We start from the raw sequence: 72089 nt of genomic DNA on the forward strand, positions 1-72089 counted from the left end.
GTTGCGCCCGAGCTTCACGTTTCTCGTCTATCGACAGTTGTATATACATAATGGCCCCAGCTTCACGTTTCTCGTCTATCGACAGTTGTATATACATAATGGCCCCAGCTTCACGTTTCTCGTCTATCGACAGTTGTATATACATAATGGCCCCAGCTTCACGTTTCTCGTCTATCGACAGTTGTATATACATAATGGCCCCAGCTTCACGTTTCTCGTCTATCGACAGTTGCATATACATAATGGCCCCAGCTTCACGTTTCTCGTCTATCGACAGTTGTATATACATAATGGCCCCAGCTTCACGTTTCTCGTCTATCGACAGTTGTATATACATAATGGCCCCAGCTTCACGTTTCCCAGATATCGACAGTTGTGTATACATAATGGCCCCAGCTTCACGTTTCTCGTCTATCGACAGTTATATATACATAATGACCCCAGCTTCACGTTTCACGGCTATCGACAGTTGTATATACATAATGGCCCCAGCTTCACGTTTCCCAGATATCGACAGTTGTGTATACATAATGGCCCCAGCTTCACGTTTCACGGCTATCGACAGTTGTATATACATAATGGCCCCAGCTTCACGTTTCCCAGATATCGACAGTTGTATATACATAAGTGCTTCGCGAGCCTAAGAAGTGTGACAATAATTGAGAGTGGTGACATCCGGTGGTGAGCTATCCCCATGGTACAGCATATGTACGAGAGGCCATACTCCTTTACTATCTACATGAACACCGCCTGATGTTAGTAGGCGTGTTCTTGTGGTAAAGACACATTTTGCATTCATTTGCAATATGATTTCACGATAACATAGTCACAATGTCGCCTTGGTCCAAATTACATATTGCGTTTTTCTTCTCGCTGTCTCTAGCCATTGCAAGAGCTGGTAAGTACAGTCTTTTATACGTCAGTCAATGTTTCAAATGAACAGTTCCTATATATCACCGGAATAGGCGTACTGTGTTGGAATACTAAATTACGGTTGCTTGCCTATCCTATTGTCGAGATGCCACATCTGTAGGCAGGTGTTTGGTCAAGTGAGGGCAGGTTTCTCTGTGACGGGGAACGATGTGCCTTCACTATACTGTAGTGTGTTTACATCTGTAGGCAGGTGTTCGGAGGGCAGGTTTCTCTGTGACGGGGAGCGATGTGAGCCTACACTACTGTAGTGTGTTTACATCTGTAGGCAGGTGTTCGGAGGGCAGGTTTCTCTGTGACGGGGAGCGATGTGAGCCTACACTACTGTAGTGTGTTTACATCTGTAGGCAGGTGTTCGGAGGGCAGGTTTCTCTGTGACGGGGAGCGATGTGAGCCTACACTACTGTAGTGTGTTTACATCTGTAGGCAGGTGCTCGGAGGGCAGGTTTCTCTGTGACGGGGAGCGATGTGAGCCTACACTACTGTAGTGTGTTTACATCTGTAGGCAGGTGTTCGGAGGGCAGGTTTCTCTGTGACGGGGAACGATGTGTGCCAACCAGATGGAAATGTGATAACATCTTTGACTGCCGGGATCACTCAGATGAAGAAAGCTGTGGTACGTGTGATATGTGATAAGGTTTATGAATAAACAAAATTTCCAAGGGCTTACCGTGTACCTGCCTCTTCATTGATATTTTGAAGTTTAATGATTCGCACACAAAATATACATAAACGCTTGTTAGCAAATGATTTATCGAAAGCGGCACATCTTCATAGCCATGTCCCCAGCTGGAGGTGTGTGAATAATACTGACATCGGATACTAAATCTCTAGACATCAACACGTGCGGAACACATTACTTCCGGTGTTGGAATGGTCAGTGTGTGACCAAGACGTGGCGATGTGACGGTCAGTATGACTGTACTGATGGAAGTGACGAGACAGTGTGTAATCCTACTGCGACCGTGACATCTGCCTCTACATCTCTGACCTCTCTGCAGTCAGCCTCAACGACGACAGCGGCGACGTCGACGACAACTGAAAGCCCCACTGGTAATATGCCACTATACTATCTCTTATGATTGTTCTGTAACAACCATTTACAGCCTATCCTGGTAATAACCCCACCATTTGTCCTAGAGGATTTATATCGTTATAACATGGGATGGACGACTGCATATTCAATAATTTCCCACACCTAATGCTACACACTTCCTCTTAATCCTGTAATACTATATCTGTGTCAAAGTGAACATATTGACCAAAGTACTTGTTTGTATGTTGGGGGCAACGAATGAATTGAATACAAGAACGTTTCCCCTAAATAGTGATGAGTGGGACAGTACGTTGCGTTGTCATTGGAAAGAAGCCGGTTTTGTAAGATGAGAGCACGTATTGTGGATGTTGTGATGTTCATGTTTACACCAGGTGTTCCGGGTGAATTCCTAATGACACAAAATGTGTTCTTATGACAGGATGGGAGACGCCGCGTGTTGTCATCGCCACGAACAAGAAGCTGTACAGTGTAACGATCTCGGCGGCCGCGCCTCCTGTTCAGGAGATTGGGGTCTTTCCTAGCCTGATTGGCGAGCTTCAGGGCTTCGACTTGAACGTCAGACAACGTCAGCTATGCTGGACGGATTCGAAGCGCACGGATGTTATTTGGTAGGAACCCAAATGTTTGGTAAAACTTATAACGTTAATGTTGTATCGATTCAGAGGATGCATCAACCGAATATGGTTACCGTGACAAGGCATACGTGTTGCCTTGATGTAGATAACAAGAGAGAGCCTGACATTTAAACATCCATTGTGTGCTCTTCACATTTAAATATCCATTGTGTGCTCTTCACATTTAAACAGCCATTGCACATGTGCGCTCTTCACATTTAAACAGCCATTGTGTGCTCTTCACATTTAAACAGCCATTGTGTGCTCTTCACATTTAAACAGCCATTGTGTGCTCTTCACATTTAAACAGTCATTGTGTGCTCTTCACATTTAAACAGCCATTGTGTGCTCTTTACATTTAAACAGCCATTGTGTGCTCTTCACATTTAAACAACAGTCATTGTGTGCTCTTCACATTTAAACAGCCATTGTGTGCTCTTTACTTTTAAACATCCACTGTGTGCTCTTCACATTTAAACAGCCATTGTGTGCACTTCACATTTAAACAGCCATTGTGTGCTCTTCACATTTAAACATCCACTGTGCGCTCTTCACATTTAAACAGCCATTGTGTGCTCTTCACATTTAAACAGTCATTGTGCGCTCTTCACATTTAAACAGCCATTGTGTGCTCTTCACATTTAAACAGCCATTGCACATGTGCGCTCTTCACATTTAAACAGCCATTGTGTGCTCTTCACATTTAAACAGCCATTGTGTGCTCTTCACATTTAAACAGCCATTGTGTGCTCTTCACATTTAAACAGTCATTGTGTGCTCTTCACATTTAAACAGCCATTGTGTGCTCTTTACATTTAAACAGCCATTGTGTGCTCTTCACATTTAAACAGTCATTGTGTGCTCTTCACATTTAAACAGCCATTGTGTGCTCTTTACTTTTAAACATCCACTGTGTGCTCTTCACATTTAAACAGCCATTGTGTGCACTTCACATTTAAACAGCCATTGTGTGCTCTTTACTTTTAAACATCCACTGTGTGCTCTTCACATTTAAACAGCCATTGTGTGCACTTCACATTTAAACAGCCATTGTGTGCTCTTCACATTTAAACATCCACTGTGCGCTCTTCACATTTAAACAGCCATTGTGTGCTCTTCACATTTAAACAGTCATTGTGCGCTCTTCACATTTAAACAGCCATTGTGTGCTCTTCACATTTAAACAGCCATTGCACATGTGCGCTCTTCACATTTAAACAGCCATTGTGTGCTCTTCACATTTAAACAGCCATTGTGTGCTCTTCACATTTAAACAGCCATTGTGTGCTCTTCACATTTAAACAGTCATTGTGTGCTCTTCACATTTAAACAGCCATTGTGTGCTCTTTACATTTAAACAGCCATTGTGTGCTCTTCACATTTAAACAGTCATTGTGTGCTCTTCACATTTAAACAGCCATTGTGTGCTCTTTACTTTTAAACATCCACTGTGTGCTCTTCACATTTAAACAGCCATTGTGTGCACTTCACATTTAAACAGCCATTGTGTGCTCTTCACATTTAAACATCCACTGTGCGCTCTTCACATTTAAACAGCCATTGTGTGCTCTTCACATTTAAACATCCACTGTGTGCTCTTCACATTTAAACAGTCATTGTGTGCTCTTCACATTTAAACAGCCATTGTGTACATGTGCGCTCTTCGGCATTAACAAGTATCATGTTCTCAACAAATGCCGAAGCATCCAAACTGTGCGCAGTGCATGAACATACACGTGCGAATTGACAACCACGACCTTCAGCGTTGTGTATAAGAAGATACGGGGTTTTTACATTTCAGAATATAAGTATTGTCATTGAAATGTATATGAACCACAGTTGCATGTTACTGTTAGCACATATACTCTGTACGTAATAAAGTGAACGGCTTTCAGGACATTTTGTTGCTATGATACCTGGTATGCAACAGGAATGCATGTATTCCATGCATCTGTAACATAAAGTTTAATTTGACCCGTAACTTAACGTATTACGTTTTGTGCAATAGTACTCGTTGTAACATCTGTAACATAAAATGTTGTATCCTTTGTAACATTACGTGTTGCATTTTTGGCAACAGAACGGTATCAGGATGACATAAAATGTTGTATCTTTTATAACATAGAGTTATATCATATGTAATATTACCTGTGTCGTCTATAACTTAACATGTTATATCATATGTACCACAGCGTGATTTATAAGCTGTAACATGTTGTATCTTCTGTAAAATGTAGTTGTATATTCTGTAACTTAATGTGTTTTATATTCTGTAACATGACGTATTCCCATGCAGTGGGAGACTAGATGGGAACCTAACACTAGCCACCTATAAGATGATCGACTCCACCCCACATGGCGTGAGCCTACCCGCGGGCCTCGCCTATGACTACATCAATGACCACGTGTACTGGACTGAGACCATCAGGGGCATGCTGTGCCTGGGACAACCAGAGGGGTCATTCTTTGGGAAGAAAACTCTCTTCGGGCCTGGCCTAGCGGAGCCCAGCCTCTTGGTGATAGAGCCAAGCAGTGGGTACGACATACTTTATCATAGGGCATCTTAGCACACATTACATGCTTAGTGAAAAACTGTATTGGAGGCAATGCTTTCAGAATATATAATCTACTTGTTATAGACGATATTATAGTGTGAATTGTCACAACACATCTACTTGTTATAGACGATATTATAGTGTGAATTGTCACAACACATCTACTTGTTATAGACGATATTATAGTGTGAATTGTCACAACACATCTACTTGTTATAGACGATATTATAGTGTGAATTGTCACAACACATCTATTTGTTATAGACGATATTATAGTGTGAATTGTCACAACACATCTACTTGTTATAGATGATATTATAGTGTGAATTATCACAACACATCTACTTGTTATAGACGATATCATAGTGTGAATTGTCACAACACATCTACTTGTTATAGACGAAGTAGTATACACAATGGGGCTACGGGACCAGGTCCCTCCCAAGAGCTCAATTTAAATTATTATTATTTTAAATTGAGCCCTTGGGAAGTCCCTAATCCCGTAGCCCCATTTTGTATACTACTACTGAGGTGCATGCAAAATTTGACGAAAATCGGTCTAATAGTTTCTGAAATATTTGACTTTTAAGCGAGCATGGGGTCGGTCGGGAAAAAAGGCTCGGGAAAATTAAGGCCTTTGGAAGTCCCTAATCCCGTTCCGCTATTGTGTATACTACTCCAGCGTTCATACATGAACGCTGGACTGACATAGTTAGCCCCATGTATGTCACACCAGCGTTCATGTATGAGCGTTCATGTATGAACGCTGGACTGACCTCTAAATAGTGAGATTTGTGTGTCATGCTGGCGTTCCCTACATAAGAGCTGGCCTGACATGGTTATGTATGTCACATCAGCGCTCATACATGAACGCTGACTGAATGTGGTTTCTTGAACACTTTGTGTTCTGATGTTAAAAATTAAAAAGGGGGTGTTCTGTTCGGCTATTCACCTACAGCTCGCTGAGCTGGCTGGCTGGTCGGCTGCCTATGTTATACTGATGTCAACGAAACAATTTATTGTGGATCTCCTATGATTTGTTTGGTTTTCGTAAGGAAGGTTTGTCGGGCCTGTTGCTTCCCTTGTTCTATGATTTTGTTTTTCTCGTCTTCGCTGATGACGGCGTTTTTACGAGACTTGGTTCGAATCTCTTGTTTCATTCTGTGATATTTTGCGATTTCTGATAGCACCAAACGAAACTCTTCCTCGGAGATTTTAGAGTTGGTGAGCGCGGTGGAAATATGATCGTCTATCGTGTTTAACTTCGCTTTGGCTCTTAGAATTCTAATTTCGTCGTGTTTCAATGCTTTACGTTGCAGTCTGCGAGATATGAACTTAAGGGTCAATCCCATTAACCCCACCACTCCGGCTGTTATTTCAATGCCCAGCACCACGGGTGCGGCCACGATGGTGGATAATAACCCGATACCTGCTGCGCCTAATCCCATGCTGACTGAAACAAGAACGTGGTCAACACCGTGCACGGAATTGACTGCTCTCGCGTTCACGTTCTAGTTGTTGTTTGATCTCACATATCTTTTGCAAACGAAACCCGTCTATGGTTTCCAGTGTTTTTGCTACTTCATCCACGACTGGGTACAGTCCCATCCTGTGTGTGTATATATATATATTTTTTTTTTCATAAAATAATATTTAATTGGTTTTCCGTTAATGTCCGATCGATGTATTTGAGGCTGATAAGGTTTAGATTATCATACACGTAAATATTCGAGACATGAATCGGATTTTTTTCGATAACACACACTCCATTGAGGCTTATTAAGGGTGTCGATCCTGGCCTTATGACGATACGACACCATTGATGATTGTATCTGTCGAACCAGAGTATTATCAACCCAGTCAAAAGTGTTCGTTCTGACCTCCCACGAGCGTCAGCGAGATATACATCTATTACAAGCGTGGTGTGTGATTTGATAGTCAAATTTGAATAAAAAAAGTCCCGTTGGTAATCAGGTACGTCAAACTGTAAATATGAAGCCACGTCGTTTGAAGCTTACATGTTGCCCGTGTGACCTGGTATTCTTAAAACTTGTACATCAAACTCTGGAGTGAAAGACGTGCGAAGGATCCGTTGTTCGTAATTTTGGAGACGTAACCATTGTTTTTAAAAGATATGTGGGGTGAGGTGAGGGTCATGTCGATCAACCAGTCTGGCTGTTTGCTGTCTGCTAGTGACACCTGCTCGTGTATACGTTGTCTTTTAAGTGCAGGACATACAAGGTGTTTTCCTCGCCGGGCAGATCGAATCCCCACATGTCCCCGAGATCGGCTAGCGTCACGTTAGGATGATGGTTGTTCATTGGTTGTTATATACAAAATTATGAAATGGTTTTCAATTGGTTATCGGATAATTCCTCAGACTTGCACTTTAAACCCATGAGATGTATGTTGTCGAGTAGGAAAATTTTGGTTAGCGATATCGTGTCTTCCACGGTCACGGTGACTCCCTGCAGACTGGTGTAGGCGTTAACGATCACCAGCACGTAAACGGAGCAAACTTGGTATTGTTGTTGTTTGGCCCAGAGTTTGATCCCTTTCACGATTTTGACGACGTTACACGCCGACAGCAGTTCGCCGAGGTAGACTTGGATGTACAGCGTGGATTTCTCTGGCAGATTTTACACGACGTCTACCACGCTGTCGAATTCCGACACCATCTGTAATCCCACGTTTTGCGTTCCGGGTTTGCTCGACAGCATGTGGGCTACTCTTTGCCTCAACGTGCTGACGATCACGCTGCGTCTTTGCGTAGGGACGTAAGCCATGAGAAGCGTTCCGTTGTTCATGACTTTTGTCAGGTAGTGATCTTTGTTGTCCGTGAAAACGTGGGCAGAGTCGATCGTGATGTTGAGATTCCAGTCGATTTGGGATGGCACTAATACCCATTTGTTGTCGTCGTTGAAGATGAGAGTGTACTGCGTGTTTCTGGAGACGGCCGTGGTCTCTATGTCGTCCAGGTGGAACAGCCTGCTGCGGAACGCTGGGGTTATCATCCATTCGTCCTCATCATTGCGTATCAGGTCATACCGAGTGTTGTAGACCGCTCCTTCGGTATCGACCATATTGTTTAGGTCGTTGCCACCACCACCACCAGCGGCAGTAGAGGGCGGCAGTTCGACACGTTTGAAAATGCTGTTTTCCAGTTGCAAGGCGTACAGTTTGCCATCGACTCTGGGTTCGTTGAATCCACGAGTGCCCCTGAGGTCGGATATTGCTATGTGGAACATTTTCTAACGCGTTTTCCTGGACCATGAGACTCCGTCATTGCCGTATGTGCAGCGTCGCGCTGAGATATCCTAAACTTACGGGATGGTGTTTAACGTCTAAAACCGATATTTTCAATTCCGTGATGTTGCCTCGGATTAATTTCTTGCAATGCCGCAACGAAAACGATTCGCTTCTGCCATCGTTGTACTTTTCCGTTTTCACCGGGCACGGCTCTCAGCAGTGTGGAAGGTTGTTCGCCTTGAACGTTGTCGGTTGTGCTCAGCTGATCGAGATGAATGCACAGTTCGCGATATGGAACGAGATCGGGTAATTTCGTGCCTGTCACGGTGGTTTCCGGTGGTATGTCGTTCGACATAAATCCAAGCGTTTTAGCTAACGGCCAACTGAGTCTCAAGTCGTTTTTTCCGTTGTTGGCTATTATGACCGTGCCGTTTGAGTCATGTTGATTTTGGCTCCCACGGGTTTGAAGATTTCTTCGTTGAGTGAGCACATGCTGTAGTAGCCATCCGTTATTTGGTTCCGGGGCGTTCATCGACGTGTTTAAAAATTACGGGTTTCGGTCATGAATGTGAAAACAGTACACACTTCACGATGCAGTTCTGGCAGAATCAATTAAATTTCGCCGTGTGGTGTGCGACCACCGGGTGCGGTGTGAAGTTGAACGACACTCGTCGTGATGAGCTGAGTTGGCCTGTATTCTCGTTTCACGTGTACTACCAGATCAGACGTATCCTGAAAGAAATCAGCGCCCCGATTCCGCAGGACAAGGTGTGGAATGCCATGAACAATCCATACAATCGACGTGCGTATGAACGCGTTTGCAGTGAATTCGAACTATATCTGAAGACAGTCGATTGGCGTTTGCCGGGTCCGAACCACAGTTTGGTCATTCCCATCATTCACAACATTTCTCTCATGGAAGGGGTTACAAGTCGTATCATTATGTCAAGACGAACGAGTGGAGCAACGATTACATGGCTTTCAACGGCAGCAAGGATTACCTGGAGGTTTGAGCAGGGACCCGCGGACGATTGGAAAATGTTCATGCTGGACACTTCGAAAGGGTTTACTCGTGCCCGGTGTCATCAGATTGAACCATTGCGATTCGAACGTACGTGTGGGCCGTGCTGGGCGCTCAGACGCAAACGTGTTCCAGCATCATGGGTCATGAAGGGACGGCTTACAACGCGCAGAAACAGTTCGTGGCTAACGTCGAGGATGCCATTGCTAGACCGGTAGATCTACCGAGTGCCATCGAACGCTATGAAAACACGCTGGAATACACCCGGTCGAAAGTCGACTATGTGTTCAGCGCGAGACTGTACATGGCTCTGAGCTACATGCGACTGAGGGTGAACAGAGTTGTGCGCTACAACAATGAAATCGTCATCGCGACCGCGGATCAAAAGTTGGGCTTGAACCAGGACACGAGTCGAGTCGTGTCGCAGTATGAAAGGGGCATCGTAGAAGTAGCACTGGAAGTAGAAGTAGCACCACCACGCCACGAAAGCGGTTGGACTGTGCCTCATTTGGTTAAAAATTCCTTAGCTGCGACGTACACCAGACCCGCCACGGTGACGACGAAAGCCCACAGGTTTTGACCGAGCCACGTGACGGTTTTTGACAAGAAGCCTAACAACCAGGAAACGATGCTGCCCAAGATGCCAGGCAGCGCTTCTGCAGCTTTGCCGGCCAGTTTAGCCAGGGCTTCGCCGAGAGATTTTAAATGTTTTTTTATCCAGTCTCTGACGTCGTCACCTGATGATGATGGGCTTGGTGGTGGTACACCACCACCACCCGTCTGCGACACGACCAGGGTCGATATGATGAAGCCCAAAGCCGTGAGAACGCTGGCGATGGTGAGTCCTTGTTCCTGGAACAGAATTCGGATCCTGTCGGCCAATGTGTTGTCCTCGTTCAAGACTCGGTCGATGGTTTCGCGCACATGACTGATTTGTGATTGGAGGGCTTCCCAGTTGGAGGAAGCCGCTTCAAATCTGGTCCGTCTCTCGTCTTCCAGGTTGCGCAATCTTTTCTCGATGATGTTTTTCATGGCTTCGTCGTCGTCCACCATCCTGAGTTTTCTTTGCTCGCTAGCGATGTGCTCATCAATTTCGTTCAGTTTACCCATGTTGTTCACGAGTTCTCCGCGCACGTTTTTCAAGGCTTTGTCTAGACCCCAAACTTCCCGAAGAGGAAATTCGAAACCAGGCAAGGGTTCGTTCGAGTACGTGACTAATATTTTTTCGATTTCGTCCGACGCTTCTTTGGCGCGCTGGGACATTTATCTCGGATTGGCAGCATCGGCCACGGCAACTGGCTAGCATTGACAGGGTGAGCGGTTTTCTCGTGTGTTTGTTCATGAAATCGACTTCCGGATAAGCTTTCAATCGGAGTGTCCCTTCGTTGTCGATTTTGAACTTCGGATAGTCACGACCCAATGGTTCGATGTAATTTTTATCGCGCTTCAAAGTATCGTTATACTCGTCCACAGCCTGCTTTAAAAGCTTGTTGCCCATGGTGTCCCACATGAACGAGGTTCGTCCATGGCTGCTGCTGCATCATCGTCGTCGTTCAGCTGGTGTCCGCCATTTTTATATAATACTTACATACATAGTTTCAATATAAACAATGTTGCAATACGGACGAAAGCTAGATACTTTCCGAAGATCCGTTCGCTGTCAAAGCCGTGCGTCAGTCAGTGACCATCCCCAACAATCCGAGCAAGATCGATCAACACCAAACGCTGCTGGTTCGATTCCACAACCTAGGTGTGAACGACGTCATCGTCCCCGGCACGACTCAACTGGCTTTTCACATCACGTTGGATTCTGCGAACGACAAACGCACGATCGTGAACAACCTGGGTCGTGGCATCGTCAAGAAAACCACCATCAAAATCAGTGGGAACGAGGTGCTGAGCATCGACGACAGCGACGTGTTTTACTGTTACATGGACCTCTGGAGAACCTCGGAAGAACGCGATGACATGGCGTATCAAGGACTTAGTCGGGATCACGAAGTATCAAATGAAATCCGTGTGGGGGGCGGTTTCACGCAAGACCAGCTCGGCAATATAACAGCAGCACAAAAAGCCGTCTCCGAGGCGTACGGGAATCGGTTTTGCATACCGCTCGACTTTGAGCTGCTCGAGGACATGAACGTTTTACCAGGCCACGCTGGGCGACAGGCTGGAATATATATATATATATATATTTTATATATACACACATGATGTCATCTGAAGGAAAAACATTCCTCAGCGATGCATATCACGCCGCCGTAGTCGCCGGACTAACCGTAGGTTACGCTCACTTAACGAAAATGGTTCTCAAACAGCCTACGATCAAACTCGATTGCAACGTGCAGGACAGGGCATGCTCGTCATTGACTTAGGGATGGCGATGGCCACCAAGGACATTCTCTTGAAACAAGGAATTATACGGGAAAATATTTTGAAGTAATAATATAATATTTTTGTAAAAATAAATAAAAAGAAATGGCTACTATCGCCATGATGGTCGGTGGTGCATTAGTCAGTGCCCTCGCATTTTCAGGCAGCAATTATCTCTTCTCCAAATTATGAACATCGAACGCTGCCGAAATGGAAGCAGAACGTAAACGTCACGATTTGGCCTTGGAGAAACTGCAAGCCGCTCAACCCGAGTACACCAAAAAAACGCGTGCAGAGAATACAGTTCATCAACGACCAACTCTCGTGCGAAAACCACGCCATTCAAACGTTCAAGAACGTCGACGATGCCATGCGAGAATACTACCTGCTCACCGGCAAACGACTCGAACCTCTCGACAACGAACCCACCCTCTCACAGTTTTACACGCCTTCCACAGAACAGAAGACCGGGAACTGATTTTCGTTGCACTGGGTCTAGCGGCGACAGTGTTCATCGCCAAACAATTAGACTAAAATATATTTATGTGTGTATATATATAAAAATGGGAAGATGCTCACCTCATTACTGCTTGGAAAAAACAAAACCTGCGGCAAGAAATGCACCACCAAATATTGCAGCATACACATGATGTCCATACGAAATGGTTTCGTGAATTACATGTGCGTAGTGTGCGGCGTGGGTGTGAAATGCCATTATCGTCATTGCAAAGCAAATGGAGTGGACGTGGTATGAGGCCATCTCATCTCTCAACGAAAGCCACCGACTGCTCAGAATACAAATGAATAACATGCATCACGAAAATCGCTTCTTTTTTTTTTAAAAAGTCGGTTGAAAGTTTAACTATCAACGTATTGACGGGGTTGCTAACATTTAACAGCGACACATACTTCGCACACCTAAAACTACTAGAGATTTTTACTTCACAGCGATGAAAATCCTACTAGAGATTTGACTTCACACCTGACTATAGCGAACAACCTATTAGAGATTTGATTTCGCATCTGAATATAATTATTTTTTCATTTAGAAAAAGTTTTTCACACATTGATATAGCAACGATGATTACCGTTCGAGAACTGAAAAGGATTGCCAAAAAATGCGGAGTGATCAGTTACTCACGTTTGAGGAAACCTCTGTTGCTGAGATTGCTCTGCATGAAAGACGAACCTCCTCAACCCACGGTGAAACAGCTCAAACTCTGAGCGAAGGAGCGTGGGCTCAGAGGTTATTCGCGCATTGGGAAAGCCGAGGTTCTTGAACTGCTGGAGGAACACAAACCCATCGAAATACGGTTCGTGCGGACGAAGCACTCAGTAGGTAAGTATCTGAAAGGCTGGAGGATGGACGTTGACAAAAACATGGACGTCGCCGACATCAAACTGCTGGTCGTAGACAAAGTCGGCAAGGAACTGAACGATCTGGGAAGTCTCAAATTTCAACTCACGGTGAAAATGTCACTGGACAAACAGCAGACGGACGGCACCACCGAGCACATCCAGCCTTACTTCAGAGGCAAGCAAGAAGTCGCTACTCAACCCGAGTCTGTCAACGCGTCCATAGACACCTCGTTGCAAAAATACAAGAATCCCTGGAACACTACACGCCAATGGTTTCAGGCTGGGTCGTGGACACGATTGACATGGTCTGTCTGGACATAGCGAACTACGTACAATTCAAAGGAGGGTCGTACCTAGACTTGAACAAGTCAAAATACGTTGTTCACTATTGCAATCTGCAGCTGTACTTGTTGCTGGGAATGAAACTCACGAAAATACACAGGCAGCTCCAGTTCGATCAAAGTCCATGGATGGAACCTTACATTCGGTTGAACATGAATCTGTGAAAACAAGCCACGAGAGACTTCTAAAAAAACTTGTACAAACTCATGAACAACTCGGTGTTCGGCAAGACTATAGAGAATTTGAGAAAACGCGTTAACGTGAAAGTAGTCAGAGACAGTGAGGAAGAAAAACTCAGGAAACTCATAGCCAGCTCGGCGTTCAACCGAAGCAAGATATTCTATGACGACTTGGCAGCGCTGCACATGAACAAAAGCCACATCAAATTCAACCGGCCCGTTTACGTGGGGATGAGCATCCTCGACTTATCCAAACACTTGATTTACGATTTCTACTACAACGAGCTGAAAAAGCAGTACGGCGACAGGTGCGAAGTGCTGTACACCGACACAGATTCCCTGCTGATGGAAATTCACACCGAGGACGTGCACGAGAAGATGAAGAAACACATGCACCTGTACGACACCAGCGACTACCCTAAAGATCACCCTATGCACAGCCAAGTCAACAAAAAAGTGCTCGGCAAGATGAAGGACGAATGCGCGGGCACGCCGATCGCCAGCTTGAGACCCAAGATGTATTCCATCAATAAAAGCTGCCGCCGATGAAATCCGAAAGGCGAAAGGCGTGAAAAAACACGTGGTGAAGAAACACATCAAACACGCCAGATTCAAGGAAGCCCTGTTCAAGAATAAAACGTTCAAACACCAAATGAACATGCTGAGAAGCGACGGACACAGGATATACCGACTGAGAATCAACAAGACCTCGCTGTCGTCCATGGACACGAAACGATGGATCACCATCGACGGAGTCACCACTTATGCATACAGGCACAAACGCGTATCGAATAATTGAACGCTTACATCATAGAGAAAATTTATTACAGCCCACGCGGGTACTGGAAAGGCGCGGACGCAATCCCGAAACTCGCCAAAGCCGCTCGAGTCTCGGAAGACGTCGCCGAAGCTTGGCTTAAGAAACATGCCATCTGGCAAGTCTACCTGCCGGCGCCTCGATACATCCCAATAAGAAAATTCGACATTTCAACGACGAATCGCGTCCACCAAACCGACCTCCTGTTTCTCCCTCACGACAAGGTGAGGCGTAAAACTTACAAGTATGCCCTGACAGTCGTCGACGTCGCCAGTCGCTACAAGGAAGCCGAACCGTTGATGACCAAAGATTCGAACGAAGTCGCCAAAGCCTTAGAACGCATATACAAACAGTCGCTTGACATGGCCTGCCATATTGCAAATTGATCCCGGACGCAAGTTCATGGGAGTCGTGTCACAGCTGCTGGCCAAGCACAAATTCCAAGTGAGACGAGGTGTGGCGGGAGCTCACCGTAGCCAAGCCATAGTCGAGAGATTCAATCGCACCTTAGCCGAACGTCTGTTCTCACACCAATACTCGCAGGATTTAATGGATCCCGGAAACAGAAACACGGAATGGGTCGTACGCTTACCGCGAGTGGTGGATGTCATCAACAACGAAGTCACCAGACTCGTGGGCAAGAGACCCGTCGAAGCCATCAAAATGACATCGTCGAATCGTCGTCGGCAGCAGCACGTCGCGATAAAACAGAGAAAACATTACCGGACCGGGTCAGCGTTAGGTACTTGTACCAGCCGGGGGGAATACGAGGGAGACAGCAGAAAACGCAATACAGATCCAATATGGTCCATGAAAACGTACAACGTAGACCTTGTCGACACCAAAGACACCGAAATGAACTTGTACTACTTGAAAGACGGACCGCCATGAGCATTCGTCAGAGAGGAGTTGATGATCGTACCTCACGACACAGTCCCTTACAAATCACCCACCGTGTGATGATAGATTCTCGTCATGATTTTTTTTTATCAATCTTGCATGTCTATTTATCTGCTTAATGTAGCCAGCCAGCCACCCACCCTTACACCGAGCCTTTCTTCCGACCGACCCCATGCTCGCTTAAAAGTCAAATATTTCAGAAACTATAAGACCGATTTTCGTCAAATTTTGCATGCACCTCAGTAGTAGGATACACAATGGGGCTACGGGACTTCCCAAGGGCTCAATTTAAAAACCTGGTCCCGTAGCCCCATTGTGTATACTACTGACGATATTATAGTGTTAATTGTCACAACACATCTACTTGTTATAGACGATATTATAGTGTGAATTGTCACAACACATCTACTTGTTATAGACGATATTATAGTGTGAATTGTCACAACACATCTACTTGTTATAGACGATATTATAGTGTGAATTGTCACAACACATCTACTTGTTATATATCTGATAAAGACAATCACAGTTTGCCCTTATCCGACTCTCCAGCTTCTAAAAAATTACAAATAAGTTGCAGAACATATCTGTTCGTTTTAACTGTACGATAGGGCACGTAAACACAACAGACCTACTTTTTATGGAACATACAATAGGACAAGTTAACACAACATATCTATTTGTTATAGGCTATACGATGGGACAAGTTAACACAACATATCTACTTGTTATAGACTAAACGATGGGACAAGTTAACACAACATATCTATTTGCTTGTGCTGACTTGTTTGTGCTGACTATTTTAAACCCTGCAGGTGGTTGTACGTGACTGAGTTGGGCAGGAGAATACAGCGGTACCGCCGTGACAGGAGTGACAGGCAAATGGTGGTCAATGACAACACTATCAGTATAACTGGTCTGGCAATAGGTAATAGCCGGGAGGGTTCCATTAATATGACAAAACCAATCACTGTTTCGGCGTACTGTTGCAGTTAGTGGTAACATCTGCGGTCTGGTCTTATGTTTGGTATTGAATCGAATGTTATGAAAACGACGTTCACAGTAAAGTAGAATATATTTGATCTGTGTTTCTGTTACCACCAAGTGTTTAATTAGCAGTACTTAATCCCGAACACTTCGTAACATTCCATACACTCTCAGCTTATTGATTGTTATGTGTATAGACCATGTTACAAAACGGCTCTACTGGCTCGACGCTGGCAGGAGAATGATATCTAGCTGTAGTCTTGATGGTGGAGACCGAAGAAAAGAACACAGGCTACAGAAGTGGTATACCACTGCCGGGCTGGCCGTGCACACCCACAACAACAGGGTAATGAACAACAGTTGTTTATGTTGCTGTTTGAGACTCAGCACCGCGATGTTATACCACTCAAGACAGTGACAGTAGAATGTCTTATTTCTCACAGCCCCTATTGGAAATGGGTATACACATGTACTCATTGAAACCCATGTACAATAGTGGCTGTGTGAATATATATAAAATATAGACACCGACCAAGGTGAGATAATGGTGACTAGGAAGACCGCCATGTATAACCACGACAGTTCTCCCCAGTAGATTGTAAAAGTGATGTGTGTTCAAACATTTGTGGTTGCTTCATAACTGTTAGTATTTCTATCGTATAGGAACTGCTGGCAACGGAAGATTGTGTACTTCTTCTATAGACTTCTAAACATGTTAGTTAGTGCCAAACGTCTATACCCTTTTATTAAACGCTAAAAACTTGAAGAAATCCCTTCTTTGAAAATTCCCTACAATAAATTTCATGGAGGAAAATGGTCTTTCCCGTAATTAAACCCACCACATGTTCAACCCCAAACGTGTCCAGATCCTGGTTATATGGCTGAATTGTTGTTTTGTTGACTGATATTACTGTTTCGGTGTTCATCAGACAAGTATATACTGGGGTGAAGTTAAATCAGGAAAAGTGAAGCAAGTTGACCTCCACCTTGAACCCCATCAAGAACAGCTGCTATCTCAGCATGAAGGACCTATCAGAGACATCAAGATCTTTTTACCAGAGTTCACAGCCACCCAGTAGGTTCCAGTACTAGATTGTACAGTCAACACTGCCACTGTCGTTACCACAACAAGTTGGCATAAGTGAAAACATTAACTGAATCTTGTCATTGTCAACTGGGTGTGGAAGAAAAGGTTAACAGGGGCTACTCATGTAAATGCCATTATTTGAGTCGTGAAATCATTATGCGCTTTTATAAATGATATACTATGAATAGTAAGCATGTGAATGACAATCTGCCTCAAGCGTAGATGTCCCTTGAGATGAAAATATTGAAGAAGAAGTCATCAAAAGGGACTTTGTGGCAAGTTACCGCATGTACCCTGAGCACTGTTTCCTTGTAATGACATCTGCTGTCGTGCTATATTTCAGGCACTACTCAGTGTGAAGCAGCCCCCTGTTCCCATTTCTGTCTGCCAGTTGGACAACCCGGGGATGCTGAAGGCTATCGCTGCGAGTGTCCGGATACGACCAGTCTGAATCCTGACGGTCATAGCTGCAGTACAGAAGCCAACGGACAGAAATCAAAAAGTAAAGTGTACATACGTGTACACCAGTCCTAAAATGTTCATGTTTTCCTGCATAGTTTCTGTCAAGTGTCCTGTACAGAAAACGTGCTCAGTGGGGAGATTGCTTGATTATACAGTAAAATGATGAAATTCCTTTGCTTAAACAACTATGAACACACTTCATGGTATTCATTAGCTAAATTAATTTGGTAGTAATCAAGTAGCCATCATGTAGGTATGTACTATGTTTAATAATTCAATGATTAGGCCACTTATATGGCGCTGAACTTCATGCCCCATGGACATGCAACTAAACGATGAATAATTGTCAGTCATTAAGAAACAGATGGGTCTTTGAGTAAGAGTTAAAGGTAGTCAAGGAAGGAACGCATCTGAGGTGAAGGGAAGAGTTCCATAGCACAGCAGCAGAGTGTTTAAAGGAGCTGGCACAAATTGTCTTCATCTCGTAGGCAGGTACAGAAAGGACGAATTTGTCAGTTGAACGAAGGTTGATACACTGTTGTAGGAGTATAAACATATGGGGGAAGGGGAGAGTTCTTGTGGGCTTATTCGTAGGCAAGACATAAGAATTTGAAGTGTATTGTTTCGTTTATTTGTAGGCAGTGAAGTGATCTGAGAGCAGGTTGAGTGTATTCTGTAGGTTTACTCTTAGTACCTAGCCTTGCAGATGTAATCTGCAATCTTTCCAATCAGTGACATGATCCTTAGAAATGCCACATCGGAGGCTGTTTCGGTCATCCAAGCGGTAAAGAAGTGATCCCATGAGTGTTGCCATGGCATTTCTAGAGAACCAATATTCTTGAAGATATCTCTAGATAATCAATGTGGTCTTCCATAGTTAGGGACGACTCAAGGTAGACTCCAAGATCTTTAAAGGACTGTGGGATTGGAATGGATTCGTGACCAATAGTTCGACTGCTGATGCAGCATTTCTGTAGTCTTAGAGAAGTAGCAATTACAGATACCTCGGTTTTGTCTGCATTAATTATACGACCGTCATCCATGACTTGACACAGGCAATACACGATTCCATGCTGAAATATGCCCTTTCTTGACTTACATTCATAGCACCATGAATTCACATATGCTGACTGCCACTGTGCAGTTGACAAAGACAATGCCTGACTGTCATGATACACCATTGTGAGAGACTCTCAAAAGTCTAGTCAGCTGTTCTCCCATATCTATCCAGTGTTGATTCACGCCAATAACTCGATGGGCGTCGATTTGCGACCAATGATATACGAAATGCGCTTTGTTCCCTTCTCCCCTGGGTTTGCGATAGTTTATGTGCGTTGTGAATTCTTCACGCTTGTTTTCTAAAGGCCTATATTCGCGCGTGATCAGTGACTTACTGTCTTGTCTGTCGTTCTCAGGTGTGACAAGAAGGACCTGCGATCCGGCAGGCTTCAGCTGTCTGAAGGGAGCCAGACGCTGCGTTGGTTTCAAGACTGTATGTGACAACCGCAGTAATTGTGACGACAATTCGGACGAACATTTATTGTGCAATGGTTTGAAGCTAATCACACAATACTCTCAGACATGTTCTCTACACTTTCTCATCACAATATTTAATGTGGGTCACTGACAGAATATATTACGGAATGGTACGTAAATACATAGGCTACTGAGATGGGCAGATGTTAACCGTGCGAACACACAAACGCTAGCACATACACAAATGCATGCACACACACACTCACTCACACACTCGCAGACACGACAGGATATGTCCCCTTGCAAAGAGACTCCAACCCGGTTTTGAGAAAATGGCCCCAAATGTGAGTGAAAATGGTCCCAAAATGTTAATTAAAAAATGACCAGAAATATTGGAGGAATAACAATAACCCAAATCCGTAATGATTTAAGATAACCCGTGAGCTTTAATATTTAATCAAGAACCATCCTATTTAAAATACAAAGCCGACAAATTATCACGAACAATGGAATCCTAACTTGTCAGCGTACTGTATAGATATTAACCACCAACAAAAACCAGGCCCCGATTTCTCGAAACAAACTTAAATTTTTACGCAAATTTCAAACTGAGTTTGACAATTTGAAACAGCTGAATTTTTAACTCAACTGCATTTTTTAAATAAAAAAAAAGCACAAACAACTTAAGTAATCTATCCAACAAACTCAAATTTTCTACTAAGTTTGAGTTTAATATTGATATCAGTATATTCTGGGAAATGCATTTTCCTGCGTTTTCTCAAATTTGAGTAAAAACTCTGACTTAAGTCAAAACTCTTATTTAGGTCCACGTTCTCAAAATTTGTGGGCCATTTTCTCCTAATTGGATGACATATACCTATATATATGTGTAATACATACATGTTTGACCCATGAAGATCCAGGTTAGAATTGATCTTCAGCAACCCATTCTTATCGTAAGAACGGGATCGGGTGGCCAGGCTCGCGGACTTGGTTGACTCATCCCCATTGCGTAGAATGATGCTCATGCTGTTGATCACTGAAATGTCTGGCCCAGACTCGATTATTAACATACAGCAGTAATATAGCTGAAATATTGCTGAGCGCGGCGTTAAACAACAAACAAACGCACATACATACATGATACACAAAATGGTAATATATACATATCGCTTGGTTGCAAGAATCAACTATGTCTGTACCAGTTAAATGAAAAATGTTACACTTGTCAGCTACTTACCTGATGTCTGTTGAGAGCGGCCTCATCAAACGTGTCAATGTGATGGACAACTTCAGCACGTTCATCGTGTCCGGGGAAAGTATAGGGAATGCACGCGGGATCGGTGTGGACACACGCAGAAAACAACTTTACTTAACCACAAAGTTTTCCATTGTACGGTATGTACATATGTTACGTTTCTCGTCAGTCGACCAGCCTACCTAGCTTCCCTACACGTGTGTTATAGTCTCCCTCCGTACTGAGAGCTGTTGAATCTATTTATCCTACATTCGTCACAATACAACGCTGTGAACCGTTCACGGACGATGCTACATGTTAGCCTTGCTAGTCTCCCAGAGGCTTATGATTATTACGATTATCTGCTCCCCCAGCGCCGACTTAACAGACTCGCTCGAGATAGAGAGTACTACAGCAGTCCTTGAGGACACGTCTGTACACGTGGGCGACCTGTCCGTCGACTGGCTCCATCAGCTGCTCTTCTGGATTGATACGCTATACAACAAAGTATCTGCAACAACCATGGACGGAAGTGCCTCCAAGGTTGTCTACACTGGAGGAAACCTCAACGCCATTGCAGTAGATCCATTCCAAGGGTAAGTTCCAAGAAATAAAACGGATGATAACGACTCAAGCGTATCTCCCAATACAACCACGGTGTCGCTTTCAAGTAATCCCTTTACAGACACGTGAATGTGCATACCTGATACTTATAAACCTCCAGTGACGTCACTCTATTGTCTCTCCAGGTTCTCCTTTTACCGATCGCGAGTAAACCTCTACAGGCAGTTTCGCGGGCATTCTCCAAGATAGCCCGTGGATTTTCTACAGATTACCCGCATCCCGGGGATTTTCTGAGCAATAGCCCTTGACATGGAACTATTATTTGCTTTTAATATTGATCTAACTTTGTCTAGCTATCACTGAATTCGATCGTAAAATATCAAATTGTTGAAAACTTCCAGTATAAAGTGCCCATGCCTGGTTTCGATCCTGCAACCCTTCGCCTACTTGCTTGGCGGTTTTATCCACTTGGCTACGAAGGATCGCAAGACGGGGAGTTCGGGCAGCGCGTGCAGAGCACGTGCATTGTGCGTGCAAGTCAAGGTGTCGACTGCCAGTCGCATCCCAGTTGATTTCAGCAATAAATACCAAATATCAAACTTTTATCTAAAATATATCTTCGGTCGGTTCATAAGTTGGATCAAAACCTTCGCCTAGGTTTTGTTTGAAAAACAAAGCCCTTGGCCTTGGAAAATCGTGTCGGGCCCTCCGCAATTTCGCTCTGCCGAGGGCTTACTTTTTCAAACAAATCCTCGGAGTCGGTTTGTACTGATGGTGCTGCATGTAGGATCTATCCGTTACTTCCCAACCTTGTGTCCTGATGGTGTTTCATGTAGGATCTATCCGTTACTTCCCAACCTTGTGTCACCTGTGTCCTGATGGTGCTTCATGTAGGATCTATCCGTTACTCCCCAACCTTGTGTCCTGATGGTGCTGCATGCAAGATCTATCCGTAACTCCCCAACCTTGTGTCCTGATAGTGCTGCATGTAGGATCTATCCGTTACTCCCCAACCTTGTGTCCTGATGATGCTGCATGTAGGATGTATCCGTTACACCCCAACCTTGTGTCCTGATGGTGCTTCTTGTAGCATCTACCCGTTAATCCCCAACCCTGTGCCCTGATGGTGCTGCATGTAGGATCTATCCGTTTCTTTCCAAGCTTGTGTCACCTGTGTCCTGATGGTGCTTCATGTAGGATCTATCGGTTACTCCCCGACTTTGTGTCCTGTTTGTGCTTCATGTAGGATCTATCCGTTACTCCCCAAACTTGTGTCCTGATGGTGCTGCATGAAGGATTTATCCCTAACTCCCCGGCCTTGTGTCCTGATTGTGCTGCATACAGGATCTATCCGTTACACCCCAACCTTGTGTCCTGATGGTGCTGCGTGTAGGATCTATCCGTTACACCCCAACCTTCTTTCCTGATGGTGCTGCGTGTAGGATCTATCCGTTACTCCCCAACCTTGTGTCCTGATGGTGCTGCGTGTAGGATCTATCCGTTACACCCCAACCTTGCGTCCTGATGGTGCTGCGTGTAGGATCTATCCGTTACACCCCAACCTTGTATCCTGATGGTGCTGCATGTAGGATCTATCCGTTACTCCCCAACCTTGTGTTCTGATTGTGCTGCATACAGGATCTATCCGTTACACCCCAACCTTGTGTTCTGATGGTGCTGCGTGTAGGATCTATCCGTTACTCCCCAACCTTGTGTCCTGATGGTGCTGCGTGTAGGATCTATCCGTTACTCCCCAACCTTGTATCCTGATGGTGCTGCGTGTAGGATCTATCCGTTACACCACAACCTTGTGTCCTGATGGTGCTGCATGTAGGATCTATCCGTTACACCCCAACCTTGTATCCTGATGGTGTTTCATGTAGGATCTATCCGTTACACCCCAACCTTGTATCCTGATGGTGCTGCATGTAGGATCTATCCGTTACTCCCCAACCTTGTGTCCTGATGGTGCCGCATGTAGAATCTATCCGTTACACCCCAACTTTGCGTCCTGATGGTGCTGCATGTTGGATCTATCCGTTACTCCCCAAACTTGTGTCCTTGTGGTGCTGCATGTAGGATCTATCCGTTACACCCCAACTTTGCGTCCTGATGGTGCTGCATGTTGGATCTATCCGTTACTCCCCAAACTTGTGTCCTTGTGGTGCTGCATGTAGAATCCATCCGTCACTTCCCAAGCTTGTGTCACCTGTGTCCTGATGGTGCTTCATGTAGGATCTATACGTTGCTCACCAACCTTGTGTCCTGATGGTGCTGCATGTAGGATCTATCCGTAACTCCCAAGCCTTGTGTCCTGATAGTGCTGCATGTAGGATCTATCCATTACACCCCAACCTTGTGTCCTGATGGTGCTGCATGTAGGATCTATCCGTAACTCCCCAACCTTGTGTCCTGATGGTGCTGCATGTAGGATCTATCCGTTAATCCCCAACCCTGTGTCCTGATGGTGCTTCATGTAGGATCTATCCGTTACACCCCAAACTTGCATCCTGATGGTGCTGCATGTAGGATCTATCCGTTACTCCCCAAGCTTGTGTCCTGATGGTGCTGCATGTAGGATCTATCCATTTCTCCCCAACCCTGTTTCCTGATGGTGCTGCATGTAGGACCTATCCGTTACTACCCAACCTTGTGTCCTGATGGTGCTGCATGTAGGATCTATCCGTCACTCCCAACCTTGTGTCGTGATAGTGCTGCATGTAGGATCTATCCGTTACTCCCCAAACTTTAGTCCTGATAGTGCTGCATGTAGGATCTATCCGTTACACCCCAACCTTGTGTCCTGATGGTGCTGCATGTAGGATCCATCCGTTACTCCCCAACCTTGTGTCCTGATAGTGTGGCATATAGGATCTATCCGTTACACCCCAACCTTGTGTCCTGATGGTGCTGCATGTAGGATCCATCCGTTATTTCCCAAACTTGTATCACCTGTGTCCTGATGGTGCTTTATGTAGGATCTATCCGTTACTCCCCAAGCTTGTGTCCTGATGGTGCTGCATGTAGGATCTATCGGTCACTCCCCAACCTTGTGTCCTGATGGTGCTTCATGTAGGATCTATCCGTTACTTCCCAACCTTGTATCACCTGTGTCCTGATGGTGCTGCATGTAGGATCTATCCGTTACACCCCAACCTTGTGTCCTGATGGTGCTGCATGTAGGATCTATCCGTTACTCCCCAACCTAGTGTCCTGATGGTCCTTCATGTAGGATCTATCCGTTACTCCCCAAACTTGTGTCCTGATGGTGCTTCGTGTAGGATCTATCCGTTAATCCCCAACCTTGCATCCTGATGGTGCTTCATGTAGGATCTATCCGTTAATCCCCAACCTTGCATCCTGATGGTGCTTCATGTAGGATCTATCCGTTACTCCCCAGCCTTTGTCCTGATTGTGCTGCATATAGGATGTATCCGTTCGTCCCCAACCATGTGTCCTGATGGTGCTTCATGTTGGATCTATCCGTTACACCCCAACCTTGTATCCTGATGGTGCCGCATGAAGGATCTATCCGTTACACCCCAACCTTGTGTCCTGATGGTGCTGCGTGTAGGATCTATCCGTTACACCCCAACCTTCTATCCTGATGGTGTTTCATGTAGGATCTATCCGTTACACCCCAACCTTGCGTCCTGATGGTGCTGCATGTAGGATCTATCCGTTACTCCCCGAACTTGTGTCCTTGTGGTGCTGCATGTAGGCTCTATCCGTTAATCCCCAACCTTGTGTCCTGGTGGTGCTGCATGTAGGATCTATCCGTTGCTTCCCAAGCTTATGTCACCTGTGTCCTGATGGTGCTTCATGTAGGATCTATACGTTGCTCTCCAACCTTGTGTCCTGATGGCGCTTCATGTAGGATCTATCCGTTACTCCCCAACCTTATGTCCTGTTTGTGCTGCATGTAGGATCTATCCGTTACTCTCCAACCTTGTGTCCTGATGGTGCTGCATGTAGGATCTATCCGTTACTTCCTAACCTTGTGTCCTGATGGTGCTGCATGAAGGATCTATCCGTTACTCCGCAACCTTGTGTCCTGATGGTGCTTCATGTAGGATCTATCCGTTACTTCCCAACCTTGTGTCACCTGTGTCCTGATGGTGCTTCATGTAGGATCTATCCGTTACTTCCCAACCTTGTATCACCTGTGTCTTGATGGTGCTTCATGTAGGATCTATCCGTTACTCCGCAACCTTGTGTCCTGATTGTCCCTTATGTAGGATCTATCTTCGTGTTAAGTGTATCCTGGCGGTCATGTATACACGTGTTGCAGTGTTTTCTTTCTGGCTGACAACACATGGAAGTCGAGAATATACAAGTGTGGTATGAATGGAGAAGGCCGGACAGTTTTGGTTGACGACATGGCCAACATCGGCAGTCTAACAATTGGTAACTTACCTTCGTTATACAGTACAACCAGAAATTAGTGAGAATTTAAGATTGTAATTTATTTTTTTCACTCATTACTCACGTATTAAACGTGAATATTAGCAGAACATAACTCCAGATTCAAAGACAGGTGAACAGTTAGTATTTTGTCAAGTCACCATGGGCAGCAATGCGGGCTTCAATGCGGCGGGGCATACTACTGATCAAAGAAAGTAGAAAATCGTGGTCCATGCTGTCCCAATATCGGACCACCTCTTCTTTCATTTCAGCAATATTTGTCAGATGTTTCTTATTGACACTTTCCTTCATAAGTCCCCAAACATTTACTATTGGATTTAGGTCAGGGCTATAGCTTGGACAATCTAATAATGTCATATTTTGGGTCCGAAACCAGGCCTATGGATGCTTTGAACGATGTTTTGGGTCGTTGTCCTGCTGGAAAATCCAAACATTTCCATAGAACACGAGAGCAGATGGAAGTAAATGTCCCTCGAGAATATCTGTGTACCGCTCACTGTTCATATTCCCTTCAAATACACAGAGGGGCGTTGCCCCTAACACAGATATGGCACCCCACACGTTAGATTTCGGACTGTACTTTGGGCGCTGATACAAAGGTTTTTCAGTTTGTTTGGTCCAGAATTTCAGTGTATTAGGAAACAGCCACACACAACTTTCATCTGAGAAAATCACATTGTCCCAGTTAAAATTTCTATGCTGTAAGCACCAGTTCAACCTTCGCTCCTTTTGTTCAGGTTTCCTGAACGGTGATGGAATTCCTCGACTTTTCTGCCAACCCATTGCATGCAGCTGAGTTCTAATTGTCTCCTTACAGACAACCACAGTTCCTCTATCAATCATGTAGGATCTATCCGTTACTCCGCAACCTTGTGTCCTGATTGTCCCTTATGTAGGATCTATCTTCGTGTTAAGTGTATCCTGGCGGTCATGTATACACGTGTTGCAGTGTTTTCTTTCTGGCTGACAACACATGGAAGTCGAGAATATACAAGTGTGGTATGAATGGAGAAGGCCGGACAGTTTTGGTTGACGACATGGCCAACATCGGCAGTCTAACAATTGGTAACTTACCTTCGTTATACACAGAGGGGCGTTGCCCCTAACACAGATATGGCACCCCACACGTTAAATTTCGGACTGTAGTTTGGGCGCTGATACAAAGGTTTTTCAGTTTGTTTGGTCCAGAATTTCAGTGTATTAGGAAACAGCCACACACAACTTTCATCTGAGAAAATCACATTGTCCCAGTTAAAATATCTATGCTGTAAGCACCAGTTCAACTTTCGCTCCTTTTGTTCAGGTTTCCTGATCAGAGATGGAATTCCTCGACTTTTCTGCCAACCCATTGCATGCAGCTGAGTTCTAATTGTCTCCTTACAGACAACCACAGTTCCTCTATCAATCATATCCAGCCTGAAGTTTTCTAAACTCCTTCGTTTGTTTTTAGAAACAAGAATACCAAGCCGCCTCCCGTCACCGACAGTCAGTTTTCTGGGCCTACCTGCGCCTCCCTGGTGCTCAATGCCATATCCATTTCCAATATTTTTCAAAACACGATAAACAGTGGACAAAGGGATGCCTGTTCTACTTGAAATCACTTTAGCTGATCTGATGTTATAATACTCAAAAATCAACTTCCTCTTCTCTAAATCATCCATACTGAGGATCACTGAAAATGTCGTCTGCTAGCAAGTAAACAAAGGGGGATAACTCTTCACAAACTAATGAAAAGGATTAACGGAGTTGTCTGTCTTGAATGAAACCAAGCACTTGATAGCTGGTCAAGGTTGTTTATACTAGGAATCCAATTAAACATATTCCTAAAATTCTCAATAATTTCTGGTCATACTATATCATAATCATAACCATAAAATCATAACTTGTAAATTTAAAAATATATGATTTTAGCTGGATAAACATTAATAAATTTTTCTGCCAACAGATTTCAAAACCAACAAGGTTTACTGGACAGATCTCACCATCAACGCGTTAATGGCAATGCACAGCAGTGGTTTCAGCGGACTGGACGTGTACAGAGACCCACAACAAGGAGACATGACTGGTCTTGCCTGGTCCCAGGTTATGTGAACAGTGTTGTATATTGGCATGTGATATGACTGATGTAGACTGATGTGAAGAGTGTTGTATATTGGCATGTGATAACACTGGTCTTGCCTGGTCCCAGGTGATGTGAAGAGTGTTGTATATTGGCATGTGATATGACTGATGTAGACTGATGTGAAGAGTGTTGTATATTGGCATGTGATATGACTGATGATCCAAGGTGATGTGAAGAGTGTTGTATATTGGCATGTGATATGACTGGTCTTGCCTGGTCCCAGGTGATGTGAACAGTGTTGTATATTGGCATGTGATATGACTGATGTAGACTGATCCAAGGTGATGTGAAGTGGGTTGTATATTGGCATGTGATATCACTGATGTAGACTGATCCAAGGTGATGCGAAGAGTGTTGTATATTGGCATGTGATATGACTGATGTAGACTGATCCAAGGTGATGTGAAGAGTGTTGTATGTTGACATGTGATATGACTGATGTGGACTGATCCAAGGTGATGTGAAGAGTGTTGTATATTGGCATGTGATATCACTGATGTAGACTGATCCAAGGTGATGCGAAGAGTGTTGTATATTGGCATGTGATATCACTGATGTAGACTGATCCAAGGTGATGTGAAGTGGGTTGTATACTGGCATGTGATATGACTGATGTGGACTGATCCAAGGTGATGTGAAGAGTGTTGTATATTGACATGTGATATGACTGATGTAGACTGATCCAAGGTGATGCGAAGAGTGTTGTATATTGGCATGTGATATCACTGATGTAGACTGATCCAAGGTGATGTGAAGTGGGTTGTATACTGGCATGTGATATGACTGATGTAGACTGATCCAAGGTGATGTGAAGAATGTTGTATATTGACATGTGATATGACTGATGTATACTTATCCAAGGTGATGTGAAGTGGGTTGTATACTGGCATGTGATATGACTGATGTGGACTGATCCTAGGTGATGTGAAGAGTGTTGTATATTGGCATGTGATATGACTGATGTAGACTGATCCAAGGTGATGTGAAGAATGTTGTATATTGACATGTGATATGGCTGATGTAGACTGATCCAAGGTGATGTGAAGAGTATTGTATATTGGCATGTGATATGACTGATGTAGACTGATCCAAGGTGATGTGAAGTGGGTTGTATATTAACATGTGATATGACTAATGTAGACTGATCTAAGGTGATGTGAAGAATGTGGTATATTGACATGTGATATGGCTGATGTAGACTGGTCCAAGGTGATGTGAAGAATGTTGTATATTGGCATGTGATATGACTGATGTAGACTGATCCAAGGTGATGTGAAGAGTGTTGTATATTGACATGTGATATGACTGATGTAGACTGATCCAAGGTGATGTGAAGAGTGTTGTATATTGACATGTGATATGACTGATGTAGACTGATCCAAGGTGATGTGAAGAGTGTTGTATATTGGCATGTGATATGACTGATGTGGACTGATCCAAGGTGATGCGAAGAGTGTTGTATATTGGCATGTGATATGACTGATGTAGACTGATCCAAGGTGATGTGAAGAATGTTGTATATTGACATGTGATATGACTGATGTAGACTGATCCAAGGTGATGTGAAGAGTATTGTATATTGGCATGTGATATGACTGATGTGGACTGATCCAAGGTGATGTGAAGTGGGTTGTATATTAACATGTGATATGACTAATGTAGACTGATCTAAGGTGATGTGAAGAATGTTGTATATTGACATGTGATATGGCTGATGTAGACTGATCCAAGGTGATGTGAAGAATGTTGTATATTGGCATGTGATATGACTGATGTAGACTGATCCAAGGTGATGTGAAGAGTGTTGTATATTGACATGTGATATGACTGATGTAGACTGATCCGAGGTGATGTGAAGAGTGTTGTATATTGACATGTGATATGACTGATGTAGACTGATCCAAGGTGATGTGAAGTGGGTTGTATATTGGCATGTGATATGACTGATGTTTACTAATCCAAGGTGATGTGAAGTGGGTTGTATATTGGCATGTGATATGACTGATGATCCAAGGTGATGTGAAGAGTGTTGTATATTGGCATGTGATATGACTGATGTAGACTGATCCAAGGTGATGTGAAGTGGGTTGTATATTGGCATGTGATATGACTGATGTATACTTATCCAAGGTGATGTGAAGAATGTTGTATATTGACATGTGATATGACTGATGTAGACTGATCCAAGGTGATGTGAAGAATGTTGTATATTGGCATGTAATATGACTGATGTAGACTGATCCAAGGTGATGTGAAGAGTGTTGTGTACTGGCATGTGATATGACTGATGTAGACAGATCCAAGGTGATGCGAAGAGTGTTGTATACTGGCATTTGATATGACTGATGTGGACTGATCCAAGGTGATGTGAAGAATGTTGTATATTGACATGTGATATGACTGATGTAGACTGATCCAAGGTGATGTGAAGAATGTTGTATATTGGCATGTGATATGACTGATGTAGACTGATCCAAGGTGATGCGAAAAGTGTTGTGTACTGGCATGTGATATGACTGATGTAGACAGATCCAAGGTGATGCGAAGAGTGTTGTATACTGGCATGTGATATGACTGATGTGGACTGATCCAAGGTGATGTGAAGAATGTTGTATATTGACATGTGATATGACTGATGTAGACTGATCCAAGGTGATGTGAAGAGTGTTGTATATTGGCATGTGATATGACTGATGTGGACTGATCCAAGGTGATGTGAAGTGGGTTGTATATTGGCATGTGATATGACTGATGTAGACTGATCCAAGGTGATGTGAAGAGTATTGTATACTGGCATGTGATATGACTGATGTGGACTGATCCAAGGTGATGTGGTGTATGGTGAGATTATTGCTGATATTGAACTGCATACTTTGTATCTTATTTTCAGAACTGGATATACGTCTCTGACTTTGGAAAGAACACTGTTAGGAGATTCGTACGGAAGAGGTGGGAGGACGTACGCCCGAAGGCTGATGGCCCCACAGACATTGCCGTCCTTGATGTTACTTCGCAGCCACTCGGTATGCACATGGTTGTTTTTAATCATAACATCTATTTGTGTCATTCAGTGTTTGAACTTACTTGCCAAGTTCATTTTCATTAAGTATTACCGTTGCGATAATCATTGTAATTGATTAGGTGGTCCGTGACTTCACTGACTGCATGGGGCGTCGATCATAATATGAACCATTTGTTGTGACGTACGTGTGCTGTGGCTTACAACACCCATTAACTGTCACTTGTATGAGTGTATGTACGTGTGTGTTTGTATGTGTACGTATGTATGCGAGCGTGCGCTGTGCGTGTGCTGTCTGTGCTGTGCTGTGCTCTCTCTCTCTTTGTGTGTGTGTGTGTGTGTGTGTGTGTGTGTGTGTGTTTAGACAGTTTGCATGTAGGGGATAATGAGCAGAACAACTGACAGATATGTCACCTTTCAGTCCAGAATGCTGATAAGAAGATGAAACGGATGCGGTTTCGGAACAGATCGTTTAACATAAACGGAGCAAGACAGTTGGGTGGGTTCAAAACATATATACATACATATATATACCACCAAAGTTTGCTTGCTACCTTCGTCAACGTGGTACATGCATGGATGAATCAATCGTCAAGCTTCTCTTTATTGGTAAATCATAACAGTGTTACATTTTACAGCATCGCCTCACAACTACAGTGTTTGATTATGAAACTAACGTTGATTAATTGACAAAACATTTTAATGGACCTTAAACATAGCTACAATGGCAGCAATATTACGAATTACTAAACTTCTGCGTGTATCGTTTTGAACTTGTAAGATGTACGACAAGACAAGGTCTGAGCAGTTTGTGTAATTGCCCAGAAAATCTAAACTGGAATATTCATCTGTCAGCAACAGGTGTCTAGACTTGATATTCATGGTGGAAATAATGGCCTGACGTCAACAGTTGGTCTTGCTGTAATGTAAAATAATAACGGCAGGTACTTGCCCACTTATGTAGAGTAATGCATTCTAAACAATCCCATTCCATGATGCCTGTGCCAGAAGATTCCAGGTTACACTTGAATCCAAAAACGTTCAAACATAATGTTGTCAACATATACCATAGGCAAGGACTAACACATTGGATATTTAATGGATATGTTAATGATTACTTTATGATTTTCATGATTTCTGGACACTTCTGCAGTAAACAGCCTCACTTACACCTATTCCAAAGGTAAATGCACGGTTATATTTATATCCTAAAGTAGCTAACACCCTTGATTTCAAGTTAAATTGTGGAATGGCAGGTGTTCTCCCATGCAGGGGTCGTTCAACGCCCCCTGCCTTGATTTGATCATCTACATGCCCATATAAAGTTGGGACACCTAATGTACATCTTGGCATGTTTTGTTAAAGCGTGTGATTCCATGTACGGAATTCCAATTGCATGTGGCGATTTTCAGAAATACTGTTGGTTCTGGGTAAGCATTACATAACCAAAGTAGACCTCAACACCCTGGAACACGGAGAGTTTGACAGGGCATCATGCGAAATCACTCCATACGGGTCGCCCTCCACACCGGTTTCCATTGATTTTGACATCCGAAGTAAAGCGCTCTACTGGACGGATCCCGGTTTGAAGGGCATTTACATGTAAGTTGGACGCAAACGACGAATGACTACATGTACGTATGCTACTCATAATCATAGTATACATAGTAAGGACACTGTAAAGGCATGGAATTACAGAAAATATCGTTCAGACTAAACTTACATCAAGACCATGTTTATGACCTGTATAGTCGGACCTTGATCAGACAATCCTGCTTTTGACATCATGAGCATCGACCTGCACAACTGGGTTATTGCGCATTAACCGAACTTGACCACCAGACCCCAATAGCTGCTTCTTAACATAAGTATTGGTTGCCGAAGGATCGTCCCTGGTCGTCACGAGAACAGCAATAACTTGATACTACAATGTGTCTGTGCACTTCCCAGGTCAAGGTTTAAGGATAATATGGATATAGAGCCAGTTGAGGCTTTGTTCCGAACTGACGTGGATAAGCCAGAAGGACTCGCGGTGGACTGGGTTGACCAAAATGTTTACTGGTCAGATACTGGCCACCACGTCATTATAGCTGCCTCACTAAAGACGCGCGCAAAGACCACTCTGCTGGACTCTGGGTTGGGGACTGTCCGAGGAATAGCGGTACATCCACAAGAAGGGTATGACCATTACTGTCGTCAAACATTAAAAAACCCACCCTGTCTCCTAACTTTTAACATCACAACAGAGAAATTGTTAAAGACCAGATTAAAAGCTTTGTTTCAACAGTGATATACACTTAAGGAGCGAACAGACTATTAGTCTACCTTCACACGCGTTATGTCACTGTAGGCTGCTCTACTGGACAAACTGGGGCGAGTACATGGCCTCTAGGGTGGAGAGATGTGATCTGGATGGCTCCCATAGAATTTCAATCATAACATCAGGACTTCAAACGCCCAATGGACTTGCAATAGGTAATTTACTACCATTAAAAACTAGCTTTCGAGATAAAGTATGACACATAGTCATAAACACAATGGTACACTGTACTGAATGTATGATATCGTAACAATCGTTGAATTTCCTTTTATTCTTTCATTTGCTAAGATATCTATTTCGCTTGCTGTGTGGAATTCAGTACATACACTTAAACTGTACCGACATTTGACTTGAGAAATATTTAACAGATTACAAGGAACGCCGGCTGTTTGTTGGAGACGCCAAGAGAAACCTGATCATGAGTTGTAGTATGGTGGGCAGAGACTGCTACACACTACAGACCAGTGCACATCGGGAAGATCTTGTCTCCCTGGCAGTATATCATGTAAGTACCTCCATGTCACCACCGTGTAGGCTTACACACAGTAGTGTGTAAGCCCTCATATTGCTCCTTGTAGCTTCACAGATATCCCCCTGACTGGTCACAGTAGTGTGTAAATCCTCATATTGCTCCTTGTAGCTTCACAGATATCCCCGTGACTGGTCACAGCAGTGTGTAAACCCTCATATTGCTCCTTGTAGCTTCACAGATATCCCCGTGACTGGTCACAGCTGTGTGAGTTCATCTCGCCCTCACAGTACACCTTGTAGCTTCACAGATATCCCCGTGACTGTTCACAGCAGTGTGAGTTCATCTCGCCCTCACAGTACACTTTGTAGCTTCATAGATATCCCCGTGACTGGTCACAGCAGTGTGTAAACCCTCATATTGCTCCTTGTAGCTTCACGGATATCCCCATGACTGGTCACAGTAGTGTGTAAACTCTCATATTGCTCCTTGTAGCTTCACAGATATCCCCGTGACTGGTCACAGCAGTGTGTAAACCCTCATATTGCTCCTTGTAGCTTCACAGATATCCCCGTGACTGGTCACAGCAGTGTGTAAACCCTCATATTGCTCCTTGTAGCTTCACGGATATCCCCATGACTGGTCACAGTAGTGTGTAAACTCTCATATTGCTCCTTGTAGCTTCACAGATATCCCCGTGACTGGTCACAGCTGTGTGTAAACCCTCATATTGCTCCTTGTAGCTTCACATGATATCCCCGTGACTGGTCACAGCAGTGTGAAAACCCTCATATTGCTCCTTGTAGCTTCACAGATATCCCCGTGACTGGTCACAGCAGTGTGTAAACCCTCATATTGCTCCTTGTAGCTTCACATGATATCCCCGTGACTGGTCACAGCAGTGTGTAAACCCTCATATTGCTCCTTGTAGCTCCACAGATATCCCCGTGACTGGTCACAGTAGTGTGTAAACCCTCATATTGCTCCTTGTAGCTTCACAGATATCCCCGTGACTGGTCACAGCAGTGTGTAAACCCTCATATTGCTCCTTGTAGCTTCACATGATATCCCCGTGACTGGTCACAGCTGTGTGAGTTCATCTCGCCCTCACAGTACACTTTGTAGCTTCACAGATATCCCCGTGACTGGTCACAGCTGTGTGAGTTCATCTCGCCCTCACAGTACACCTTGTAGCTTCACAGATATCCCGTGACTGTTCACAGCAGTGTGAGTTCATCTCGCCCTCACAGTACACTTTGTAGCTTCACAGATATCCCCATGACTGGTCACAGTAGTGTGTAAACTCTCATATTGCTCCTTGTAGCTTCACATGATATCCCCGTGACTGGTCACGGTAGTGTGTAAACCCTCATATTGCTCCTTGTAGCTTCACAGATATCCCCGTGACTGGTCACAGCAGTGTGTTAACCCTCATATTGCTCCTTGTAGCTTCACAGATATCCCCGTGACTGGTCACAGCTGTGTGAGTTCATCTCGCCCTCACAGTTCACTTTGTAGCTTCACAGATATCCCCGTGACTGTTCACAGCAGTGTGAAAACCCTCATATTGCTCCTTGTAGCTTCACAGATATCCCCGTGACTGGTCACAGCAGTGTGTAAACCCTCATATTGCTCTTTGTAGCTTCACAGATATCCCCGTGACTGGTCACAGTAGTGTGTAAACCTTCATATTGCTCCTTGTAGCTTCACAGATATCCCCGTGACTGTTCACAGCAGTGTGTAAACCCTCATATTGCTCCTTGTAGCTCCACAGATATCCCCGTGACTGGTCACAGCAGTGTGTAAACCCTCATATTGCTCCTTGTAGCTTCACATGATATCCCGTGACTGGTCACAGCTGTGTGAGTTCATCTCGCCCTCACAGTACACTTTGTAGCTTCACAGATATCCCCGTGACTGGTCACAGCTGTGTGAGTTCATCTCGCCCTCACAGTACACCTTGTAGCTTCACATATATCCCCGTGACTGTTCACAGCAGTGTGAGTTCATCTCGCCCTCACAGTACACTTTGTAGCTTCACAGATATCCCCGTGACTGTTCACAGCAGTGTGAAAACCCTCATATTGCTCCTTGTAGCTTCACAGATATCCCCGTGACTGGTCACAGCAGTGTGTAAACCCTCATATTGCTCCTTGTAGCTCCACAGATATCCCCGTGACTGGTCACAGTAGTGTGTAAACCCTCATATTGCTCCTTGTAGCTTCACAGATATCCCCGTGACTGGTCACAGCAGTGTGTAAACCCTCATATTGCTCCTTGTAGCTTCACATGATATCCCCGTGACTGGTCACAGCTGTGTGAGTTCATCTCGCCCTCACAGTACACTTTGTAGCTTCACAGATATCCCCGTGACTGGTGACAGCTGTGTGAGTTCATCTCGCCCTCACAGTACACCTTGTAGCTTCACAGATATCCCCGTGACTGTTCACAGCAGTGTGAGTTCATCTCGCCCTCACAGTACACTTTGTAGCTTCACAGATATCCCCATGACTGGTCACAGTAGTGTGTAAACTCTCATATTGCTCCTTGTAGCTTCACATGATATCCCCGTGACTGGTCACAGTAGTGTGTAAACCCTCATATTGCTCCTTGTAGCTTCACAGATATCCCCGTGACTGGTCACAGCAGTGTGTTAACCCTCATATTGCTCCTTGTAGCTTCACAGATATCCCCGTGACTGGTCACAGCTGTGTGAGTTCATCTCGCCCTCACAGTTCACTTTGTAGCTTCACAGATATCCCCGTGACTGTTCACAGCAGTGTGAAAACCCTCATATTGCTCCTTGTAGCTTCACAGATATCCCCGTGACTGGTCACAGCAGTGTGTAAACCCTCATATTGCTCTTTGTAGCTTCACAGATATCCCCGTGACTGGTCACAGTAGTGTGTAAACCCTCATATTGCTCCTTGTAGCTTCACAGATATCCCCGTGACTGTTCACAGCAGTGTGTAAACCCTCATATTGCTCCTTGTAGCTCCACAGATATCCCCGTGACTGGTCACAGTGGTGTGTAAACCCTCATATTGCTCCTTGTAGCTTCACAGATATCCCCGTGACTGGTCACAGCAGTGTGTAAACCCTCATATTGCTCCTTGTAGCTTCACATGATATCCCCGTGACTGGTCACAGCTGTGTGAGTTCATCTCGCCCTCACAGTACACTTTGTAGCTTCACAGATATCCCCGTGACTGGTCACAGCTGTGTGAGTTCATCTCGCCCTCACAGTACACCTTGTAGCTTCACATATATCCCCGTGACTGTTCACAGCAGTGTGAGTTCATCTCGCCCTCACAGTACACTTTGTAGCTTCACAGATATCCCCGTGACTGTTCACAGCAGTGTGAAAACCCTCATATTGCTCCTTGTAGCTTCACAGATATCCCCGTGACTGGTCACAGCAGTGTGTAAACCCTCATATTGCTCCTTGTAGCTTCACAGATATCCCCGTGACTGGTCACAGCTGTGTGTAAACCCTCATATTGCTCCTTGTAGCTTCACAGATATCCCCGTGACTGGTCACAGTAGTGTGTAAACCCTCATATTGCTCCTTGTAGCTTCACGGATATCCCCGTGACTGGTCACAGCTGTGTGTAAACCCTCATATTGCTCCTTGTAGCTTCACAGATATCCCCGTGACTGTTCACAGCAGTGTGTAAACCCTCATATTGCTCCTTGTAGCTCCACAGATATCCCCGTGACTGGTCACAGTAGTGTGTAAACCCTCATATTGCTCCTTGTAGCTTCACAGATATCCCCGTGACTGGTCACAGCAGTGTGTAAACCCTCATATTGCTCCTTGTAGCTTCACATGATATCCCCGTGACTGGTCACAGCTGTGTGAGTTCATCTCGCCCTCACAGTACACTTTGTAGCTTCACAGATATCCCCGTGACTGGTCACAGCTGTGTGAGTTCATCTCGCCCTCACAGTACACCTTGTAGCTTCACAGATATCCCCGTGACTGTTCACAGCTGTGTGAGTTCATCTCGCCCTCACAGTACACTTTGTAGCTTCACAGATATCCCCATGACTGGTCACAGTAGTGTGTAAACTCTCATATTGCTCCTTGTAGCTTCACATGATATCCCCGTGACTGGTCACAGTAGTGTGTAAACCCTCATAATGCTCCTTGTAGCTTCACAGATATCCCCGTGACTGGTCACAGCAGTGTGTTAACCCTCATATTGCTCCTTGTAGCTTCACAGATATCCCCGTGACTGGTCACAGCTGTGTGAGTTCATCTCGCCCTCACAGTTCACTTTGTAGCTTCACAGATATCCCCGTGACTGTTCACAGCAGTGTGAAAACCCTCATATTGCTCCTTGTAGCTTCACAGATATCCCCGTGACTGGTCACAGCAGTGTGTAAACCCTCATATTGCTCTTTGTAGCTTCACAGATATCCCCGTGACTGGTCACAGTAGTGTGTAAACCCTCATATTGCTCCTTGTAGCTTCACAGATATCCCGTGACTGTTCACAGCAGTGTGTAAACCCTCATATTGCTCCTTGTAGCTCCACAGATATCCCCGTGACTGGTCACAGTAGTGTGTAAACCCTCATATTGCTCCTTGTGGCTTCACAGATATCACCGTGACTGGTCACAGCAGTGTGTAAACCCTCATATTGCTCCTTGTAGCTTCACATGATATCCCCGTGACTGGTCACAGCTGTGTGAGTTCATCTCGCCCTCACAGTACACTTTGTAGCTTCACAGATATCCCCGTGACTGGTCACAGCTGTGTGAGTTCATCTCGCCCTCACAGTACACCTTGTAGCTTCACATATATCCCCGTGACTGTTCACAGCAGTGTGAGTTCATCTCGCCCTCACAGTACACTTTGTAGCTTCACAGATATCCCCGTGACTGGTCACAGTAGTGTGTAAACCCTCATATTGCTCCTTGTAGCTTCACATGATATCCCGTGACTGGTCACAGTAGTGTGTAAACCCTCATATTGCTCCTTGTAGCTTCACAGATATCCCCGTGACTGGTCACAGCTGTGTGTAAACCCTCATATTGCTCCTTGTAGCTTCACAGATATCCCCGTGACTGGTCACAGTAGTGTGTAAACCCTCATATTGCTCTTTTAGCTTCACGGATATCCCGTGACTGGTCACAGCAGTGTGTAAACCCTCATATTGCTCCTTGTAGCTTCACAGATATCCCGTGACTGTTCACAGCAGTGTGTAAACCCTCATATTGCTCCTTGTAGCTCCACAGATATCCCCGTGACTGGTCACAGTAGTGTGTAAACCCTCATATTGCTCCTTGTAGCTTCACAGATATCCCGTGACTGGTCACAGCAGTGTGTAAACCCTCATATTGCTCCTTGTAGCTTCATGATATCCCCGTGACTGGTCACAGCTGTGTGAGTTCATCTCGCCCTCACAGTACACTTTGTAGCTTCACAGATATCCCGTGACTGGTCACAGCTGTGTGAGTTCATCTCGCCCTCACAGTACACCTTGTAGCTTCACAGATATCCCCGTGACTGTTCACAGCAGTGTGAGTTCATCTCGCCCTCACAGTACACTTTGTAGCTTCACAGATATCCCCGTGACTGGTCACAGCAGTGTGTAAACCCTTAGCTTCACGGATATCCCCATGATTGGTCACAGTAGTGTGTAAACTCTCATATTGCTCCTTGTAGCTTCATGAGATATCCCCGTGACTGGTCACAGCAGTGTGTAAACCCTCATATTGCTCCTTGTAGCTTCACATGATATCCCCGTGACTGGTCACAGCAGTGTGTAAACCCTCATATTGCTCCTTGTAGCTCCACAGATATCCCGTGACTGGTCACAGTAGTGTGTAAACCCTCATATTGCTCCTTGTAGCTTCACAGATATCCCCGTGACTGGTCACAGCAGTGTGTAAACCCTCATATTGCTCCTTGTAGCTTCACATGATATCCCCGTGACTGGTCACAGCTGTGTGAGTTCATCTCGCCCTCACAGTACACTTTGTAGCTTCACAGATATCCCCGTGACTGGTCACAGCAGTGTGAGTTCATCTCGCCCTGACCTTGTAGCTTCACATATATCCCCGTGACTGTTCACAGCAGTGTGAGTTCATCTCGCCCTCACAGTACACTTTGTAGCTTCACAGATATCCCCATGACTGGTCACAGTAGTGTGTAAACTCTCATATTGCTCCTTGTAGCTTCACATGATATCCCCGTGACTGGTCACAGTAGTGTGTAAACCCTCATATTGCTCCTTGTAGCTTCACAGATATCCTCGTGACTGGTCACAGCAGTGTGTTAACCCTCATATTGCTCCTTGTAGCTTCACAGATATCCCCGTGACTGGTCACAGCTGTGTGAGTTCATCTCGCCCTCACAGTTCACTTTGTAGCTTCACAGATATCCCCGTGACTGTTCACAGCAGTGTGAAAACCCTCATATTGCTCCTTGTAGCTTCACAGATATCCCCGTGACTGGTCACAGCAGTGTGTAAACCCTCATATTGCTCCTTGTAGCTCCACAGATATCCCCGTGACTGGTCACAGTAGTGTGTAAACCCTCATATTGCTCCTTGTAGCTTCACAGATATCCCCGTGACTGGTCACAGCAGTGTGTAAACCCTCATATTGCTCCTTGTAGCTTCACATGATATCCCCGTGACTGGTCACAGCTGTGTGAGTTCATCTCGCCCTCACAGTACACTTTGTAGCTTCACAGATATCCCCGTGACTGGTCACAGCTGTGTGAGTTCATCTCGCCCTCACAGTACACCTTGTAGCTTCACAGATATCCCCGTGACTGTTCACAGCAGTGTGAGTTCATCTCGCCCTCACAGTACACTTTGTAGCTTCACAGATATCCCCCTGACTGGTCACAGCAGTGTGTAAACCCTCATATTGCTCCTTGTAGCTTCACATGATATCCCCCTGACTGGTCACAGTAGTGTGTAAACTCTCATATTGCTCCTTGTAGCTTCACAGATATCCCCGTGACTGGTCACAGCAGTGTGTAAACCCTCATATTGCTCCTTGTAGCTTCACATGATATCCCCGTGACTGGTCACAGCAGTGTGAAAACCCTCATATTGCTCCTTGTAGCTTCACAGATATCCCCGTGACTGGTCACAGCAGTGTGTAAACCCTCATATTGCTCCTTGTAGCTTCACATGATATCCCGTGACTGGTCACAGCAGTGTGTAAACCCTCATATTGCTCCTTGTAGCTCCACAGATATCCCCGTGACTGGTCACAGTAGTGTGTAAACCCTCATATTGCTCCTTGTAGCTTCACAGATATCCCCGTGACTGGTCACAGCAGTGTGTAAACCCTCATATTGCTCCTTGTAGCTTCACATGATATCCCCGTGACTGGTCACAGCTGTGTGAGTTCATCTCGCCCTCACAGTACACTTTGTAGCTTCACAGATATCCCCGTGACTGGTCACAGCTGTGTGAGTTCATCTCGCCCTCACAGTACACCTTGTAGCTTCACAGATATCCCGTGACTGTTCACAGCAGTGTGAGTTCATCTCGCCCTCACAGTACACTTTGTAGCTTCACAGATATCCCCATGACTGGTCACAGTAGTGTGTAAACTCTCATATTGCTCCTTGTAGCTTCACATGATATCCCCGTGACTGGTCACAGTAGTGTGTAAACCCTCATATTGCTCCTTGTAGCTTCACAGATATCCCCGTGACTGGTCACAGCAGTGTGTTAACCCTCATATTGCTCCTTGTAGCTTCACAGATATCCCCGTGACTGGTCACAGCTGTGTGAGTTCATCTCGCCCTCACAGTTCACTTTGTAGCTTCACAGATATCCCCGTGACTGTTCACAGCAGTGTGAAAACCCTCATATTGCTCCTTGTAGCTTCACAGATATCCCCGTGACTGGTCACAGCAGTGTGTAAACCCTCATATTGCTCTTTGTAGCTTCACAGATATCCCCGTGACTGTTCACAGCAGTGTGAAAACCCTCATATTGCTCCTTGTAGCTTCACAGATATCCCCGTGACTGGTCACAGCAGTGTGTAAACCCTCATATTGCTCCTTGTAGCTTCACAGATATCCCCGTGACTGGTCACAGCAGTGTGTTAACCCTCATATTGCTCCTTGTGTAGCTTCACAGATATCCCCGTGACTGGTCACAGTAGTGTGTAAACCCTCATATTGCTCCTTGTAGCTTCACAGATATCCCCGTGACTGTTCACAGCAGTGTGTAAACCCTCATATTGCTCCTTGTAGCTTCACAGATATCCCCGTGACTGGTCACAGCAGTGTGTTAACCCTCATATTGCTCCTTGTAGCTTCACAGATATCCCCGTGACTGGTCACAGTAGTGTGTAAACCCTCATATTGCTCCTTGTAGCTTCACAGATATCCCCGTGACTGTTCACAGCAGTGTGAAAACCCTCATATTGCTCCTTGTAGCTTCACAGATATCCCCGTGACTGGTCACAGCAGTGTGTAAACCCTCATATTGCTCCTTGTAGCTTCACAGATATCCCCGTGACTGGTCACAGCAGTGTGTTAACCCTCATATTGCTCCTTGTAGCTTCACAGATATCCCCGTGACTGGTCACAGTAGTGTGTAAACCCTCATATTGCTCCTTGTAGCTTCACAGATATCCCCGTGACTGTTCACAGCAGTGTGTAAACCCTCATATTGCTCCTTGTAGCTCCACAGATATCCCCGTGACTGGTCACAGTAGTGTGTAAACCCTCATATTGCTCCTTGTAGCTTCACAGATATCCCCGTGACTGGTCACAGCAGTGTGTAAACCCTCATATTGCTCCTTGTAGCTTCACATGATATCCCCGTGACTGGTCACAGCTGTGTGAGTTCATCTCGCCCTCACAGTACACTTTGTAGCTTCACAGATATCCCCGTGACTGGTCACAGCTGTGTGAGTTCATCTCGCCCTCACAGTACACCTTGTAGCTTCACATATATCCCCGTGACTGGTCACAGTAGTGTGTAAACTCTCATATTGCTCCTTGTAGCTTCACATGATATCCCCGTGACTGGTCACAGTAGTGTGTAAACCCTCATATTGCTCCTTGTAGCTTCACAGATATCCCCGTGACTGGTCACAGCAGTGTGTTAACCCTCATATTGCTCCTTGTAGCTTCACATGATATCCCCGTGACTGGTCACAGCAGTGTGTAAACCCTCATATTGCTCCTTGTAGCTCCACAGATATCCCCGTGACTGGTCACAGTAGTGTGTAAACCCTCATATTGCTCCTTGTAGCTTCACAGATATCCCCGTGACTGGTCACAGCAGTGTGTAAACCCTCATATTGCTCCTTGTAGCTTCACATGATATCCCCGTGACTGGTCACAGCTGTGTGAGTTCATCTCGCCCTCACAGTACACCTTGTAGCTTCACAGATATCCCCGTGACTGGTCACAGCTGTGTGAGTTCATCTCGCCCTCACAGTACACCTTGTAGCTTCACAGATATCCCCGTGACTGTTCACAGCAGTGTGAGTTCATCTCGCCCTCACAGTACACTTTGTAGCTTCACAGATATCCCCATGACTGGTCACAGTAGTGTGTAAACTCTCATATTGCTCCTTGTAGCTTCACATGATATCCCCGTGACTGGTCACAGTAGTGTGTAAACCCTCATATTGCTCCTTGTAGCTTCACAGATATCCCCGTGACTGGTCACAGCAGTGTGTTAACCCTCATATTGCTCCCTTGTAGCTTCACAGATATCCCCGTGACTGGTCACAGCTGTGTGAGTTCATCTCGCCCTCACAGTTCACTTTGTAGCTTCACAGATATCCCCGTGACTGTTCACAGCAGTGTGAAAACCCTCATATTGCTCCTTGTAGCTTCACAGATATCCCCGTGACTGGTCACAGCAGTGTGTAAACCCTCATATTGCTCTTTGTAGCTTCACAGATATCCCCGTGACTGGTCACAGTAGTGTGTAAACCCTCATATTGCTCCTTGTAGCTTCACAGATATCCCCGTGACTGTTCACAGCAGTGTGTAAACCCTCATATTGCTCCTTGTAGCTTCACAGATATCCCCGTGACTGGTCACAGCAGTGTGTAAACCCTCATATTGCTCCTTGTAGCTCCACAGATATCCCCGTGACTGGTCACAGTAGTGTGTAAACTCTCATATTGCTCCTTGTAGCTTCACAGATATCCCCCTGACTGGTCACAGCAGTGTGTAAACCCTCATATTGCTCCTTGTAGCTTCACATGATATCCCCGTGACTGGTCACAGTAGTGTGTAAACCCTCATATTGCTCCTTGTAGCTTCACAGATATCCCCGTGACTGGTCACAGCTGTGTGAGTTCATCTCGCCCTCACAGTACACCTTGTAGCTTCACAGATATCCCCGTGACTGTTCACAGCAGTGTGAGTTCATCTCGCCCTCACAGTACACCTTGTAGCTTCACAGATATCCCCCTGACTGGTCACAGCAGTGTGTAAACCCTCATATTGCTCCTTGTAGCTTCACAGATATCCCCATGACTGGTCACAGTAGTGTGTAAACTCTCATATTGCTCCTTGTAGCTTCACAGATATCCCCCTGACTGGTCACAGCAGTGTGTAAACCCTCATATTGCTCCTTGTAGCTTCACAGATATCCCCGTGACTGGTCACAGTAGTGTGTAAACCCTCATATTGCTCCTTGTAGCTTCACAGATATCCCCGTGACTGGTCACAGCAGTGTGTTAACCCTCATATTGCTCCTTGTAGCTTCACAGATATCCCCGTGACTGGTAACAGCTGTGTGAGTTCATCTCGCCCTCACAGTACACCTTGTAGCTTCACAGATATCCCCGTGACTGTTCACAGCAGTGTGAGTTTATCTCCCTCACAGTACACATTGTAGCTTCACAGATATCCCCATGACTGGTCACAGCAGTGTGTAAACCCTCATATTGCTCCTTGTAGCTTCACAGATATCCCCGTGACTGGTCACAGCTGTGTGAGTTCATCTCGCCCTCACAGTACACCTTGTATCTTCACAAGTGTTAATGTATGCTATTTTATGCAACTCTGCCACCCAACTACTGTTGACTGTACCCATCCAACCATTAAGGACGGAACAAACTGAAATAGCTGTGGACGTGCAAACTTCTTTTTGTAGAACTACGTGTACTGGGCGGACCTGAGGCGCGAGGAAGTCATGAGGATGTACAAACAATCAGGAGGAGACAAGCTTATGGCTCTCGGCAGCGCTGTTGATCCACATAGTGTGAAGCCGTTCCATCCTGATATGCAACCAGAAGGTATGAGTGTATATGAATCTTGCTACACTTCCCGTCTATATTTTATTGAAATTATATCCAAGGTGAAAGACAAGAGCATGCAATCATAGATTTCAGATTTAATACCATGGAACATAACCGTGAACACGCATGGCTGTAGTGGCGATGGCAGTGAAGGTGAAGTTGGCAGTGAAGGTGAAGTTCGAGGTAAAGGTGAAGTTGGCAGTGAAGGTGAAGTTACCGGTAAAGGTGAAGTTGACAGTGAAAGTGCAGTTCGCGGTAAAGATGAAGTTAGCAGTGAAGGTGAAGTTCACGGTAAAGGTGAAGTTGGCAGTGAAGGTGAAGTTACCGGTAAAGGTGAAGTTGGCAGTGAAGGTGCAGTTCGCGGTAAAGATGAAGTTAGCAGTGAAGGTGAGGTTACCGGTAAAGGTGAAGTTAGCAGTGAAGGTGAGGTTACCGGTAAAGGTGAAGTTGGCAGTGAAGGTGCAGTTCGCGGTAAAGATGAAGTTAGCAGTGAAGGTGAAGTTACCGGTAAAGGTGAAGTTGGCAGTGAAGGTGAAGTTACCAGTAAAGGTGAAGTTGGCAGTGAAGGCGAAGTTCATGGTAAATGTGAAGCTGGCAGTGAAGGTGAAGTTACCGGTAAAGGTGAAGTTAGCAGTGAAGGTGAGGTTACCGGTAAAGGTGAAGTTGGCAGTGAAGGTGCAGTTCAGCGGTAAAGGTGAAGTTGGCAGTGAAGGAAGTTCATGGTAAATGTGAAGCCGGCAGTGAAGGTGAAGTTACCGGTAAAGGTGAAGTTAGCAGTGAAGGTGAGGTTACCGGTAAAGGTGAAGTTGGCAGTGAAGGTGCAGTTTGCGGTAAAGATGAAGTTAGCAGTGAAGGTGAAGTTACGGTAAAGGTGAAGTTGGCAGTGAAGGTGAAGTTACCAGTAAAGGTGAAGTTGGTAGTGAAGGTGAATTTCATGGTAAAGGTGAAGTCGGCAGTGAAGGTGAAGTTACCGGTAAAGGTGAAGTTAGCAGTGAAGGTGCAGTTCGCGGTAAAGATGAAGTTAGCAGTGAAGGTGAAGTTACCGGTAAAGGTGAAGTTGGCAGTGAAGGTGAAGTTACCGGTAAAGGTGAAGTTGGCAGTGAAGGTAGAGTTACCGGTAAAGGTGAAGTTAGCAGTGAAGGTGAGGTTACCGGTAAAGGTGAAGTTGGCAGTGAAGGTGCAGTTCGCGGTAAAGATGAAGTTAGCAGTGAAGGTGAAGTTACCGGCAAAGGTGAAGTTGGCAGTGAAGGTGAAGTTACCGGTAAAAGGTGAAGTTGGCAGTGAAGGTGAAGTTACCGGTAAAAAGGTGTTGTCGGCAGTGAAGGTGAAGTTCACTGTAAAGGTGAAGTTGGCAGTGAAGGTGAAGTTCGCGGTAAAGGTGAAGTTGGCAGTGAATGTTCAGTTTGCGGTCAAGGTGAAGTTGGTGGTGAAGGTGAAGTTCACGGTAAAGGTGAAGTCGGCAGTGAAGGTGAAGTTGGTGGTGAAGGTGAAGTTCGCGGTAAAGGTGAAGTTGGCAGTGAAGGTGAAGTTCGCGGTAAAGGTGAAGTTGGCAGTGACGGTGAAGTTGGTAGTGAAGGTGCTGTTGGCATTTAAGGTGGAATGTGGTCAGCAAATAGAAGAATGAATATTTTAAAGAATGCCAAAGTTACACCATGTTGTCCCTCATAAGACATATGCTCGACAAGATCATTAATGAAAAGAGAAAACAACTTCGGGGACATCTGACAGCCCCGTACTGCACTGGATAAAGGTGGAGTAACCACCAGGAAGAGATATACATGATTGGACACTTTGATAAATATTTCTAATAATTATAAATATCTTTCCTTTAAACACCACCATTCGAGAGCTTAAATAATAAACCTTTACGATAGACTCAAAGGCAGCTTTTAAATCAATAAAGGCACAATAAAATCTACCACGCTTCTCCGACAAGTATTTCTGAATGAGAGTATCAATAATGAATGTATTATCAGTTGTTTGAAAGCCTTTACGGAAACCTGCCTGTTCTTTGACAATAACATTCTCCTCCGTAGACCACAATAAGAGCCTATTGCATATTATTTTAACAAAACATTTACCCGCCACATCAAGAAGAGTAATAGGCCTATAGTTACTAGCTTCATTTACACTGCCCTTCTTGTAAACAGGAAGATTAACCCCAGAAGTCCATTGTTCAGGGTAAATACCGGTGGATAATATTACATTATATAACTTTAGTAACATGTCAGTACATTCTAATGGAGCATGTTTAAAAAATTCTATGGGAATACCATTAAATCCTGGAGCTTTACCAGATTTCATTGAGTCAATGGCAGACAACACTTCATTTAAAGTGATAGTCCTATCAAGTTCATCATCGCCATCAGCTGTCATGTTGATAAAATCCTCGTCAATTGAATCAACAAAGAAGCCATCGATAAATTTATAGAATTCAATCAAATTTACACAGTTTTGCTTTCCTGAAGCAAACATTTAAAGTGATTAATCCAGTCATTTATGTTTGTATTTTTGGAAAGTTTTGGAAAGTATGAAAGTGTTTGGAAAGCTTGGGCTTTCCGTTTACATAACAGTTTATGGTGTTTCAGGCTGCCATGTACGTCTGTCTTGTCAGCACTACTTTTCGAGGCGTAGAACACGCGCAACCGCCAAGCGCTGTTGCACGTGCGCTCTCACATTCAGCTTCGTATCAGTTACCTCCCTTCTTATCCAGAGCCAGTAGGAGACTTTCCACAGCCAAGCGCACATGTTTTCATGATGTATGTAAACACAGAGACAGCAGTGTCTACCTTAGTTCATTATAACAATGTTGTGTTGCCGTCTGTCTACCCCCTCTAATGAAATATATTTGAACAGTGTCGTGTTTCCCGTCGCCCCTAGTTTTAGTTTTACTATCACAATTGAATCAACTCTGTAACCATCATTAACTTCTTTTTTCATAAACCACCTGAAATCTCGATCTCTTTACATCAGGGAAACCCGCGTGTGGGCCGGATAACGGAGGCTGTCTAATCTGTCTCCCAACTGTCAGGAATGGCTCGAGACACAGCTTCCGGTGCGCATGTCCAGATGGACTGTCCCTTGGTGACGATAAAGAAGACCTGTCGTACGCCAAGTACGTTCAACATTCTAAAATGCATCATATTTGATTCATTTAGTGATTGTTTTAGGTATTTCAAATCTTTTGTGGCATCCACGGAAATGCTGAATTATTGTGCTTAAACGTTTAGCGCAGACTCGACCTTTAAACCAAACAGTAATTGGTTGTGGAGTATTGTCATTAGCACTTTAAGATATGGAAACGTATCAACATGTGCATTTCTCCTATTTGTTTTAGAGTTATGATTCTTTAGTGACATAATCTACAGATTCTGCCAAGCGAAACAGCCTGCCATACCCTTCCTTCAGTCATCGTGTCAGTTGTGATATTATAGACAACAGAAATATGTCCATGTTTGATATGACTAAATTACAAGGGCAGAATGCAGCTATTCCTGCATCAACATGTGAGAAACAACTTTGATTACTTAAAAAAGTAAACGCATGTTATCGGGCTTTAAAGCCTTTTGTGTGTATTTGATAATTGTGCATCCTAGAGGCATGTAAAGCCGGATACGAAGCCGTGGAGGGTGGCTGTAAGGATGTGGACGAGTGCAGCCAGCCGGGTTCCTGCTCCCACACCTGCCACAACACACCGGGAAGCTTTACTTGCACCTGTCGCCATGGATTCATCCTCGTCAACGGAACTCGGTGTCGACATGAAGGTAGCGCTATATACAGCCCCAACAGGACAGGGCATTTCGGATAACTGTAGAGGACTTGTCGTAGTTGGGACGTAGTTAAGCCATTCTATTGTTAAAATGCAGTGTAGAATCAGGACATACGTGTTCATTACTCTGTGCTGATCACACTCAGGTACAGTCAGGACATAAGTGTTCATTACTCTGTGCTGATCACACTCAGGTGCAGTCAGGACATAAGTGTACATTACTCTGTGCTGATCACACTCAGGTACAGTCAGGAAATAAGTGTTCATTACTCTGTGCTGATCACACTCAGGAACAGTCAGGACATAAGTGTTCATTACTCTGTGCTGATCACACTCAGGTACAGTCAGGACATAAGTGTTCATTACTCTGTGCTGATCACACTCAGGTACAGTCAGGACATAAGTGTTCATTACTCTGTGCTGATCACACTCAGGTACAGTCAGGACATAAGTGTTCATTACTCTATGTTGATCACACTCAGGTTGCAGTCGGGACATAAGTGTACATTACTCTGTGCTGATCACACTCAGGTAGAGTCAGGACATAAGTGTTCATTATTCTGTGCTGATCACACTCAGGTGCAGTCAGGACATAAGTGTACATTACTCTGTGCGGATCACACTCAAGTAGAGTCAGGACATAAGTGTACATTATTCTGTGCTGATCACGCTCAGGTACAGTCAGGACATAGAGTGTTCATTACTCTGTGCTGATCACACTCAGGTGCAGTCAGGACATAAGTGTTCATTACTCTGTGCTGATCACACTCAGGTTCAGTCAGGACATAAGTGTTCATTTCTGTGCTGATCACACTCAGGTAGAGTCAGGACATAAGTGTTCATTACTCTGTGCTGATCACACTCAGGTAGAGTCAGGACATAAGTGTTCATTACTCTGTGCTGATCACCTACTCAGGTACAGTCAGGACATAAGTGTTCATTACTCTGTGCTGATCACACTCCAGGCACAGTCAGGACATAAGTGTTCATTACTCTGTGCTGATCACACTCAGGTACAGTCAGGACATAAGTGTTCATTACTCTATGTTGATCACACTCAGGTGCAGTCAGGACATAAGTGTACATTACTCTGTGCTGATCACACTCAGGTAGAGTCAGGACATAAGTGTTCATTATTCTGTGCTGATCACACTCAGGTGCAGTCAGGACATAAGTGTTCATTACTCTGTGCTGATCACACTCAGGTACAGATCCAGGACATAAGTGTTCATTACTCTGTGCTGATCACACTCAGGTACAGTCAGGACATAAGTGTTCATTACTCTGTGGGGATCACACTCAGGTACAGTCAGGACATAAGTGTTAATTACTCTGTGCTGATCACACTCCAGGTTCAGTCAGGACATAAGTGTTCATTACTCTGTGCTGATCACACTCCAGGTACAGTCAGGACATAAGTGTTCATTACTCTGTGCTGATCACACTCCAGGTGCAGTCAGGACATAAGTGTACATTACTCTGTGCTGATCACACTCAGGTGAGAGTCAGGACATAAGTGTTCATTACTCTGTGCTGATCACACTCAGGTGCACCCAATCAGGACATAAGTGTACATTATTACTTTGTGCGGATCACACTCAGGTACAGTCAGGACATAAGTGTTCATTACTCTGTGCTGATCACACTCAGGTACAGAATCAGGACATAAGTGTTGATTACTCTGTGCTGATCACACTCAGGTTCAGTCAGGACATAAGTGTTCATTTCTGTGCTGATCACACTCAGGTAGAGTCAGGAAATAAGTGTTGATTACTCTGTGCTGATCACACTCAGGTACAGTCAGGACATAAGTGTTCATTACTCTGTGCTGATCACACTCCAGGTACAGTCAGGACATAAGTGTTCATTACTCTGTGCTGATCACACCTCAGGCACAGTCAGGACATAAGTGTTCATTACTCTGTGCTGATCACACTCCAGGTAGAGTCAGGACATAAGTGTTCATTACTCTGTGCTGATCACACTCCAGGTGCAGATCAGGACATAAGTGTTCATTACTCTGTGCTGATCACACTCAGGTACAGTCAGGACATAAGTGTTAGGTACACTGGTGCTGATCACACTCAGGTAGAAACATGTTTACTGCATTGTCACAGCGCAAGGTCCTGCTCCCGCCTTACTTGTCGTGGACTGGCGAGGAGCTCCCGTATGATAGACCAACTAGACTCCCCACCCCACGGGTGGTCAGCATTCATCGCCATGCGGCCATGAAGCGAGCTGTCGCAGTAGATGTGGACCAGGAAATCGGGCGTATCTTCTGGGCAGATCTCATAATCACATTCCATTAACATGTGAGGTTGGGAGGGCCGCAGCGCAATGTACGTATCATACGCCTTTGTTCAGAATCGGTCATTTTTACAAATATCAGCCAATTGTCTCTATTGTCTACCCTGCCATGCAGTATATAGGCATTTTGAAGACTGTCTTATAACTTTGTTTTACAATCACAGTTACATCAGATTTGAAATTTCTTTCAGGGTGTGTTATTCTCAGTCAATGTGTAAACTTGTGAGATGATGAATTTTCTTACCTGCTTATTAAGGGGCCACTCTGAATGGAAGCTTGCTCTGCTATCACCAACTGTACTGGTTACCTCCCGGGATAAGATTCCCCGAGAGCGTGGCGTATGACTGGCTACACAAGGCTCTGTACTGGGTGGACGCAGAGGATGGTGCCATCAGGGTGATCACTCGGAGACCAGCCTCACCAGGACAGTGCATAGACATCTGGATAGACCACGAGCCCCTAGCGCTTGATCCAAATGAAGGGTACCATCCATTCAAGCATAACCATCCACTGTGGTTACGTTGTTCATCAGAGATCCTATTCTCGAAACGTTCGTGGACCTAAGAATTCTTAACTTTGATCGTAGCCAATGTGTTAAGAATGGACATAAGAAGTTCGTAGGGCTACGAACGTTTCGAAAAATAACTAGCCAGGTGTCTATGGGGACTATTCCTGTGATGGATAGAACTACTCATAGAGTACCAGGTGCACGGGTGGTCCTAGTTGTCTTAGGCTCCATAACACCATGTACACAGTTGCGTCCCTTAGTTTAACTCCAATAACTGTATGTTCGAATCCCATATTCGCCTTAATTGTAAGTTTTGTAAGACTAGCATTAGGCACATTTTTGGGGCCCAGGTTTTATTCACAGAGACGACTTTATGAAGGGTTAACAAAACAGTTGTATGACGGCAACCTAAAGACTGAAACCTATGATTATGGTATATCATGGTAAACTTGTTACTGTTCTTTTCCGGAAATAGAACTCAACTTCAATAATTATATTTTCCATCTTGTCTCCCCAAAAACTGAGAAACCTATGGACCAGAGCACTTCTAAATACCTAAAATGACACCACTTAGGTCAAATGTCGCTTTAAATTAACTGCTCTTTACAGGCCACGTGACATTTGTTGTATTATTACCTGACTACGTTGTTCAACTCACAACTCACAGAGCCATGGGCTATACATACAACATTGGCTTACACGGACAATACACATTCTCTTCATCAATCGACCCCTGAGCCTTATGTGTGAAATTCCAAGGCAAACCTTGATTGGTCTTCTGATTTGGCAGACGCTTGTACTTGAGTACTTGCCCAGGGGAAGACACCGAGTATAGAGAGACAGGCAGGATGGACGGGTCGGGGGAGGACGCTATCATCACAACCGACATCGAATGGCCAAATGGTTTGACTATAGGTCAGTTGTCAGAATATACATGCTAATGAAACAAAGACAATGTCTTAAAAACATGACCATAATACCCGTTTCACACTTGAGGCGGAATGCTTTTAGAATGAAAATTCCTGGAAATTCCAAATGCATTCTAAAACTTCTTACTCCATTCGAATGCATTCCAACTATTCGTGTCAATTCTTGTAACATGTTCAAAACTTTCGAGGTACATTCGAAGTGGAAAAATATCGAACAGCATTTGAAGTGCATTCTAAGTATTCTTACTGCATTCAAGCTGCATTTTAAGTATTCTGAACGTATTCGAGGGAGAATCGAGAAAGGGCAAGCCACTTCAAAACATGCGAGAATGTCCCAGCGCTACTTGAATGTGCTTCGATTGCTGCTGGAATTTAGTTGGAATATTCTTCAAACGTATATTTCGATTGCATTTGGAATACAACTCGAATGTACATCGAATACACCTCGAATACAGTCAGAACGCCCCGAATGCTCTTCAAATTAGCCTGACGTCACCTCCGAATCGCATGAAAACGTAGCGGTGAAATATTGATATCATTGTTTTTAATTAAAACAAAAAACAAAACAAAAAAACCACCCGAAGGACAGTCATTCAAGCAAAACTGAGTGTAAAATTGGAAGTACATTTAATTGAACGTAGAGGACACAAATTGACTTAGTAATATCATAACACATTAATATGTTGGTGTCGTATTTCCTCATAAGAAATTTTATCAATGATGAAAAGTCAACCAAATCGAATGTCGATATGTCACTTCATACATCAATCATCCTGTTCTGCCAGGGCACGGCTCCAGCTGGGTTGTTAGAGTAATGCTCTGAAATCTCCACTTTGGTCTTCCAGCCTGGGTGTGTCTCTGTTTCCTCCTGCAACATGCTGCACATCTTCAAGCTGCGCAAGTTGTCTCCAGCCCTCCTGGCACCACGTTGTGTGTCTCATCACCTCATCCACCATACCATTGTGGAGGTGGGATAACGAATCCTCCATCAAGTTGTGCAGGCAGACACAACATTCCAATGATGCCCTTTACAGCGGAAGGCAGCATGGTGGTGAGAGAGTTGCCATCTCTGGGCCAGAATTCCAAATGCATTTTTCACTGCCGTCGGCCCTGCTGATCCTGTAGTTGTAGATTCTCTCGTCTCTCTGGAGAGTCATGACCATACGGTTTCATCCAAAGAGGTCCTTATTCCAAGGCATGTCTCCCAGAATAAAGCATGGCATACGCTCGTCATCTTGGGGTGGGGACGAATCAGAATCCTATGCCCCCGTACCAAGACAAATCCTTAGGCTCGCACTCGTTAAAGATCTGAGCATTAGAACACTTTCGTAGCACCAACGTCCACCCACAGGAACCTGTAATTTCTTTCCACAAGGGCCATGAGGGACCACAGAAAGAAGCCCTTGTAGTTGTGGTATAATGAGCCGCTCTTGGCAGGTTTCCTAATGGCCACATGTTTGTCATCTAAATCTCCTACGACATGGGGAATATTCCACTGTTTCTGAATACCTCTTGGTGATTGTTCTTCTGGTGGTGGGGCAGATGATAACCTCATCCTTGTATTCCTCCACAATGGCCTTACATACTTCTGGGATGATCAGGCTGACTGTGTTCCTTGCCACGCCAGGCTGTACGCGTCTTGGGTACCTCACCTGAAGCCAGGAACCTAAATGTGATGGCTGAATCTTCCGCGCCTGGAGGTGTAGCGCCTTTCTCTGCTATGTATCCAGCTGCTTCTGGGTGTTCTTGGTCCCACTCTCTGCAATCACCCTCAACTCATCAAACATGGCAGGCTCCATCCTGGGGTAGTTGAAGAAAGACTGCGTGTCCTCCAGCTCTGAGCTCCTCCATTAGTCTTGTGTAATGTCCATACAGCCTTCTCATTTCCTCTGTCACCCCATGGTCTGGTCTGGAATCTCCTGGGTCTTCCCTGTTTCTTCTCTGGTCTCTTCCCACATCTCTTTCAATCAGGTCTTGCTGAGGACAGCAATCTGGAGCAACACAACATGGTCCAGTGGGTCCATACTGTATAGGAGTTAGGCAGAGACTGATGAATTAAGACCCCATCGTTACTGCGGCATTCCGGCAGCATTCTTGATGTATTTCGGACATTCGTGTTACATTCTAAGTGCATTTGAAGGATGTTTGAAATATTCGAGCTGCATACTGTTTTAGTTCTTTAACATTCGATCCATATTCGGGGGTCATTCCAAGAGGGTTTTGAATGCATTCTATGTGAATTGTAAAAGCATTCGAGGTACTTTCCCAACTGAAATTCGAGTGCCATTCATACAGCAGTCGAACCTGACTCGTACGGCAGTCGAAACTCATTTTAAGTCTTCTTAGTGTATTCTGACGGCATTCTAATTATTCCTACTGTATTCCGATTCACTCGAGCTTACATTCGTGATCTAGTACATTTGGAATCAGCAAGAATCATTTGAGGGCAAGTTCGAGAGAAATACGTTCGAAGTATTCCCAACAACATTCTTACAAAGCTTAACTGAAAAATTTGCCGATTTTGACATTCCTCTCCCGAATGCGGGTTCGAATTTTGAAAATATTTTTATTCTGGCTGATTCTTCTTGATTCCTGCCAATTCGAAATAAGTGTGATGGACGCTCAAAGTGAATTATATGGTTATAAATAATGTTGATTTGATGTGCGCATGATTAAAAGTAATATCTCCTTTAAACATGTCCGGGTTTTTATCAAGACACATTGCGAGAAATGCAATATTTACATGCGAGGCAGCATGTCCTTTCATTAACATTTTACTTTTCCGCATCTCAAAATCTTTCCCAGACTATGGTGAACGGCGTTTAATGTGGACTGACGGGAGCATAGGTGTTGTCTATAGCTCCATTACATGGACGGCAGTAATCGAAGAGTACTACCTTTTTCAGCCATAGTGAACAACATCAACACCATATTTCTGTGACGCTGTTATAGAGGTACGGTGCTTTACTTACAGGCATTGGGTATATCCCATATAAATGAAATTGTTTCCAGATGTGTGTTTTACCTGAAGAAAAGCGACTGTATGGCCCTAGACCCGCTTTTAATGGGTCATTTAATTTTAATTTAAGGGCAAAAAAGACAAAAGGTGTTATGTGTGCGCACCACATACGCACTCACGCATACACAGCGCACACACCCGGATCCCGCCTATGAGTACACAAGTTCCTGTGTTCCGATCCATATATGGTCAGGATTGCATCTTTGTACAGGATTACGTCTACTGTGGACAGACTGGAATTACGACGGACACTCTCCAGAGTCCTCGGAGACTAATTGGTGGCATGAGGACACTATACCACAGTGGCGTTCAGAAGACCAGTAGATGTCAAGATCATACATCACGTTACACAACCCAAAGGTACACATAGGAAACACGTTCTTTATTTGCATCTCCACGGGATACAAATGACTATTCCAGCAGAGTGACCAGTTGTATAAATCATTCTTGAGGGTGATTCTGAAGCAACTTTGAGATTTGGTCCTAGCAGGACTGGAGTTTTTAAAGCTTTGCAGATATTTAAATTATTGCTTTCGTATTTGACATATAGTTTCCAACCTCTCTGGAGTGTATGCTTGCTTGTGTCATAAGCTAGGGGCATGCACTCTAACATCGTAGAGGGATGACGGAAGTTCTGGTGCGACAAACCAGTCGATGCTACTGGCGGTTGGTGTTAGCAATATTCGATTGAACAGAAAGAAGCATGAACATAAATCTACAGCCTGCGTTTACACTCACATATGGCACATGTAATTGTAATTCAGGCACAAACCGATAATGGCATCAGCTAATAATGGTGGGTATTCCCACATCCTGTTCACCACTGCTGCTGGTTGGGAAGATGTTCACCTGCCAGTGCCGGATCACATCGACGTCGGCCCCCGTGTCTGGATCCACCTTGAGATATACTTCAAAATGCGGTTATACACGATGCCGTTAATAAACGTTATAAGAATTTATGATTCGTTGGGAAATATCGCCAGTGTGAAGCATGTGATGTTTCCATTTACACGCTTACCCCAATAAGCATTTGTCACACCAGTAGTTCGCATATTCATTGACCTTCGGCAGAAGAAGTAATACTCTCTTGGAAGCCAATAAGGGAACACCTGAAGAAATTACAAGTGTTCGCTTTATTCTATTCCAGAGTTTCTCGCCACAAGATATGTGTTGCACTGTGTGGGTGAAATTCTGGAAATAAATAAAGGAACACTTGTGCTTTCGTAATCTTCCTTATTCCTTTCCATCAGAAAAAATGTTAAAATAAGACACTAGCTGTTAAGTCAATAATCACTGTAAAATAAATGATTTTTTGTCCAGAACAAATGTGTTACTACTGAATAAGCGTTTATGTAAATGATATACGATCTAGCACTAAGGAGTGGGTGAGTTTGGTTTTACGCCGCTATTAGTAATATTTGCAATATTACAAAGGAGGGACACCAGAAATGGGCTTCACACATTGTACCCATGTGGGGAATCGAACCCGGTCTTCGTGTGACTAGTGAACGCTTTTAACCACTAGGCTACCCCCATCCGCCCACTCTTACTGAGAAAGTGTAATACCAAATATGCCATATGTTGCGTTTCACCACTTTCTGAAAGGCACTATGTATTAATACTGTTTCCGAGTTACCTAATACGAGTCGCGATCTTGGCATGACAGATGCTTACATGAGATTTTTTTGTTGTTAAAATTTGCGGATGATATGGTTAAGTTGGTTGAATCTGTTGCTGGTTTACAAAGTGGTCTTAATGTTCGTACACAATAATATTGTCACAAGTGGGACATCAGCCATAACACGTTATTAATATTCCAAGTATGTTATGCATTTATTAAGATGTTTGAAGGTTTTCCAGATATCTACATCATTTTATGTAAGAGAGAAACAGAATTACTTCTACAAGTGTCGGAAATATCTGTGCAGAAATGAGCAATGCGGTTTTTTCTAAGTCCAAAACGATTTATTTGGAACAAACCATGGCTTTATGCAAATTAGTGTGCGACGATATTGTCTTACAAAGGACACTTTTAAATGCCCAATTTGAAATTAGACGTAGCTTCATTATAAACGATAGCTGGCGTAAAAATAATAACTTTCATGCTGAAACTATTAAGGATGTTCCTACCATGGAGTCTCACTGTCACAATAAAAGGAAACAGATAGGAGGGTTCGTCTCAAAAGCAAAACCTGGACGGGTGTCGCAGACGATCGTTGGGGTCGGTCTGGGGGATAGAGATATCAGCTAAGATAAGATAATCTTTTAGGGCATTTATACTGGGGAAGTACACGGCATGTCATAACAATTTACAAATAATATCCAGTCCTGTCGATCTTCGCGATCGGGTGGTCATGCCACCTATATATTTTGAGACATTTAATACGATGCGTTTCTATGGTTATCAGGTATCAAACTCTTTACATATCTCAACATAAACTTTATGAAAGAAAGATACATAAGATGTTAATCAATAGATGAGGCATAGTCAACACACATGAAAAAGCACAAACTATCTTTGAGATGACCCCTTGTGCCTGTAGGCAGCACATGCATTTCATGCCAGGTGAGTCGACGGTCCGTCGTCATACCTGGCTGAGCGACCTAATTGCCATCTATAGTCTGATCTATTGTTTTCAGCAGTTACAGGTATTTTTTCTAAGTTTTGCCCGATTTTACGAGTAAACATGCTTTTCTGGATATCCTATTACGCATCTCACTGAAGGCCCAGTTAGGCCATGTGGGTTATTTCGACATATGCTATTTGCTGTTGTGTAAATTTTTGGGATACAGAGTAACAGCCTAAAAACAGTTTTTTGTCTATTTCCGACAGTACTTTAGTTCTACGTAATAGTACTTGCTGTGAGATGTACGGTTTCTTGTGTATTGGCATCTTGCCTATGAAATAAAAGGCCTGTGTTATCTATGCGAGACTAGCGATTATCAATAACAATATGCCTGGTGATAGGAGTTAACAGTACAAAGGAACGAGAATCCTCTGAAGTTAACTTTTAAAGGAATATTATGCCAAATTTGTATTTGGTTCAAAACATTCTGTAAGTGTGGAAAGTACTGTACTTCATATATACAAACAATGTTGAATACATCCTTGAGGAGAGTTTCAGAACTTCCTTACCTCCCATTATTGCTTGCTGGAAATTATATTTCAAAATGATACCTGAACAAATGGTTGAGTAATGACAAATACCGACATTTTCTGTACCCCATGGTGCAAAACATAATCATGAGAATTTTTCGAACCATATGATTCTCAGCTCTTGTAACAAAATGTACACATTTGGGATTTTGTATAAATTTTATTTCCACGCACAATATCTTACACATTGAGCACACTCACAATCTGCTTGATGAACATGTACATTTAGTACTTAATCTGCAAGACTGACATCCTCTACCACTGACAAGTCATACCTGATTGATTAGAAGGTCAGTGTATCACATCCCCAAACTATTTTGATAAACCACCTGGACCCATTTCATACCATAACGATGCTTTGAACTTAGCATGAACAGCACAATACCACAGACACATCCAATTGTTGTTGTGAGACATCCAGTAATCTGGAATAACAACTATCCTATATCAGTGAGTGGGTGAGTTTGGTTTTACGCCGCTGTTAGTAATATTTGCAATATTACAAAGGGAGGACACCAGAAATGGGCTTCACACATTGTACCCATGTGGGAATCGAACCCGGTCTTCGATTGTGACTAGTGAACGCTTTAACCACTAGGCTACCCTACAGCCTCCCAAGATATTTATCATAACTGGATAGTTCAGGTCAAATTTATGGTACAAAAATTCAATGACACCGAAAACACATTTAATATTCAATTAATTACATGAGATACTGATCATTTGTTACAGACAAAATGGTGGATATTTTTAAAAGTATAGATTAGGATCTCATAGTTCATCATGATCATAATTCATTTGGTATTCTTCTGGCGTTGGTTGTGTGCACCCGTGCAGGTGTGGCTTAACTCAAACTGATATTCACAGCGGCTGGGTTCTGATGCAGACAGTAGCTGGTTCTCCATCCCACACTGCAGCAGTATCTACAACACAATCATGTACACACTGCAGCTGTATCTACAACACAATCATGGTCACACTGCAGCTGTATCTACAACACAATCATGGTCACACTGCAGCTGTATCTACAACACAATCATGGTCACACTGCAGCTGTATCTACAACACAATCATGTACCCACTGCAGATGTATCTACAACACAATCATTGTCACACTGCAGCAGTATCTACAACACAATCATGTTCAAACTGCGGCTGTACATACAACACAATCATGGTCACACTGCAGCTGTACCTACAACACAATCATGGTCACACTGCAGCTGTACATACAACACAATCATATACACACTGCAGCTGTATCTACAATACAATCATGTTCACATTGCAGCTGTATGTACAATCAGTGTGTATCTACAACACAATCATGTTCACACTGCAGCTGTATCTACAACACAATCATGTTCACACTGCAGGAATTTCCTCCAAAATATACTATTTTGTTCTCACCTTTACTGGATCTGTCAGGGCCATTCCAACAGTTCTGGCCCTTTTCATATTTTTGTGCTGAATACTCCATCATCGGATGTCCCATCCCAATGACCCCAGAGCCTGAAACATTTGAAAGAAAAAAGGCATCACTACATAGTCAACAATATCCTTAACTGAGGGAAGGGCATCTTTTGATGTTACTGTTCAATTATTCCAAGACAACATGTCCTCACCCAAGGTTAGTTTCCGATCCTCCTGACTTTGGTCTCTGTGAGGCTTTGTCAAAGGGACATAACTTATAGGTGTATTCCCTCTCTGTGTACTCGAAACACTTGTTGTACAGGAAAGCATACTCATTTTCTGGTCCAAAGTCCTTCTCTAAATATTTTTTGGCATTGCTGAAAAATTGAAGAGAAAACTATAAAAATTGTTCTACACTTCAGAAACTGTGCAGAGAACACCAGCACACCTACAGCACTTCAGCAACTGTACAGAGAACACCAGCACACCTACAGCACTTCAGCAACAGATCAGAGAACACCAGCACATCTACAGCACTTCAGCAACCGTACAGAGAACACCAGGACACCTACAGCACTTCAGCAACTGTACAAAGAACATCAGCACATCTACAGCACTTCAGAAACTGTGCAGAGAACACCAGCACATCTACAGCACTTCAGCAACTGTACAGGGAACACCAGCACACCTACAGCACTTCAGCAACTGATCAGAGAACATCAGCACATCTACAGCACTTCAGCAACTGATCAGAGAACACCAGCACATCTACAGCACTTCAGCAACTGTACAGAGAACACCAGCACACCTACAGCACTTCAGCAACTGTACAGATAACACCAGCACATCTACAGCAACTGTACAGATAACACCAGCACACCTACAGCACTTCAGCAACTGTGCAAAAGAACACCAGCACATCTACAGCACTTCAGCAACTGTACAGATAACACCAGCACACCTAAAGCACTTCAGCAACTGTACAGATAACACCAGCACACCTACAGCACTTCAACAACTGTACAGATAACACCAGCACACCTACAGCACTTCTGCAACTGTACAGATAACACCAGCACACCTACAGCACTTCAGCAACTGTACAGCAAAGAACATCAGCACATCTACAGCACTTCAGCAACTGTACAGATAACACCAGCACACCTAAAGCACTTCAGCAACTGTACAGATAACACCAGCACACCTACAGCACTTCAACAACTGTACAGATAACACCAGCACACCTACAGCACTTCTGCAACTGTACAGATAACACCAGCACACCTACAGCACTTCAGCAGCTGTACAAAGAACACCAGCACATCTACAGCACTTCAGCACTGTACAGATAACACCAGCACACCTAAAGCACTTCAGCAACTGTACAGATAACACCAGCACACCTACAGCACTTCAACACTGTAGAACACCAGCACACCTACAGCACTTCTGCAACTGTACAGATAACTTACCAGCACACCTACAGCACTTCAGCAAGCGTACAGAGAACACCAGCACACCTACAGCACTTCAGCAGCTGTACAGATAACACCAGCACACCTAAAGCACTTCAGCAACTGTACAGATAACACCAGCACACCTACAGCACTTCAACAACACAGATAACACCAGCACAACAGCACTTCTGCAACTGTACAGATAACACCAGCACACCTACAGCACTTCAGAAGCTGTCACATGAGTAGGACTTAATGATGAGAGGAACTTCAAATACAACTGCAAATAAGAGCCATACCTTGTTTGTGACTCCACATCTTTGACTTTTTGTCAGCTTCATCATACAAACGGCGTGCTTCATCAGCCACTGAAAGATGTTATTTTGTATGAATGTAATATATAGATGACTGTTAACATTATGACGTGACAGGGGCAATTGTTGTATACAAACATTTCTATCATGTAACAGAAGCTACATAGATACATCATTGTTTAACACTGAATTTAGCTCTTTATCAGCTAAATGATGGCGAGTATGTAAATAATCAATACTGGACCAAACAATCCAGTCTTTGACATTATGTGCATTGATCTATTCCATATGGATACGATACCATCAAATGCATCAAATGTATTGATCAGTGTAAAAGCGATGGAAAACTGTTGAGATTGGTGGATTGTTTTACTTCCACTGGTCAAAATCAAAGGTGCCATTGTCATGTCTCAAGGTCAGGACAGCTGATGTGGCAACACATAATGGCTTTAAGAAACTCATGGATGTTGGCACTTAAAGAATGGCATTTGTCTGGGCTTTTGACATGTTTTAGGCCTCTGAAAAAATCATTAATGATACAACACATTTTTTAAATCTAGAGTATAAGCTTTTACCATCGGGCTGTCGCTACACAGTGCCAATCACCAAGACTAAACGAAGCTTTAACGTCTTTTGTACCTCAAAGTATTGCAGTTTGAAACAAACGTTGAATGTCCAGGAAGGTACACACTAATAATTTTTGACAATGGGGTTGGAATCAATGGAATGTACAGAGGATGTTGACAATTTGAATGATAGGAAAGATTTCAGCTATAACATGGTGACAATAGAGTGATGGATATTAAAACCAACTACCCGTGTTGTCAGGTTAAGATTATACACAATCAACTTAGTAGTGTGACAATTGAATGCATTTAGCCACCTCTTACTACCAACACATGTGCTTGGGATTCTGCCGACAGGAAGTCACCATAGATGAGTAAAGTGGATGATAATCAATGTGCTCTATGACAACTCTTAAAACCCAGGTATTTACCTTCAATGAGTCTTTTTGTCTCCTCATCATAGTCTGGCATCTTCTCCTCCTCTTCCTCCTCAGCCTTCTTGTCTTCCACTGCCTGTAATAACACACACATCAAGGCTCACTGCAAGCACATTAGGTTGTGAATGTGACAAAATAAAACTTTACAATCATGTTGGCATTATTTTTAGTGACAATATATATTCATAGCAATGCTAAGAATTACAAAATACTATGAAATGAGTTGAATGCCAACTGACCATTACCTATATACCCGGCATACCTGCACATAAACAGTAAGCTCTGGATGAATACTATAGTCTAACCTTATGTAGATAGGTAATGGTCAGATGTCATTATACAACATCTGTGAAATCCTAAATACGTCATCTTAGTTTCTGGAGATACAGTGATATAAAAGGGGAATTTGTTCTCTCCTGAAACAAAAATATAGCATCAAATTTCCCTTCCAGCATAAAAGAAATTTACACATAGACCTTGGTGCTGGATTGAAAGCATAACAACCTGAACCTGAGATTATGTTTGTCAGTTGAACTTGTGCCTGCTTCTAAAAACATATACCGTATATGACAGTCTATAAGCCCGATTTTGAGGGACCAAAAAAACCAGTCTGTAGAAGGGGTCGATCTTATCCATGGGTTGCAGCTTTAGTCAAACTTTTTCCAGGGGTAAGAAAACAACATCATTATCACTTCCGTGAACAAACAACAGAAGGCGACTTTGTCAGTAGAGACGGCGTCAAATTTGCAATTAAACATCACTAGACAAAATTATTTACCTTTTAAGTTATAAGTTGTTTTTGCTGGGCATTGTATTATTTTCAGGGATTAAGATTACCGTGTGTATCTGAGCCGAAATAGCAATCAGCTGTGCACACGTTCACAAGAGCGAACAAGTTCAAACATGCACAATAATATAGCGGGGCCAATTCTGGCGCTGATCATCAGTAAAATATAATACAGAATACTATTATTTAACCCAAAGAAATATATCCTAGCATTTGTGTAATTTTAGTTACAGTTTTGCTCTATAAATTAATTAAGATTAAGTTTACCGTGTGTGTATATGAGCGGAAATAGCAATCAGCTGTGAAAGCGAGGCGGTAATCAATTCGTGATTGTTGAATGGGGTAAAATAAGCAAGCCAGTTTGTTGCTACAATAAATATGATATTTAGAGAAGCAAAATATATTATGCATTTTCTGTCAACTACACTTCGTTTCTATCCGTGAGTAGACACAATATATATGACTGTGAATTCTTTGAATAATGTGGACCAAAGTTATAATTATTGGTAACTGCCTGTTGTCTGTGGTCTGTGTTTGCCGCGATTAGGACCCCATCACGGGGGATCGACTTATGCACGAAACATACCATTTTGACACTGATTTTAAGGGTCAAGTTTGGGGGTCGTCTTATCCATGGGGTCGTCTTATAGACGGTCATATACGGTATTACAATCATCATTATATTAACTATTCATACGTTCTTCCACTGCAGACAAAACAGGCATGCCAGGTGATGCAAAAGGTATAGTCACGATGCAATGGCGAACACATTTTGCAGAAGTTGGAGTAGCTCTGAGCAACAAATACGTGTGCCCTTTCTAATCAACTCATGCTGAAGGATGTCAGGGTTCAGAGAAAATCAGCAAACACAGAATAAGATAAAGTGCTCTCCAAACACCCAAACATTGTCTTCAAAACCAACTTGACGGTTCACAGTGCCCGGTGAAGTAAATGCATGTTAATTTTCAGTGGCAACATATTAAGTCTGTTAGTATCAGATAAATTTGTTTACCAAGCAGAACCTCAGCTTGCGGCACTTAAATCAGATATCCCACACTCTTCAAATGAGCAACTCACAGGTCTGACAGCCAGTGTGAAAAAACAAGACATTGACACTGTTCAGGGCAAATTTCTGCACAAACATTACAATCATACCAATAACTTACCAAGAAGAATATTTCTACATTGTTCCAGGAAAAATGGATCTATTTACATATCTATTAAGCTTCAAAGTTGTTCACACAACAGAAGTCATGCATGCGATCTAGCCTTAACACTGTGGACATTCAAGAAAAGAAAAACTGCTGGAATTGATGCAAACACAAGCATGCAAGTACAAGAAGCCCTGACAGACAGACAGATAGACAGACAGATGGCTGGTCTCTGGCAGCAGATGAACTGTGTCCATGTTACAGCCATGCATCCTGCATGCATCAAGCGACACTGTCAGGAGGACCAGCTTCAGTTAGAGCTCACACAGTATACCTCACATCAGATATATTTGGAACATTGCAAGATGAATTGTCATTCTGCAAACAGCTGAAACTACTGAGACTTCCATGAGGGACACAGGTGCTACAGTATGGGATGGGCTACCAACTATATTACAAATGAAAGAAACCAAACCTGCAAAACAGCATTGATAACAAAACTTTTAGTTCTCATATTACAACCTGTAATACAAACAAAGCATGACTAATTTTATAGTACAAGCTTTTCTCAGAAAGTCTTCAGATCAGCATATCTAGGTTGGTATGTATATATGTGATTTGCATCAGTACTGACTTGTGTTTTTAAAGTTGCTTCAGTACAGAGATAGCTGACAAAAGATGATGGAGCGAGTGAGTAAATATGGTTTTCGCTGCTTTTTAGCAACATTCCAGCAATATCATGGCAGGGGACACCAGTAATAGGCTTCACACACTGTACCCATGTGGGAATTGAACCTGGTCTTTGGAGTGATGAGCAAACACTTTAACCACTAGGCTAACCCACTGCCCCGATAACTGAGTACCCTACTGTTTAGCATTTGAAATGGACCAAATTTATCTTTATCCTGAAGGGTCAATCATATGAAAATATTTTACATTGGTTGAATGAATTTCAGTGAAAGGTGAGACACTTTGGAAGATGACCAATGGTGAGCCACCACCAGCACCCCTAAAGAAAGTATTGTGCTATCCATAACCGTGTACTGAACAATAGGTGCATTACATACAAAAACAAACCACAAGCTTCAAGGATGGGTCAGAGAAAAACCATCATTCATAATATCCCACATTCTCAACAGAAGAAATTTCAAACCAATGGAGTACTAGACTGCTATCAGACAAAAATAAATCACCACCTCTAATGCCCTGTTAACCAGATATAATCACAATTCCAACACTTTACATTTCAGGTTTGTGACAGGTGATGATACTTGATGCTCTATGCCCCAAGAACAAACAAGAACCAATGCAGTTGAAACACTTGGGGTTGTGTGACCTTGACCATTTTGAAACATCAGTGACATGTGCTTAAAGAGTTCCCCAAGGAAATTTGGAAAAATGATGTCTAATGTCATTCTTTGTGCGGTAGTAATTAGATAAAATTACAGGTGAGGATGGCTGCAGATGCATCAGTTTCCAACAAAGTAATAAAGCAGTCTGGTTTCATGTGGCTGCTGGTGACTTGCTGACATTCAAGAAAAGAAAAACTGCTGGAATTGATGCAAACACAAGCATGCAAGTACAAGAAGCCCTGACAGACAGACAGACACATCCAATGTACTAAGTAATAAAGCAGTCTGGTTTCATGTGGCTGCTGGTGACTTGCTGATAGACAACCCCCAGGGCATATCAAGATTTGTTGGTAATTACTAAATGTTTGATGGCGACTTGTCCATGGAAAGATACAATAGCTGATAACATGGTTATAATTTTAGTTGCAAATGTAATTTCATTGGTAATAAAATCAATGCGAGTAAAGCAACTGCAGTTAGTGAAACAAACACAGTGTTACGACTGTTTTAGTACATGTACTACTATGTGTATGGCAATATTACCACTAACTTTCAACTGACTATAACATTTCAATGTGAAGTTTCACAACATGCAGTGTTTCCACTGGCTTGTCACTGCCAAATTGATAACTTTAGTGTATGAACAACACACTTCGATGTTCATACAGTTTTCACTTGGAATGCCATAAATGCTGAAAAATACTTTCACATTACAAGGAAATATCCTGGGAATATATAGAAGATAAAAAGATATAGAAGATTTGTTTTAGAATGTCTTAATCTTGAACTGTGTTCTTTTTAGCATACATTTGGAATAATCAGAGTTTGACTTCCATATTGTGCATGACTAATATTGATATGACAAGCTCCACTAGATCTTGTCTAGAATAACAGTTACAGTATACAGCAATCTTTGAATTTATCTCACTGTCTACTTAACACATCTTTATAAGCATCTTTGTTGGCTTGTGGTTTAAACAACTGTAGCAAGCTGCTGCAGTAGGCAAATACCAGCATACATATTAAGCAGTAGCTGTTCCACACACACAGTTTAATCATACAACTAACGTAAAGGTTTTCAGAGGCTGTGGTTAGCGTTATTAAGCATAACAAAGCAGCCATTCTTATTCTCTCCAGCTGTGAAGGAGCAGAAGTGGCATTATCCTCGCATAAGGCCTTGTTAACTTGGGCCAGTTTTCAAGTCTTACTATGACACTAGGGTACATCTGGCACATCACCACAATGAGAAGGATGTTAGGCGAAACAGACAGAAGGAGCATTCTCTACTCACAGGAATGTTATAATCATCTTCTTCATCATCATCTTCACTTCCATCATCATCATCCATCATCCTCCAGAGATCATCAGGTGACCCTCCCTCAGCTTCGTCCTCTAGGGAGGGGGCACCTGCTTTCGATCAGGGTTAATACTGGGGGGTTTTACCTACAATGAATGACAGGGATGGAGGAGATTCACCAGGTCACACGTGTTTCACAGAGGTCATGTCATGTGTAGAAAGCTGGGAGTGCAGGTTGGATGCTTTATGCTTCCCTGACCTCAGGATGAAAGACCGGATAATATCCCTCAGTTGAAGGCAAAACAAAATTGCCCGAGGTTTTAACATTCCCTACAGAATGAGACGATCCAGTCTGTCAATCAAAACTGGAGCATCTCGCGTCAATTTTTGGCAAATGTTTGACAGTTGTCTGTAATGAATTTGTCGAACTATTTTCGAGGGTCAAAGCTTGATGCCTCGAGGCGATGTGCTTGAATTAGCACCATTTACACTGCATTATATTTACATTACTTTCATTGTTGCTGCGATTTGATGTGTGTACCTTTAACTCGAAACCATTACGGTCAAGACGAAACTTCCAAATGGAAGCTTGGGATCAAGAAGCATAAAAGGTCTAACGATCAGTTAAATGTCTGCACCATCGTTCGAAACCTAGATCTGCCTGCTGAAGAGAATTTGCGAATTTCCACACTTTTGCACATGTGCAAAAATCATTACCAATTGATGACAACAAATAGCAGTTTAAAGACTTTGCAAGTGGTATATAAACACAGACAATTCTTGTAACTACAAAATTGTTTTTTGCTTAGCGTTTTTAGTCACTACTAGGCATTGAGTTGAGTACATGCATAAAGCTCAAATGAGAGGAAGCTGAGAAAGCCAGGACACCGCGATCTGATCGGTGGTTAGGGTCAACCCGAAATAGCAAAACTAGTTACATGATGAAAGAACAACCTTGGCGGATATTGTCCCCCTTAAGCTCTTAGATATTCTTCAATTTGTCACACATTTTAGGATGTTTTACTAGAATTTCCTAAGCACAATCTGAAGGCCTACGGTATTTTGTTTACAGAGCAAGATATTGAGGAAGTAATATTTTTATTTAAAGCCGGAAATGTCAATTATGTGGTTGCCTATCATACAATATCCAAGTATCAGAATTAATTCATATGGTACCAAAGGCCATTAGCTTTAAATGTTTTAGATAAAAGGGTATGAATTTACCTTCCTCCATGTTCTTTGTTACCCCATTAATTATTCACATATGTTGTTGCATTTTAGAAGTAATGTGTGCAACTGTGAGTACGTTGTTCACTGGGGCGTGATGGTGGAGCCAATATGTGTCATCAAATGGTGTGTGGAGCAGGAGACAAATGCCATGAATCCTGTTGTCATTGTAATTATCATCTTCCGTCAGTCAGTAAACAATCAGTGTCTATCAACCTTCTTCATTCTGATCTATCAGATGGTTTACTATATTTAAAGACTGAGTGAAGCTAGTGTTTGTAAGATGATGGATTTGGGACGGTGAACTTGTTTTGATGGTTATGCTGGAAATGAGCTTCATCATTAGGTACACTGGACTTTGTAGGAAGTGAGAGCGGCTTCAGGACATTTCATGTGTGTCTTCCTAAACCTTTATGACTTTGCCAAATTTTTGAACCAACATATAATTTTTGACTTCAGTAGTATCTCCAGAAAAAAATGATCAAAATCAAGTGTTGTATGCCCTCTAGGGATATGGTCTCAAGATCCTGATAACCAAAATTATCATTGTTTAAAACATGTCAATATGTAATTGTGGCAGCTTTGAACATGGATATATTCTTTACCCCATATTTACACTAGTAGTTAGCAGTTAAACATCTCTGATGACAAAAACAATAGATCTGTACATGACTTTGTGGCTTTATTTCAATGCTAGTTAATTGTATTGGATAACTGTGGATCTCTGAACAAGATTTTTGCATCATGTTTCCACATATTTCTGGAAGATGGGTCAGCTAAGTACAGGAATTTGGGCTATGTTGGATCTTCTTTGTGTTCTGTGTCTTGTGACATGTACCTGGCACATATACTTACTGGCAGTTTCACTTGAAGTCCCAGATTATTGTGGAAGTTTGTGTATAATTAGGATTCATAAACAAAGTCTACATATAGAAAAATTAAATGGAAGTGATGATTAAAGTAATGATTTCCTTACATTCAGTGTCATTTTATCGTGGTGTACAGATTTTGAAGAAGAACTGTACTGAGATTTATTAAGATCAGCTGTTGAATATTTGCTTCTGGTATATGTCCGAGACAACGGCATGGAAACATACTGTATACAGGCCGAATGTACCTTTTCTGGAATTGCCAGATAAGATCAAAGAGGTTGTGCTGTGATTGATTTGTTTTACGGTATTAATGGTATACAGACATACAAGATGCACTAGTAGTAGATGGGAAAGATTTTATGCTTTTTATTTACCATTCTCTTATTCAAAGATAGAAACCACATGTTTTCAAGATTATTGGAACTAAATTGGAACAACGCCAATGGATAGCTTCTAGCCACGCGCCAGTGTTAAGATCTATTTAGATATTCAAACGATCTACAATATGACATATTGGGCGTGTTCCACGGTTTTTATAGAATTGTGCAAACCCAAACAACAAAACGAAGTTACCCATTCCCTGCTAAGATCTGTGGAGGAGGACCGCCAGATGGAATTAATTGATTCGAGAAAGAAATTACGCTTTCTACAGTTTCAGGCTCAGTAGCTAATCAGATCGATTTTCATCCAGACATGCCAACTCTGTTTTCATAAGCCAAATTGCAATCTGCCAGCTACAAGAGAATCAAAATCACATCATTATGTATTATTATTGATGATATTATTATTATTATTATTATTATGTATTACTGAGTGGTGGGCAGTAAAAAGAGCGGAGAGAGAGAGAGAGCGAGAGAGAGAGAGAGAGAGAGAGAGAGATAGAGAGAGAGAGAGAGAGAGAGAGAGAGAGAGAGTAGAGAGAGAGAGAGAGAGAGAGAGAGTGTGTGAGAGAGAGAGAGAGAGAGATTGAGAGAGAGAATGATGATGATTCTGGGGAGCTAGGGGGTCATCAATTTTATTACACCACCGTGTTTCCTAAAAAGAAGGAGGGTCAACAATTTGTACATAAAAATATGACTTAAAATTATGCTTAGAAATTATAGGAAGGGGAGGGCCATTGTTTATATGACATGCAGGGGTCCCTTATTTTTGTACATATATATTTGGGGTCATCCATTGTACATGCTTCTCACAAAAAAATCCATTATCAAGCCCCTAGCATAAATTATGGTAGGTCCTTTAGAAATATTAAAAAGACTAGAACCATCTAAATGTATTTATGATGAACTACCAGTTTTATTTGTACTTGTTGCATCCCAGTCCTCAATACAAAAGAAATATGATTAATAACTGTTTCCAAAAACTGGTTACATTGGTAAACATCGATGTGTTACTGTGTAGAGTCTTCACTTGCTTCTCTGTAAGTTGATTAAGAGTCTCATATGATGTCTCAGCAATTATGTGTGTAGTACAACAGCAGATTTGGAATTATCCTGGAATATCCTGTTTAATGTGTACATTCCTTTTTTCAGATATCAAAATGCCTTGATCCGCGATCCAACTTGATGACAACATAACCATAGAAACTGCGTGAGTACTTCCTACCAAGTAGAGTGCAGGCATTTTTTGATCAGGCATACAAGTATATATGTTACGCAATGCAGGGGTTGCTTCAACTAAAATTATTCAAAGTGTGGGTGGCGATACATTTGGGCTAGAAAACATCATAGAAATCAACAAAGAATGAGAATTATCTTAAGTTTTTATGGGGACAACAAACAGCTTGAAATTCAAATTTTGAGGCGAAAGTAAGAGCTTTGTGTGATATCACTGCCTGTCTGCCATACATGGAGACAATATATGGCAATACAGAATTATTATCATGATACAAATCTACAACTCCTGTAACATTATACACATGATGTATTTACAAGTTATAAATAATGATGTAAAAACATGAAAGACAATAGCAAAAACTGTTCAAGAACCGGACTATGCTGAATTCACTAGTATTGTGTTGCTTGTTGTGCATAAATAGCTCAATGGAGCACAGTGCCTCCAAGCTTACATATTTCTCCCTTACAATATACCATCTTTGCTTTATCTAGTTATGTTGGAAAACAAATGGATTCTGGGTATTGAGGTGAAAACATAAAACTATGAAATGGGGAGCCATGATATTGGGATATAAAAGGAGATAAAATCATGCCTTATGTTGAGGGAAACATGTTGTGTTATTGGCCTCATGGCATTGTTACACTTCTAATCTCTACCCTGCTTCATTTGTTCATTGAACACACACATTTTGATGACAATTAATGCAATTACTATGTGATAATGGGAAATGATACATGGGCCTAGGACCAAATTAATGCCTGTCTGTGTGAAGGCTGGATACACTGAAAGAAGTGTCTGGAGGAATAACATGCAACAAGTACACTTGTTGACAGGAAATGGAAGATCAATCAAGAGTGAAGAATTACATTTGTTCTAATGAGGTTCCAACTGGTTCTGAATGTGGACATGAGAACAACAGAGGCTCTTACAAACTTGATCAATGCTGTGCTTATGCTAGATAATGCCTGTGCATGGAATTACTCAAATATACAATAACAATACATACAACAAACCCAAAATGGAAGTGTTGCTAGCATTAAGCAGCTGCGTGTCATGTTTCCATAGACTGTCTTTTTCTTAATAAAATGCAAGTA

General features: G+C 43.3%; 1 protein-coding gene and 1 long non-coding RNA gene across 5 annotated transcripts; one reads left to right on the forward strand and one right to left on the reverse strand.

The window, feature by feature from the left end:
• The first annotated feature begins 16637 nt into the window (after nucleotides 1-16637).
• Nucleotides 16638-50750, forward strand: LOC124254964 (low-density lipoprotein receptor-related protein 4-like). 2 transcript variants are annotated; one of them, XM_046688804.1, is made up of 19 exons: nucleotides 16638-16729; nucleotides 17313-17458; nucleotides 17814-17972; nucleotides 19348-19482; nucleotides 20641-20806; nucleotides 21020-21241; nucleotides 25501-25616; nucleotides 27580-27716; nucleotides 30647-30779; nucleotides 31197-31274; nucleotides 31929-31958; nucleotides 32188-32377; nucleotides 32726-32953; nucleotides 33126-33250; nucleotides 33464-33600; nucleotides 44672-44813; nucleotides 47790-47931; nucleotides 48413-48580; nucleotides 50703-50750. In XM_046688804.1, the coding sequence occupies exons 2-18, from the start codon at nucleotides 17404-17406 to the stop codon at nucleotides 48420-48422; spliced, it is 2205 nt and encodes a 734-aa protein (XP_046544760.1). In that variant the 5' UTR covers nucleotides 16638-16729; nucleotides 17313-17403; the 3' UTR covers nucleotides 48423-48580; nucleotides 50703-50750. The 2 variants fall into 2 exon arrangements, with proteins under 2 accessions (XP_046544760.1, XP_046544761.1); XM_046688805.1 differs by having other exon boundaries at nucleotides 47790-47871.
• LOC124254965 lies at nucleotides 22162-24519 on the reverse strand. 3 transcript variants are annotated; one of them, XR_006892589.1, is made up of 3 exons: nucleotides 24318-24519; nucleotides 23467-23663; nucleotides 22162-22223 (listed from the first exon to the last, which is right to left on the reverse strand). It is a non-coding gene; the product is annotated as an uncharacterized LOC124254965 (long non-coding RNA). The 3 variants fall into 3 exon arrangements; XR_006892588.1 differs by lacking the exon at nucleotides 22162-22223 and adding an exon at nucleotides 22871-22967; XR_006892587.1 differs by lacking the exon at nucleotides 22162-22223 and adding an exon at nucleotides 23103-23163.
• Nucleotides 50751-72089: the final 21339 nt, after the last annotated feature.

The sequence above is a fragment of the Haliotis rubra genome, unplaced genomic scaffold (genome assembly GCF_003918875.1).
Source record: "Haliotis rubra isolate DU_JTF1 unplaced genomic scaffold, ASM391887v1 Scf589, whole genome shotgun sequence".
Lineage (NCBI taxonomy): Eukaryota > Metazoa > Mollusca > Gastropoda > Lepetellida > Haliotidae > Haliotis > Haliotis rubra.

What these genes read in the sequence shown, in the direction of transcription:
- LOC124254964 (XM_046688804.1), top strand. Translation starts at nt 17,404, where the DNA reads ATGAAGGACCTATCAGAGACATCAAGATCTTTTTACCAGAGTTCACAG. An exon ending in CCAGAGTTCACAGCCACCCA is followed by an intron (nt 17,459 to 17,813) that starts GTAGGTTCCAGT and finishes GCTATATTTCAG; the next exon opens with GCACTACTCAGTGTGAAGCA. An exon ending in GCCCAATGGACTTGCAATAG is followed by an intron (nt 33,251 to 33,463) that starts GTAATTTACTAC and finishes AATATTTAACAG; the next exon opens with ATTACAAGGAACGCCGGCTG.